The sequence below is a fragment of the Aedes aegypti genome, chromosome 3 (genome assembly GCF_002204515.2).
Source record: "Aedes aegypti strain LVP_AGWG chromosome 3, AaegL5.0 Primary Assembly, whole genome shotgun sequence".
Taxonomy (NCBI): Eukaryota; Metazoa; Arthropoda; class Insecta; order Diptera; family Culicidae; genus Aedes; species Aedes aegypti.
The window spans coordinates 5686738-5751442 of NC_035109.1; the positions used below are offsets into that span (position 1 = coordinate 5686738).

Here is a 64705-nt window from a genome sequence, read left to right on the forward strand (position 1 = left end):
GCTCTCATCGAGAAGCTCGTAAGAGCTCGTTCCTCGACGAGAAACTATAGTGCAAAGTGTGTACGCTGGTCCTAATTTTGCGTTATAGGAGTCCCCAGCCGAAGATTGTGTGAAGGTTCGCTTATACACCTTCTGCCCTACCTGATAAATAGGGGCAGGCTTGCGAAACCGAAGGTTATAGGCTCTACTGCTCTTCTCATGAGCTTTTTTTAAGTTCTTATTTACAATGTCCTGAATTTGTTGATCCACCTTCAATTTTTGTTTGTGCCTCTCCGCTTCCGTGACATCAGTAGTGATCGGATCGTGACGATGCTCACCACCACTGATCACAATTTCGTGGCCAAATAAGATCATATATGGCGTAAGGCCCGTGGAGGAGTGAGTTGTATTGTTCAGAGTGTGTTCAACTTCTGAAATTCGTGTATCCCATAAACGTTGATTGGATCTAACATACGTTCGGATACATGCGTTTATGCTGCGGTTTAGGCGCTCAACAGGGTTCGCCTGGCTGTGATGCCTTGAGTTCGCCCAGTGTTTGACCTGATAATAACTTAAAAAATTCTGGAAGGACTTGCTGAGAAAACTCGTCGCATTATCACTTATTAGGACCTCAGGCACCGAAAAACGTCGAAACCATTGCTCTTCGAGAATTTTGATAATCAGATCCGTAGCTATTTTTTTTACCGGCACCAGCATAGTCCATTTAGAATAGACATCCAGGATCACTAATAGGTGTGCATGACCGGATTTCGACCGAGGCAGAGATTGGATGAAATCAATTGCCAAAATCTGAAAGGGTTTGGTAGCTAAACGTGCATTTCCCATAATCGGATGTTGTGAAGTAGTGGTAGGTTTGCATTCTTTGCAAATTCGACACCGTTCGACATATTTTCGAACGGAGGTAGCCATTTTAGGCCAAAAGTACCTCGTTCGGAGTTTATCGAGAAGTTTCTCATATCCAATATGGAACGATTCATCGTGCTCTTTTCGGAGAATCTTCTCGCGGGATTTTTCCGGAACACAAAGTTTCCATTCGAACCGAAAATCTAAAACGTCGGTTTTGCTGGGAACGAATTTAAAAAGCTTTTCCTCTTCTACTTTATAGTCGAGGCACTCATCAGGTTCAGAGAGCACTTTATGATACAAAGTTGAGTACCATGCGTCTCCCTCATCGAGAGAGGCCGTCTCCATTGAACGGGAGAGAGCATCCGGGATCACATTATCCCTCCCCTTTCTGTGTCGAATCTCAAAGTCATATCCTTGCAGCTCAATGCTCCATCTGCTAAGCCTCGATGATGTCCGCCACTTCCCATTCATAATATGGGTAAGGGACGATGCATCAGTTATTACCACAAACCTTGTCCCTTCGATATACGGCCTAAATTTGTCAATGGCGGTCAGCACGGCTAAGCCTTCTTTTTCAGAAGCCGCATAAGCTTGTTGTGCCGGCGAAAGCTTTTGCGAGAAATATGCCACAACTTTCTCTCCGCTCTCATGCTGCTGCGTTAATATTGCGGCGATGGCACTGTCGCTCGCATCCGTTTGGATTTGAAATTGCAGTAGAAAATTTGGATTCGCAAGAACCGGAGCTGCGATCAACTTTTCCTTAAGTTGGAAAAAAGCCTTCTCTGCAGATGGGTTCCAAACAATAGTTTTTGGTTTCTTTTTCAAAAGATTTGTTAAAGGTACAGAGATCTCACTAAAGCGAGGAATAAACCGTCGATAATAATTCGACATTCCTAAAAAACGGCGCAGAGCTCGTAGTGATGTCGGGCGCTCATAATTTATGATAGCCTCGACACGGTCTGGGTTCGGTCGTAGGCCTTCAGCCGAAATAATATACCCGAGGTAAGGTAACTCTTTCAGGCAGAACTTCGATTTATCGAGATTTATTGATAAGTTGGCCAATCGCAAGCGACGGGCAACTTCCTTTAACGACTCGAGGTGGGCTTCGAATGTGCTGCTTACTACAACGATGTCGTCGAGGTAGACAAACACACTCGGTTCCAGTTCACCGTACCCTAAGACCTCGTCCATTAACCGAGCTAGTGTAGCAGGACTATTGACTAAGCCAAAAGGTAGTCGGGTGAACTGGAACAATCCTCTACCCAACACCGAGAACGCCGTATACTTTCGTGAGCTAGGGTCAAGGGGTATCTGTAGGAATGCTTTTGTTAAATCAATCGTGGTTAAGAATCTACTCGACCCTAGCCGACTTAGTATACGATCTTGGTGTGGGAGAGGATAAGCATCCCTCCTTGTCCGATCGTTCAACCTTCTTGCGTCTAAACAAAGACGAACTTCCCCAGTGGGCTTGAGGACAGGAACGGTACTCAGGGCCCACTCGCTCTTACTCGGTTCAATGACCTGCTGACTGAGCATTTTATCTAGTTCAATGTTAACTTTGCGCTGTATTTCGGGAGAAGTTGGATAGGGGTTTATTCTCACCGGTGGAGAGTGTTTAAACTCTTCCTTAAGCTCAATTTTATGAGAAATAAGAGAAGTTACCCCGAGAACTTCTCCCTCAATCGCTGTTTTGAAGAGCTTTTTGACCTCTTCCAATTGAAGTTTTTGCTCAGATGTGAGAATCTCTATATCACCTTCTGGCTCTTCGCCTCCAATCTCATCCCCTCCAACTTCATCGTTTTCCAACTCCTCTACGATATTACTTTGGTCGCTACGTATAGTGGGTTCAAGGCCAAATGATTTCCAAAAATCTCCATACCCTAAAATCAACCTTCGTTTGAGATTTGGGGCAATCAAAGCGGGAATTATTTTATTCTCATTATTGAAGGTCACAGGGAGGTGGACGTATCCTTCAACTTTCACCGGTGAACCTGAAGCGGTTTTAAGTGACACGTCCGTGGGAAAAACTTTCAATTTTAAATCTTTTACCAGCTTTCTACAACCAACTCCGAGAACTGTCCTGTGAGCCCCACTATCGAGTAGTCCACATATCTCTCTCCCCAGAACCCATATTTTTGCGAATGGTCGGTTATCTCCGGCGATTCGTACAAAAAGCTCATCGATTTCCATATCTGAGAAATAATCTTCTTTCGAAATTGGCTCAAACCCGTTAGTTAATAAGTCGGTGTAAACTTGCTCGATTGTGGAAGGATTTGTAGGCAACATGTCAGCTTGCCTCCTCAAGCTGAGCTCTGCTCGTTTTTTTGGCAGAGCGGACATTCAGGGGTAATAACGTCTAAAAAGCCGCATAATCTACAAAACTTTTTTCGCTTTTCCGAGCAGTCACCATAATGATGCCCATGTTTCCTGCAGTTATAGCAAGTGCCTATCGGTGGGCGAACATACCGATCCGATAACGCTTTCAAGGTACCCTTGGATGACCCCTCAACAGGATCCACACTGCTCTGCCCTTTCATTCCCTCATTTGGTTCGTCTCGCTGTTTATTTTTCTCACTCTCCAGATTTTTCTTGGGTTTGTTCTGAGAGAAAGCTCGCGAATTGTTTCCATTTCCTGAATTTAATTTTGATTTCGAACTGTTCGTAGTCGATATCTCGTTCACCTGATGAACTTTAAGGCGGGTTTCGTTAGACTTTTGAAACATGTTCCAATTATTTTCGTCGATTATACGGCCATATTTTTTTAGCCTTGATATAGACTTAATGCCCGACCCTGTTAGTGCGTTTTTGTAATCGTATCGCATGTTTCGCCAAACAATTTCAAATTTCCGTTGATCTGAAATTGGTTTGGTCATTGATTGGAAAAGCTTTTGCATATCGTGTAGATAGTCAACGAACTTTTCTCCACGAGACTGTCGCCGGTTGGTAGCCTGAATTTCAATCTGAAAATCTAGATCTGGCGGTAAAAATTCGCGTTTAAGTTCCCTTTTTAACGCTGACCAGTTACGGAAGTCACGATTCTCAAAGCCTTCCATAAACCAGTCCTTGGCTCGTCCACTGAATAAGTGGATCGCACCACGAAAAAGCTCTCTATCGGAAATGTCTTCTGATTTACAGCGCATTTTCACTTCCTTGAGGAATTCAGCCAACCGACGCCCCTGGTCCTTCCCGTCATATTTTAATTTCCATTCTGAAATAGGAATTCTCCTAAAGCTTCTCCTAGTTTTCCTCTCCTTCCTATGTTTTCTCTTTCTATACTTTTTATCATCGCTCGATATCGAGGAACTTTCAGAACTCGAATCGCTGAACGTTTCTGAACTACTAGAACTCGTCGTGCTACTAGTGGACGTGGAAATCGTTGAAAAGCTCACCTTTCGGTGGCGCTTTTTGCTTCGGTTTGCCTTAGACAAACTTCGTGTTTTCCCTTTTTTATCCTCTCTCTTTCTTTCTTTTGCTCGTTTTTCCTGTCCCAATCTAGCTCTCGAAGACTCTTCCCTAGAACTCTCAGAAGTGCTTTCCTCCGACGTTAGTCGTTTACTAACACGTTTTGATGAGTGTTCTTCATTTTCAGATTTTTCTGAATCCTCTTCTCCTGTAGAATCAACCAACTCTTTACCTACCCCTAATTTGCTTTTTAATTTACTTTCCAACCCTTCTGTAGAGCTTCCCTGACTGTTTTTCACGCGTTCGTTCAGATTGATCAATAATTTCTCTAATCGCTTTTTCCGTTCAATGTTTTCTTCCGCCTCCTTCATCCTTTGTTCTTCCATAGCCAACTCCCTTTCTTTCATTAGTCTTTGTTGTTCCGTAGTTTGCTGAACAAAAGCTTTCAAGTGATGGATAATATCTTTAACGTTTTCTTGCTTTCCATCTTCGTAACTCGTGAGTACCTTAAGAATCTCTTCAGATCTTCCCATCGAAGCTTCTAACTCTTGTTTCTTGGAACTCAAGGTCTTCTTTTTCACTCCCCCACTTACCTCATCTAATGCGATCGCCTCTTCTAACTCTTTGCCTGAAACTGTGTCATTGAGGATCTCAATCTCACTCCTTACTTCTTCCAAAACTTGGCTTATTTCTGTTTCTAACGACGGAACTTCTTTTGTCTCCTCAACCTGTCCCATTTCTGGAAAATGTTTTCGAAACATTTTTCCTGCTTGCCTTCCCAGTTCAGCAATATCATCCAAATACTCGTTTGATTCGGGGGATTTGAAAAGCATAAAGATTCGCACACGATAATGAACAAGTCGAGTACAGAGTTTTTCTCTCTGACGAGCATCGGCTTTCGGATTGTCAAGTAATCCACCGATAACAAGCAGCTTTGACCGTATTATCTCTAACTCTTCAATCACCGATCTCCAGCAAGGAGCTGTAACAAACCTGTTTGTATCCCTTTCTTTTCTCATTTGATCCTTTAGCTTTCTCCGTTTAATACTTTCATGTTCATCTAAGCCATACAGAATATTTCTCGTGAGTAGCTCATGTTCTACCTCATCAATTGACAGATGAGACACGTCTAACTTCTTGTATAGTGATTGCAGATCCATAGCTTCCTCGAAAATCAGAAAAAAATAAACTAATTGAGCTATCCAAAGCAAATTGAAAATCCTATATGTATAGAATCCGACCAGTAACTCTTGCCGAAAATTGTAAAAAAAAAATTGAAAATCCTAGTTTTATAGAATCCGACAGGTAATTCTTGTCGAAAATTATTGAGAAAAAAAAATTGAAAATCCTAGTTTTATACGCCGAACCGATTAATGATTCCTGACAAAAATATTCACTATAAATTTGATAATCCTAGTTGTATATCGAGATCCGAATGGTGAACCTCCGCGAATCACTCTTCGAGATTCAAAACAGAATTATGTTTCGAACAATTAGTCGAATCAAGACCCAATAAACCGTATTTTTTTAATTCCACGCAGAAACACTACCGCTATTTGGAAAAAGCACACCAAACTGCTAACTTTCGTAAGTGTTCGCGCACTAGTAGAATGATTTAATGAATTTTTGAACTAATCCCCAACTATTTTCCGCAATGTCTCCGTTTCAACACTCAATCCTTTTGTTTGCCGTACCCTATGCACACTCTTAGATAACTAATGAATTGAAGAACTCTTGAAAGCCTTTGTTTAAGCTGGGCGCCAATTGTTACTGGCGGGTCAGAAGGACCCGTTTGTATCTCTGTATGCCGGCAAGCTAGGGCCTGTGTCTTTTCTCTCAGAGTCGGCGTACTTGGCTATTCAGGAGTTCTTTCCTTCTTAAATAATCTGAATGAAGTGGAAATTATCATTTAACCTTTTATTTCCTAACTTACATGCATGTGTGTCTGTATAGTGTGTCGTTGGGCCGGCCTTTTGGTGATGATGCGCTGCTCTCGATGGGGTCTGCCACATGAGGGGGATTACGTGTTGCTGGGAATGGAGACTAGGTGTATTCCACTCAAATCGGCAGGAAAGTCCTGCTGGGGTGGTTTTCCGCGACGCTTTGGATGGTTGGTCCCAATAACATGCAGAGAGGGATTTAACGTGCCTGGTAGACGCAGAAGACGTCGTGAACTTGCTTCTGAGGATGGCCTGATCGTCACACAATGGCTTGGGGGTTATCTGCCACAACTGCCTGGTATATCCTTACAATCCGGCGATCTGTGTCTATGGGCGTTCTCCAAAGGATCAAGGATTAATCCGACCTCTAAAACCCACAGATTTCGCGAGCTGGAGTCTCCGGCGAGATTCGGCCCGTAGATAACCAATTCGCTCTGGTACTTCACGTGGTCGTGGGTGAGAACTTGCACCCTTGGGTCCTGATAGGAACAATAATTCCACAATACGGCTTCATTAGAGGGTACCTGGGCTATTTTAGTTTGTATGTTCATACCTGAATCGCTTTCAGTAGACTCTAAGTCAAAATTCCACTATATCACGGCTTTGATTTTATCGTAACGAAATAGATTCCGACTCGCTCAAGAGGTAAAGTGGAAAGAATCTTTGGCTTATCAAGCAATAGCCAGGTACCTCTCATTTACCCCAATTCAGCATGTTTTTCTCTTTCTCTCTCCTTGGTCCCTTTAATTGTATGTGGCAGCCCGTTTTGCTGTTTAGCAGTGAGTACGAGGGGTATAGTGTTATGTATGAGTGTTTTAACAAATTTTGTTCCCTAGATTCGTCTTTTTAAACTTTTGAGTGTGCATGCTTTTAAGTTATTTATTTATTACTACTTTTCAATGTATTTTGAATTAATTTTAAACATTTATTTTACTATTACTATACTATTAAGTATTAAATTATAAGATAAACACCTATTTACACAGCAAACATGGGATTTAAGGTCTTGACGGTAACAGCACAATCCTCTGGTATCGCCTGTCATCAGCGTGTACCTCGACTTGGCGGTACATTTTCGGTATATCGGCTGTTATCCCATACTTGTAGGCTCTGAAGTTCGATACGATGCTAATCAAATCATTTTGAACGGTTGGTCCAATCATTTGCGTATTGTTGATCGACACGCCAGTAGTAGACTCAGCCGACCTGTCGAATACTACTCGGAGTTTTGTTGTTCTGCTGCTAGGTTTCAACACGTAGTGATGAGGAAGATAATATGCCGACTGTGGAGCCTTATCGGCCGCATTATTGCTCAACTCCATATGCCCAAGTAGTTCGTATTCGCGAAGAAACGACATGTACTGATCTTTCAATACAGGGGCTTTGTCCAATCTCCTCTCCAAGGCAAGGAAGCGTTTCTCAGCCATCGTGCGTGATTCGCCCAGTTGTTGTTTCAGGTCGTTGAACGGGAGACGGACAATGTACCGTCCATCCGCAGTACGCTCATGAGTCTGTCGAAAATGATCCAAGCATTCCTCTTCAGCTGTTTGAGTTTGCGCAATAGGGTCGCAGTAGGCTTCGATTTCCCAAAACCGCTTTACGAGATGTCCAATGTCTTCTTCCGCTCGCGCGCAGAGTGAATGGAGTACTGAAGGCTCCTTTTCGGGGACAGAACCACTCAAGACCCAACCGAACTGCGTTTCCTGGAGTATCGCTGAACAATTCGGTAGTCGAACACGTCCGGACTTCAGCATCTCAAAGAATATTTCGGCGCCCAAAAGCATATCAACCTTAGGGTATTGTAGCGATCCGCGAGATTCGCCTTTTTGAAAACGTCGCATTTCCATAATTCGTGGTTGCTAGAGCACTGTGGACACTTGTCAGATGTGGTTACCAAGCTGCTGCCCTTGGATCTCGTTTCAACCATCTGCTTTCCTGGTTTCACGACACGTTTGTCCGGAGGGCGAATTTTCTCCAGCACTCGGCATCGTTCTCTCAAGAAGTCCATCGTAGTTTCATAATCTGGTATTTCGTTGGCAGCCTGATCCAACTCCCACGCCTTATGGGTCTCGCCATCTAGCTTCTTCGTGATCCGATTTATCAGCATACTTTCACCTAGTCCATCAACAGGAAGTTCTAGGTTCTTGAGCGCGTCAACATTCCTCGTACAAACATCTATCAGCTTACGCAGGTCCGCAGCGTTTTCACCACACATCTTGGGAAGATCGAAGAGAGCATCGATATGCTTGTCGATAATAAGCCGCTTATCCTCAAACCTTTCGGTCAACGTCGCCCACGTTGCAGCATAATCGTTGTTGTTAATTATCTCTTGATCGATGATGCCGGCTGCTTTACCCACCAACGAGTTGCGGAGATGATACAACTTTATCGCCGGTGACCGATTGGTAGCGGTCCATGATGGTTTCGAACATTGATTTGAAAGCATACCAATTCTCATAAGTACCGTCAAACGTAGGCAGCGGCACGTTCAGTGGAGGCAGGTGCATCGCCATAGCTGGGACCGCCGACGTGGCCGTTGTCGATGCCGAGGGCGCCACTGTCGGCCTCTCTCGTTGAGCAATATCATCAAGCAGTTTAGTAATAATAACGTACAACTCACCGTATCGTTGCTCGAAATCAATGTACCTCTCCTCCGCTTCGTTGTGGGTATCTTCGTCGACGTCGAGACCATAGATGCGCTTCTGGTTCGTATTGTATTCAGCAAACGCATCTTCTATGGTCTTCAGCTGCAGCTGCAGGTAGTGTTTGTTTGCCAAATTGTTATTTGGCACCTCAGCATCCACTACAAGTGCAGCATGCACCCGCTGCAATTTTCGCTCCAGTGCATTCGACTGGATTTTAATCACTTTTAGTTATTCATTCATTCTTCGCAATTGAAATTTCTTCTTCTGTTTTTTCTTTTGTTCACTGATCGGTTCGATCGTTTGGTTCTCACCGTCTCGGTTTGATTGTGCTTCTGTTTGCGCACCACCTCTCGATGTCAACGGAGTTTCGAACATTTTGCTTCACTTCACACTCGAATCGGAACCGGTTGGGAAACACTGATAGGCCATCTTAGCTTAGAACGCATTCGCGCACACACACTGCTCCACACTATGGCCTTGAAACGATTTCCGCTCAAAAACACAATCGATTCGTTTCTCAAATGCTTTTTATTTTTCGTTATTGCAAGCACAAGCACAATCAATCTTGTTTTCAGTAAACACGACTCGTCAAAATGACGTCACAATTTTTCTGGGTCGACAAAAGCCGACGCTGCGCCGTATGCACACACACATGGATCGCCGTGACGGCGTCTGAAGTCGGTGGTAGCTGAGTACCGGAAGAGCACACACGCACGATTCGCCAAGATGGCGTCGCGAAATTTCTTCGGAGCGAAAGCACAAGCTTCTATTCTGCCGCTACGGGCGATTTTCCACACTACGATTCGCCAACTGGCGTCACAACTTGGCGGCAAGCATGTCGACGAAACTTCCCCAATATGCGGTACCAGCAAAATATTGCTGCGTTAACTTTTTCACGAAATCAAACCGAATCACAAATGGCGTCGCTGATTGCCGACGACATTCGGCTGATTCAACACAAAGCCCAAAGAAATCTTCCGGAAAAATCACTTTCACTTCGCGAATTCCGACTTTTTGCGCACAAAAGTCGGTCACATCATTCCGAAAACTAGTTAAATCCGGGTTGTAAGGACCAGAATGAACAAGCTCGGGAATAAGTGGACTGTAAACGAGAAAATTTTCTTCCAAACGACCGTGAAGAAAACGCGTCTGGTCTTGTGAACGATACAAAAAAATTCTGGCTTTATTTCCTGTTGTATTACAAAGGGTGTGTTAAGGCCCAAACGCAATGATAGCGGAACGGCAACGGAATGCGGAACCGGTTCGCCAGCATGAACTACAACATGCTTGTCGACTTGGTGTTAATTCACTTTCATTCGTTGATGGGTCAGTCGAGATAGTGTGGTTCATGCTGGCGAACCGGTTCCGCATTCCGTTGCTGTTCCGCTATCATTGCGTTTGAGCCTTTAGTGTGGTACTAGATTTTTCTCCAGGGTTGTCAGCAAAGTTTCAATTTTAATTGATAGCAAGGCAAGGTGTGTCGCTACAATAAACAATTTCATTACTAATTTGCATAAGTCAACCAATGAAAATCTGTAACCAATTCAATGAAAATTGCATAATTTAATTTATTAAATATCAATAATGTATGCCTTTCATTTTAGGCGTGCCCAAAAATGGACATGTTTTTTTTATAACATGTGACCTACTTTCGATTAACTTGTACCCAAGATCGATAGCGGGGCAGTTCCTCTAGCGATTGCTAGAAAACATATTTCGAGTGATGGCTTTTAAATAATTCAAAGCTCTCACTTATGAAACTTATGATCCCATATTCGAAATGGTTAAGCGTTCAATGAAACCATAATTTGGCTGGTTCATAAGTAATGATTTATGGAAAACCTAAGTATTTTTGCCTCAGTGTGCTACGCATAGTAAGGAACATAGTTAAAAAATGGTTCCTTACTATGCGCACTTCAGAAGAATAAGAAAATGAAGAGAAGTTGCACTTCACCAGTGATGATTGCTCGATAAATAAACTAGTGACTACGTACTAAAAATCTGAAATATATTCTCTTTAATTTGCTTAAAATGACTTAAGGGGTCATGCACAAATTACGTCACGCTCCAAGGGGGGGAGGGGGTCAAGCCAAGCGTGACAATCCTTACAAAATTTTCAAAGGACTCATACAAAAAACGTGACATAGGGAGGAGGGGGGAGGGGGTCAAAAAAGTTGAAATTAAGCGCGACATAATTTGTTTACCATCCCCAAGTGATGAGGTACTCCCTTAGCATTTTTGCTAACGGGCAGTCAATTTGGACGTTTTTCAATATTTTTAAAGCTATTTTATTTTTTATTAAAGTAATTAACGTAAATTTGTCAAGAAAATTCTTCGCGTACTTTTTTATTACTATTGTAGCAATATATGAAAAATAAATTTTGAACAAAAATGTAAGTATTTTACCAGATTTTGGTGGATTTTGGTGAATGTGCGCAGAATTAGGAGCTGCGCAGAGTTAGGGGCCTTCACGGTACACGTGTTCCAGTAGCTGCGCTAGTGCTCCAATAGTAGCCATTCAAAAATGATGCAATGAATTTCAAACAAAATACAGTCAACTCTCCCTAACTCGATATTGAAGGGACGAACCCAATCTGGCATTCGTCGGAAAGGGCATCCTCAAGAATATTAGTTAGTTCACTTCAACAAAAGTGATTCAAATAATATTGAAGGTCTCGAAATAGAAAGTTCGATGTCCGTGTGACATGGGAACGTTTCCATAAAATTGGAGGAAGATTCCAGAACCAACTCAGTGTCGTCGGTGCCAAAAGTGGGGTCATGGTACTAATCATTGCCGCATGGATGTTAAACGCATGATTTGCGGAGGTTCTTCTCATGCTAAGGACATCTGTCTTGTGAGGGAAGATACCAAAAAGTTAGGTAAAAGGAGGTAACATAAATCTAACTTTAGGAATTGCCCTTCCTGCAAACGAACCGTTGAGACCCGTACCAAGCAGATAAATGGCAACGTTTTTGTAGCCGAAATTCCCCAGGCAGAATTTCCAACCATTCTCATGTTTCAATTAACGATCGCTTACTTAACAATTATACCCATCAGGTAAATTTAATTCATGCTCATTCACAAGCTGTGTGAACGTTGTTGTTGATCGACTTGTGCTTTATCCGCTTACCATTTCATTTCATTTATTTAGTTAACATCTAAACAGATAACACTGAATCTACAATATCACGCCACAATACTCGGTTCGTGGCCTCATCTCTCCATCCTCTGTTCTGCCCCACGCTCGCCAAATCGATACGCAGCTCGCTGCGCTCCACGCCTTCTTGTACCAACCGAATCGAAAGCGAACACCATCTTTGCAGGATTTCTGTCCGGCTTTCTTGCAACATGCCCTGCCCATCGTATCCTTCCACCTTCTGGATACTGGGTTCGCCGTTGAGTTGGGCGAGCTCGTGGTTCATCCTTCGCCGTCACCCACCGTTTTCCTGGACCCTATCGTAACACTGCTACCTAGGCGAGCCCTGTCGCGCTCGGCCCCACCAGCTAGCATGTCTTGGTCGCATTGACCACCAGTTTAACTTTTGCTGCCTCGCATTTCAGGTGGGTGTACAAGTCTGCCACCTTTTCAAATGTTCGGCCGACAATGTCCATATCATCCGCAAAGCAAACAAATTGACTGGATCTCGTAAAAATCATACCCCAGCTGTTAAGCCCGGCTCTTTGCATAACACCTTCTAGCGCAATATTGAACGGCACGAGTTTTATCGTAATCTCCGACGGGATCCAAACGAACTCGAGTGTCGCTTTGATCAGTCTCGTGAGCTTCCCGGGAAAGCTATTCTCGTCCATGATTTTCCATAGCTCTACGCGGTCGATACAATCGTATGCCGCCTTGAAATAGATGAAAAGGTGATGCATTGGGACCTGGTATTCACGATATTTTTGGAGGATGTGTTTTACAGTAAAGAACTGGTCCGTTGTCGATCGACTGGCAACGAAGCCGGCTTGATAACTTCCCACGAGCTCGTTTACTATAGGTGACAGACGACGGAAGATGATCTGGGATATTCGCCGCATTTAGAATGGTGATCGGTCGGAAGTTCTCATAATCTAACTTGTCGCCTTTCTTGTAGATGTGGCAAATTACCCCTTCCTTCCACTCCTCCAGTAGCTGTTCTGTTTCAAAGATTGTGTCTATCAGCCGATGCAGACAAATTGCCAGCCTTTCCGGGCCCATCTTTATAAATTCAGCTCCGATACCATCATTACCACCAGCTTTATTGTTCTTGAGCTGGTGAATGGCATCCTTAACCTCCCTCGAAGTGGGGGCTGGTTGGTTTCGTTTTGGTACTGACGAAGGCATTTCCTCCGTTGTACCGTCCTTCATTGCCTGTGCTCTCAGCACCATTCAGGTGCTCGTCGAAGTGCTGCTTCCACCTTTCGATCACCTCACGCTCGTCCGTCAGAATTCTCCCATCCTTATCCCTGCACATCTCGGCTCGCGGCACGAAGCCGTTGCGGGATACGTTGAGCTTCTGATAGAACCTACGCGTTTCCTGAGACCGGCACAGCTGTTCCATCTCCTCGCACTCCGTCTCCTCCAGGCGGCGTTTTTTCTCCCGAAAGAGGCGGGTCTGCTGTTGCAGTTTCCGTCTATAACGATCCACGATCTGTCGAGTCCCTTGCTGCAGCATGTCCGCCCGCGCTGCATTCTTCTCCTCCAGAATCTGCCTACATTCCTTTTTTTTTAATATCTTTATTAGTATCATTCCAAACATTACATTCATTTCTTATATCTAGGTGTTCTGTGTTATTAGACAACACTATCATCCTAATTTGGTAAAACAAATTTAAGATGTTATTAACATTTTGTTAACAACATATTACATTTCATTTGCCGTAGCAGTTCAGATTTTTTACAGGTGAGTTGATTTCACCTGCTTATAAGAGAAAAAAAAACGTTTTTAATATACTTAACCTAACTTAACCTAAACATATAACGCATTAATCGTGGCAATAGAAGATTGTAACGATTTTTGCCTGAAATTATTAATGATTGTATTTGACATTTGTTCCAATGTTTCAACATTGGATATTCTATGTAACTCAATGGTACTATACCAGGGAGGAAGCCTCAGAATCATTTTCAAAATTTTATTTTCAATTCTCTGCAGAGCTTTCTTCCTGGTATTACAACAGCTAGTCCATATTGGTACAGCATACAACATGGCTGGCCTGAAAATTTGTTTGAATATCAAAAGCTTGTTCTTAAGACAAAGTTTTGATTTTCTATTAATAAGGGGATAGAGACATTTTACATATTTATTACATTTGGCTTGAATGCCCTCAATGTGATTTTTGAAAGTTAAATTCTTATCTAGCATGAGCCCTAGATACTTAACTTCATCTGACCAATTTATTGGAACCCCTCTCATCGTGACAACATGTCTACTTGAAGGTTTCAAATAAAGAGCTTTTGGTTTATGTGGGAATATTATTAGTTGAGTTTTGGAAGCATTAGGAGAAATCTTCCATTTTTGCAAGTATGAAGAAAAAATATCCAAACTTTTTTGCAATCGACTACAGATGACACGCAGGCTTCGTCCTTTGGCGGAGAGGCCTGTGTCATCCGCAAACAAAGATTTTTGACATCCCTGAGGTAAGCCTACATTCCTTGTCGAACCAATCGTTCCGTCGACTCCGGTCCACGTACCCGACGTTGCTCTCAGCTGCATTGTGGATTGCTGCTGTTACTGTTCTCCAGCAGTCCTCAAGAGGAGCTCCATCCAGCTCACCCTCTTCAGATAGTGCAACCTCGAGGTGCTGCTCGTACGCAGTTGCGACATCCGTATACCGAAATTGTTGAATTTATGTTTCAAATCGCTTCGAAAAATCTATCAAATTATCGTGAAACACTGACAGCTGTTATTGTAAGTTCAGTCAATCATTAGAAAATGCATGAATCCATGCAAGATACCCTACTTGAAAGGCAGGGCGTAGGAGGAGAGTTATCATAAAACTGTCAAGCTGAAAAGACATGAAAACTCCACAGACCGCAATGACCTCTACTGTATGGCCTAAAATTATTAAATTTCGAGAATTCACGAAAAAGCTATGTACGTGGAAAACTGATGATATGAAATTGTTCTTTGCCAAAATAATTTCAGTTGGAGTATTTTTTTAGATGTTTAACTGTTGTTTTACGGTTTGGTCAATATTGTTTTGTAGTAAGATATTTATTAATGAAAATATGTGTTTTTACGTTGTTCAGTTCCAATCGAAAGTAGATTCTCTGTAACCCTAGAATATGGAGAGATCCCCCCGTACCGGACAGCACCCAATACCGGACACCGTCGAAAAATTGAGAATTCATGACCTAATCAAGATGGTATATTAGAAGAAAAAGTAGCTATTATAGAGAGGAAGGGTTACGTAGAATAGCACATCCTTGAAATATGCACGCTTTTGACGTTAAGGTGAAGATAAATCGAAGCCAAACTTCGATTTTTCAAGAGCACGGATCTGGAGAACCAAACTTCCGTTTAAGCCGAAAAATTAATCGATTGATCACTAGCTGGTGGTAACCAATCGATTAGGTTTTCAGCTCAAACTGATGTTTGGTTCTCCAGATCCGTGCTCTTGAAAATTTGAACTTTGGCTTCGATTCATCTTCACCTTAACTACGTCTTACGGCAATATACTGGTGTCAGTTGAAAATCTAAAATGTTGCGACCGTCACGAAATTATGTAAGATTTTAAATACTAATAACTCAGCCATTTATCGGTAGATTATCAATATTTTCCCACCAATCGGTGGGAAATTTATACAACATTTTACTCAAATGGAGAAAACTTTTGATTTTTGACGATAGACTGTCGAAAATTGGGAAAATGTCGACCCTTTTCTTACGCAACCAAACTCGTTCATATTGTCTTCCACGATTCCTTTGGGTTGGCAAGCGCACTATAAAAGCAGACCATTTTCAGCTTCTTCGCTAATTCTTCTTTTGATGTTAACTACATCTTACGGTAATATACTGGGTGTCAATTCAAAATCTAAAATGTTGGGACCGTCATGATATGATGTTAGATTTCGAACTAAAGGAAGGCTGCAACTATGAAAATCGACTAAAATTCAAATGCAAAAAATCACTTGGCGTAGTTAACGTCATGTGGTCGTGTCTTGTACACAACCCCCTCTGATTTTTTCTCGGAAAAACAGAGATGTTTGAAAACCAATGAAAAGTTGACGTATAGACTGGAACGCGCAAAAATTGGTCGACAAAAAATCGTATCTCTCAGTCAAAGTTCATAATACAAAAACCTTTTTTTTTTTCTTTTGATAGCTCAATTCATATATTTGAAGGAAAAAATATTCGTGTATTTTTTTGGTTTGCAAATTCCGAGCTGTTCAGCCTTCCGATTAACTCCTTCCATATAGTTTTGCACAGTCTTATCGAACTTATTCGCCACCGAAGTTTGATTCAAACTGCTGCTCGTTTTCCATTGATTTATCAGTTTTTCTGAAAACCCATCTGACCATAGTCCAATACAGTTCGAAAGGGTGGAGTTCTAGGCTGGGAGGGATATGGTCTTTGGTTATCAAAATCACGTTTTTCGCATCATACTTCTTGATTGCCTTTGCCGCATAGTGGCAGCTCGCTAAGCCGGGACAGACCATCAGAGGTCTATTATGTTGCTTCAGGAATGGTAGCAGCCGCTTTTCTAGGCACTTTAAGATCTCTTGATTGATAGGGGCCTTCCTTAGTCAAGTGGTTAGAGTCCGCGGCTACAAAGCAAAGCCATGCTGAAGGTGTCTGGGTTCAATTCCCGGTCGGTCCAGGATCTTTTCGTAATGGAAATTTTCTTGACTTCCCTGGGAATAGAGTATCATCGTTCCTGCCACACGATATACGAATGCAAAAATGGCAACTTTGGCAAAGAAAGCTCTCAGTTAATAACTGTGAAAGTGCTAATAAGAACACTAATCTGTGAAGCAGGCTTTGTCGCAGTGATGACGTTAATGCCAAGAAGAATAGAAATCTTTTGATTGATGGGACCCGTAGTGATGAAACTGTTGCTTTTTAGACCACACGTGAATATGGCATGCCAAACGAGGTATTGTTTTGGGAATTTTGATAGTTTTGAAAATTTCAGGCATCTTCCTCTGTCCTGATGTGGACTCCTGTCCAGGAAGCAGCTTGAAATCCACCTTTACATAAGTTTCGTGTGAGAACTTCGGTTGCGCGAGCAAAATTTTGCCACGTTGCTCCTCTAACTTGGACGTCACACGGTGTGTTTCGTAGAGCAATTTTAAAACAAAAAAAATCGGCATGTCTGAAATTTTGACACAAGAAAGCCATGATTTTCCCCTTTCATTTGCAACCAAAACAAAAAAAATCGGTCGGCGGGTCTAGAACATTTTTTTTTTTTCAATTTTTTTTACGGAGTTTGGGATATAACTTTACTTTAGTAAGAACCTTGGGTCGTTCTCGACCCATTTCAAAATTCAAATCATTGTAACTTTTAATTAAAATAACCTACCAATTTGACGTTTTCTGGCAATTAGGTATTTTTTGTGGGAACATTTATTTTTGCGGAAACAAATGTTTTGAATGGCCTCTTAGGGAGCTTCCATAAAATAAAAGTTACAAATTGTGACTTAGGGTCGTTTTCGACCCGAAAATTCAAACAGCTCGAAAAAATCAGTGTGTTGATCGAATTTAGTTCTGTTGGGCTGAAATGGATGACATGTCGATTTTCAGAAATCCATCCGGAGATCCGCAATTGCGTCACTGTGGCCACCGGGAACCAGCTACATCTGAAAAAAAAAAGTCATTTTAGAGACCCTTACTTTGACAACCTGTAGTTTCGTAACTAAACAAGTAATCTGAAGCATCCTTATATTGTTGAATAGGTATTAACATGGACTGTAAATAGAGATTTTCAAATCATTTAGTTATTTATACTCGGTTCCGGAAATCCGGAACATCCGAAAAGTAAGTTTCCATCGCAGTTTTGTGTACACGGGAAAAAATTATGTTGTAAAAATGACTATTCTAGCTGACTACGCCCATTCTTGAAACTACCATGCAATTTCAGACCAATTTACTATGTTTACGGTACATCCCACCACATTACTGGTACATTTGACAGCAATAATTTACAACAATCTGATTTCGACTACAGACGTGGTAAAATCAAGCGCCTTTCTGGTCTGCTGAAAATTGCCGGTGCGAGCGCTTAAGTTAACCCCCTAATATGGTAGTTTTTACCGCACATCAGTACTATTCGGTCGATGGATATTTTGAAATAAAATTTCTCTGTAAAAAGAACCAATGACCGGTTTAAAAACTCGGTCCAGTATGGTCCATGCGGAACCGGTTCCTGGAGACTCGGAAGGTAGCCAATCTGGACAATTGGATAAAATTACTCGGAATGATGCCCAAAAACCAAATGAATTGTGTCCAACTCATAAAGATTGATGATGTTTGATTGTATTTTGCCAAAAGAATGAATTGATGGTTATGCTGGTCCTTTTGGAGCACCGAAATGACCACCGGAAAACCCATAATATGGGACCCCTAAGATTTAGCACCAAAACTAGGTATGCGACGGCTCAAACTTCATGATTTTGAATCCCTGTGACTCTTTTTATTCAATTATAGCGCCAACTCGAACGTCTCTTGATGGAAGATTAGCAACAAAAGTCGTTCGAGCTAGCACTTTAACCCGTATAGGCCTGAGTGAAAGCAAAAATACTGAAACCCTCGCTGCTCAGCGAATTCTTAACGGATTCAAATAATTTTTCGTCAGTTCACTGGCCCACATATCTAGTTTCTAGAAGTGGCCAGAGGAACTCGGAAATATTCTTGTGGCCGGAGTTATTCCGGTGGGTCACTGGGTCAAGTCGGGTAAAAAAAGGCTTTTTTTTGGGACATGCCAAGTTACCTTTATTTATTTGCAATGATAATCATTTTAATTTGCATAAATCATTAAGATTCGATATTCAACGTTTTAAATGAAGAGTTTTGCATCATTTAAAATTTACCGGATGTGGCCATTCGGACGTAATGCCCGGAAGAACCGGCTGTAGATTTGTTGGATACTAATCCGTTTCAATACTTGAAAAGTAGAAATGAAATATAATTGTGCACTAAAATGCGTTCCCATAAGCTTGGCACAGTTGTTCAGATACAAATTGGCCACTTTATCGTAAGTTCGAGGCGTCCAGGGACCCAAAAATAGTCATTTGTAGGATTAATTAGATGCAAAACTCATAGTTATCCAATTCAATCGTTTCTCAAAAAGTTTGCACTGATGCAATTTCCTTAAAATTCCGCCATATAGTGGCCACATTATAGCCGATTCCGTAAATAATATGTGACTTGAAATTTGCCTACCTTCAGGGGCACAAACGCACAGTACCCTTCTCACCCGACCTGACCCAGTGATTCACCGGAATAACTCCGGCCACAGGAATATTTCCGCGTTCCTCTCTCCACTTCTAGAAACTAGAAATGTGTGCCAGTATACTGACAAAAAATCATTTGAATCAATCAAGAATTCGCTGAGTGGTAAGGGTTTTAGATTTTTTGCTTTCACTCAGGCCTATACGGGTTAAAAAGTTTTGAACACAACAAAGCTGTACAAAACATAGTACTTGAGATCTGCTGGATATAAATAGCAAACAAGTCTGTATGCACCAAAGTTCACCATTTTGGCTCCTTTTTTGGTGTAATCGGAGATTTTTATGATTCACCAACATTTTCAAAGCTTATTGAATTTATTTGTTTTATTAATTAGTATAGAATTCCGTATAACTCGAATAAAACTATGCTAAAACTGAACATTACAGTACTTATTAAGATCTCTAAGCAAAATATTTCGATCACACGATTAATCTTTCACAGGTAGATTTGTTGTGAATGAAACCTTTCGATGTTTGTATGAATTCATTTGCACTTTTTCTACCATTGATTTAAAAGGAAGTGTATATTCGTCTGCATTATTATTAATATTATTATCTTTATTTACGATATTTTCAGCCCTAGACTGGCTGCTAATCTGAGAATATTTGTCAGCAATTCTGTTTGTTTTACCATCGCAAACAAAAGCAATGTTCTGTCAAGTCTCACAACAAACACATGGACAATAGTGTCAACATTGCATTGCTATTGCAATTGGGTTGGAATATTGGATTTATGAAATGTTATATTGCATCTGTCATTAGCACAAATGTGAACTTGTCAATTTTCTAGAATCTTTGACATAAGGTCGAAAGGGCAAAAGATCGAATAGGATTAAAGAGGGGATAAAAGGTCAAAAATCTTATTTCAAAAATGATTTAATTTCCCATAATGCAAATCACTTTCAACCTTTGGTCCTTTTGACCTTTTGCATTTTTGACCATTTGCCTTGTCTTCCTTTTGTTTTCGACTTATTGTCCTTTCGACCTTTTGTCTTTCGATCGGTTGTTCCTAAACCAAGTCAGAAAGATGAATATCGCTCTTGAGTAACAAATAAAAATTGAAAATAGGTTGTTTGACATACTTAGTTCTAAAGCGGAGATGAACCAGCCAAGGGCTGAAAATCTCCCTAATAAAGATAAATAATAATAATACTTAGATTTAAAAGCAATGCAAATTTCAACAAAAGATGAAAGCAAAAGAGAGGCAACTCTAAAATTTAAATGCCGACCTCGGCCCGTAAATTTTTAGGCTGTCTAGAATATAATCTACATGATACTGACACTAGATTTTTGCAACATTTTCATCTTAATCCGTTCAAACTGTTTACCCAACCAAAATTTATTAATTTACGGTGGATTTAAAATGATATTACAAACAACAAAATTTCAAAAAAAATTGCACTAGACCCCCCGATGGATTATTTTTATTTTAGCAGCAAATGAAAGAGGAAGGTCTTGTCTTTCATTGGTCCAAATTTGAGACATGCCGATTTTTTTGTTATAAAGTTACATGGAAAAGACACCGTGCGTCGTTTTGAAAACTGGAGAGCAAAAGGTGAAAACTCATCATAGCAACCATTGTATATACACTGAACTTTCAAATGCAGTATTTCAGGTTTTTTTACACGCATTTTTAATAGAAATACATCAATTTGAAGTTGATCATTTTTTGCACGTTCCAATCTTTATCGCCTTAAATTTGAACTTATTTGATAATGATTTTGAATATGCCAAAATAATGTATATAAATAATAATTATGGTCAAACTACATTTTTGGTCTAGCACCTCCAGTCCCTCAGTTTCGGACAGCTTCATTTGTTACATGATATCTTTGTAATTTTTGCACTAATGGTCTTCAAATATATTCATTTTTAATGGATTTTATTGATCATGGTATCAAAGAAGCAACAAAAAATAAGAAGAATTAAATGAATGAGAAGAATGAACAACACGTAAAATGTGTTATTTTTATCATATATGAAAGAGGTTTTTTGATGATCCACTTGTACACTAAGTAAAACCCAAATTATCCATATGAATGTTGCAAATTCATTGAATTGGCAGTAAAATACGAATCTTAGAGTAAAAACACTCAAAGATGTATAAATTTACAAAATTCGAGGCATTTCCAGATCGTGTCCGGTATTGGGTGCCACCTTTTAATATTGGTCAATTTGACACTGAAATACATCGGCAAAATGCAATGCCAAATTTCATATTTATGTTGTCAAATTTATTTTCGTACGCTACAAAAATGTTAATATTTATCCTAAATAGGCACCAAGACCGTTATTTTAATAAATAGTTTTTGAATCACGAATTTAGCGACTTAGGTGCCCGGTACTGGAGGATCTCCTCCTAAATGAATTCAATTAGATTTAATACACAGACAAATTTAATAAGTATGTTGAATTAATTAAACAAAAATAAATCCGTTCGAATGGGAACTTTCTTCCTATGGTAACCGTTCTATTTTTTATCAAATCAAATGGAAACACTCCTTCTAATGCCGCCGCAGGTAACTTCTATTCTGCATCTTTATCAATGGAAAACCGCAACACAAAATCATCAGAAAATCATTCAGCAGCTACTAGTAACATTTTGATTTTGGTTTTTTAACTGAACAATTAAATCAAAAGATTGATGCAATATTTGGACATTGTGTGTAAAACTCACTAACATTTTTTTATTGGATTACGATTCTCAAATGGATCTGAATATTGTTTAAATATTTTGAATTGGAATGCTCGTTATTTGAATGGTAAAAAGGACGAGCTGTTTAATTTTCTAAAAGCTAATAACATACGTATAGCAGTTATTACTGAAACCTGGATCCAAACTTAAAAGAAATCCAAACTGTTTGTTTAATCGTAAAGACCGACTGGATGGAGCATGTGGGGGAGTTCTTCTTCTTCTTCTTCTTGGCATTAACGTCCCCACTGGGAGAGAGCCGGCTACTCAATGTAGTGTTTCTAAGAGCTCTTCCACAGTTATTAACTGAGAACTTTCTTTGCCAAATTTGCCATTTTCACATTCGTATATCGTGTATGTGGGGGAGTTGCAATTATCATTAATAGGCGAAAAAAACATAAACTTTTTTCGTCATTTGAAACTAAAGTTTCTGAAACTTTGGGTGTTTCTGTTGCAACCCAGCTTGATACATAAACTTCTTTACTAATTGAACTTTAACAGTTCACTTCAATTTTGCAGGAGAAAAATTAAAATAAAAACATACTCTAATAATCTATTTATAAATTCAAAAAAGTATAGAACATTTTTTTTGTGATTGGTGGCTTTAATGCAAAAAATAGCTCATGAAATAATTTGCAAAGCAATTCCAGTGCAGCAAATTTGTATTTGATGGATGCTCTTCAGGATATTTTTCAATTTAATACCCTGCTGGCCCTGCTTGTTTTCCTCTTCTAGAAACCCTTCTACGATTGATTTGATTTTAACCGACTATAGTCAGCTTTTTAGCCAACTGGTTACTCACACTGATTTTGATTCTGATCATGCCCCTGTTACATTTCAAATATCACGTGAAGCGATTCTCCATCCTATCATCTCCATATTCAATTGTTTGCGAGGCGACTGGAATACATATGAAACATATATCGATAGTAATCTTGATGTTAACATTTCTTTGCAAACCAAACTTGATATTGACAGAAACTTTAACTAATTCCTTTGTTGAAGCAAGGAGCACTGCAATTCCAAAATCTGAAGTAAAATTCAAATCCGACATTATACACAATGATCAATAAACTCTTGAATCGTGTTTAAAACGTGAGGATAATTTCAACGCACTCGCGATCCTGCTAGGAAAATGAAAACTTTCAAACCTTTAATTTCATTTATATAATTAATCAAATGTTGAATATTGTCAAACAAAACTCTGAACAAGAGGTTGATGAAGTTTTTTATTCAATAATAACAGAATATTTAAAAAAAAAATCAAGCAAGGTGATCAAATTGCCTCCAGTTCACAGTTCCGAGGACAATTTATCATTTTATGTTTATTAGCATAGTTCGCATCGTATCAACAAAACATATGCTTGATCGACAAAAAAATAACAAAGGCAATCTCAAAACTCGGTGCCCAAACCGCTCCATGTCGATGTATGGTGGAGAGCTTATCGAAATGCATGCCGAAACTCCACTTAATGAATGGCCAGTATGCCGTATCCACATGTGGGACGAACTCATACCATCACGTGTGGGCTCACACCACGAGTGTCACCGTCATTCGCACGTAGTCTTAGTACTGCTAAGGCCAGAGACACGAACTATACGCTTAGTAGATCGCGCTTTCGCACTGGAATCATCAGGTTTAATTCCAGAGTTATAAAACATCCACCTTACGCCAAGCTGGTAGGTTTGATCTTTATATTCGCCTGGTTGAACAATTGTGTGAACAAGGGGAATAGTTGTTATACTAGTTGCTGTGACACTCACTCCAGTCGGTGGTTTGTTAATTACAGGAATAGTGCTAGTAGAAACCTTGATTGCCGCGTCATGACTCATGCAAAACATTTCGATCTTCTTTGATAGGCTTCCGTTCGCGGCCCGCGATCACAAACCGGTTTTGCCCCCGTCAAGTGTGAGAAATTCGGGCTATAATGAGCACCGTAAACAACGTTCAGCTTTTGTGCATCGCTGATCCACAGGTAAGAATGATAACAGCAAATCTAGACGGAGGGTGTACCTTCATTGAGAACGCCGAAAGTAATAGGAAAATCAACCGAAATTGAAGTAGACACGCCCCATCTCAGAACGAATCGTTTCGCCTCTGATGATGTTTTACAATAGTGTCATATCATCGTTTTCCCATCTTTTCAGCGTGCACTGGCGGCCAGTCTGGTCGAGGGAAACATAAAACACTTTCAGTACGCTTTGAGCTGTGGCGCCGATCCGAATGTGCGGGACGAACGCACGGGTTTTACGGTATTCGAACTAGCTTGCCAGAGAAGCGGTAGCGCCGAGTTTATTCAGGAATGCCTCGACAACGGCGCGGATGAGCAAGCGGTAGGTAGCTTTTGCACATTATTACATGCTATCAATGAGGGAAAACGATGAGTATTACTGCCGTTCTACGCATAATTGTCCCATGGTTCAAAACATGCAATCGAGAAAAAAGAGTTTGATGATGTGAGCTTTGTGATGACAGATTTGGTGACAAATTTAAATATATTCTTCGTAATAATATAAGGAAAAAAGTGTTAATTAGAATCAATAGTTGGTTTTATCAGTAAAATGAAAGTTTTGCAACAAAAATCCAAGGAGTACGATGGAAACTTTTAGTCAAACAACAAATTTCATATGGATCTACCAATATCACATAAATCTCCCACATGGATCTATAATCTAATCATATAGATATCTATATTCGTTCTTCACACCGCGTGCTACTAACTGATGTCGCTATCAGCCAGCTCTTCTAATCAAGACTTAGTCTGCATTAGCGCAGTGGTTCTCAACCATTTTGAAGCTGCGACCCCCTTTGAAGTTCTTCAGACATCACGCGGACCCCATACAATGATGTTCTTGAAATTGAAGTATTTGGAGAGTCTCATAGTGATTCAACAGATATGTTTGCTAGTTGCACCCTAAACTTACGTCAATAATCCATCACACATAATGCAATAACTCTTTGTAGTCTATAGGTATACTGAGAAGCTAGCCAGAACTTCACTATGCATCTTTCCAAGATAAGAAACTTGAAAAGCGGATCTTGTCAAAATCCAACAAAAATTCTTGCAGGTTAGATAATTGGGAAAATCCATCATCAACCTGTCAAACTCACGGTTCCTCGAGAACCATCAAACAACATTTTCACAAAATTTGAACAATTTCCACAGAATCTGATTAGTTTCTGCCGAGAAATTTTATAAAGACAAGTTAGATATTCATCAACTGCTTGGAGTTTTGAAAGAAACTTTCTTTGAGCAGCCACTAACAAAAAACTGAAAAAAAACACTGTGAAAGGTATCAGTTGAAGCTTGCATACAAACTTCTGCTGATAGGTTCGAAATGGTGGTAACAGCCATAATTGTTAATTTCTTCAATCCGATAGTTTGTCAAGGAACTTTGAAGTTTGAAGGAGATTTCACAGAAAGCAGTGAAAATCGTCCAAGGATAAAGCTAAAACACGCCGGAAATTTTCTATGAATGTCTACAGAAACGATGTTGGTTTTATTTTCAAATTCGTGCTGAAAGATATTTAAGCAAAGCTGGTAAGGTAAGCTTACTTAACTAAGGCTGAATATCTCTCAATGACAAAATAACAGTTCGATTATCATATCAGTAACAGAGCAACGAAAAAAAATGAATAATGTCGTTTTCGATTATTCCTGACGGTGCACCGTGCGAGTGTAACAGTTGACACTGGAAAATAGAACGGTTTCGGTGCAATATTTTGACAGCGTATAATGGTGTTAGTGAAGGCGTCAACCAAAACAATATGCCATTTTACAAACAGATAGAACAGCTGTTTCTGTTATTCTTGATGTGCTGTAGGGATTCGGAAACATTAGATTCATTTGTGTTTTGGATAGTTTGTTAATGCTGTTTACAGCACTGGCTCGGAACATAACTATGCCGAAAACGAAAATAAATGTTTGGTATATGAAAACAAATTTATTTTTTCTGGGAATAATTGATATATGTTTCGTAATTCAATAAAATATATTCAAAATTCTGAATTTTCAAATTTCAATCCTTTAAGGACTTGTTTGACTTCAACGATCCTCTCTCTGGTTAATAACTTCGCCAAAACTCATACATCAGCAATGTTTCTAGCTCACTCTGCAAAAGGTGAATCAGTTTTTTTTTGTAGTAAGTAATGCGAAGAGAGCAACAGAAATCAATCATTGCATTAGAACATCAATGAAAAATTATTATCAATTGCTCGTCAATCGACTAGTTTTGAAAAATATAGAACCAGAGATTTTGTAATCCGTGTTTAAAATATGGAAACATACAGCTCCAGCCGATGCTGATTCTATTTCGTTGGCTCCCGTGAGCGAATTTCGGAAAACTTGACTAAAATAAAATGTTTTTAATGTAGTGCTGTTATACTTGTAACCCAAACATTTGAAAGAAGAATTTCATTTTCTGACATAAGCTGTAAAAGTTCCTACTGATAAAACATACCCATACATAATAATACCCCTTATTATTCTTGTGTAATCTGTATTTATTTATATTAAAAATATTCAATTCTGAAATAAATCAATTTTTATCCGCTCAGCCGAAAATGATCGCAAAATGAAGAATCTTGCTCGTTCGTTACCGAAAACAAGAAATCTACCAAAACAAGAGCGCCACTGACAGCTAAGAACCATATATGTATTGGTAAAAAGAGTGCATTACCTGCTACACCCATTTCGATCAGGGTGTAGGATTTTCTGCATCGGTGGCGATCGATTGTAAAAACGGTGTGCTACCTGCGGAATAAAAGAACGGTTTTGGTGCAACTTTTGCTACACCGGTGGGAAAACGGTGCAGGCAGTGCAAATAAAGAAAATCGACATAAGTATCGTCAAACGAGGTATCTTGCAACAGGGGTGAAACTTGCAACACTTCGACATGTAACCGAACTGACGTTTGTTTTAGCATTGAGTCAAATCATCATAATTAATTCCGCCGTTTATTGACCTTAGATATACAACAGAAGATTTTGGCAAGGGTTTGGGTATTGTTGATTTTTCGGTTGGTTGGCTTAAGATGAAAATCATATTACACATTCGATTGTATAAAATTAATGCTGAAAAACGTTCCTCGTACCACACAAACGGTAGAAATATGTCATTCGAGGCATTTGCTATCAGTTACAGTACTTAGTAGTGTACAAATTGACAATCTAAAAGTTTTGATAGTTTGATGCTTAAACACTAAAAAAATTCAAAAACGATTTTGACTACCCTAGTGGGGTAACTTGCAACAGCAATTTTGATTTCAATTGATTGATAATGCTTGTCGCTTGTCTTCGAAAACACATGCATAGGCAAAAGTAAACATATAGTCTGTTCAGTAACATTCAAATTTTTGCATCTCTATCAATTCAATACATTTTTTGTACTAAATCTTAGAAAATTCACAAGAATCACATTATTATTAGATTAAGTTTTATTTTCTTCATGAAAATTATGACAAATTTTGAAAATCTGTGTACGAATTAACTTGCAGATCTACCATTGGGAACTTTCTACATGAAATATGATGAAAACACCAACACCGACCATTTGAAGACATATATTTCAATATGTAATACGTCGCGCTAATTTAAATATGTATAAAAAAATAAGTTATGTGAAGTAAAACCTAAAATACCATTGTATTTGTTGAAAAGTTGCATTAAAACGGCTCAATGGCTTTCCAATAACTGTCAAGACTTATGATATGCTAGAATTTCCTCGTAAGGACACCCTATGCAATGCCAATGGAGCTTACAATTATATTGGGTTTATACCAAGGTTTATACTTATTATTCAATCAGTAATTATTAGTTTTTTAAGAGTAGAGTAGCCTGTTTCTGATTATTGTCATGCTTTTACTGCAGAAAATTGTTATCATGGTACACGATATACGATATATTTTTAATAGTTTAGAACTGTGTGTTGCATGTAACCCCACATCAGGGGTAGCATTAAAAATGCATATTATTCGTCTCTCCTGATCCCAGAAAACAAAATATTGGTAAAATGAAATCCGCGTGGTATTATTTACATGACGATTAGGATACCAGATGGTTTTTGTCTCACCTGAATCTTTAAATTTTGAATCCATATAGCTTTGAAGTTGAAAATTGTTGCAAGTTACCCCGTTTGACGGTGAATCTTATTTTGGAACTACAGTCGACTCTCCACATCTCGATGTTCTACATCTCGATATCTCTCCCTATGTCGATGATTTTTTCGGTCCCTTCATTCTGCATACATTTTCACTCTCCATGCCTCGATATCCTCCTTATCTCGATATCTCCATATCTCGATGTGATTTTCGTTCCATATTTTCTCTCCGTATGTCGATATGCTCATTATCAAAGGTTACTAGACTAGATTTTAGAGATTCAAAACAATTTGAGAAGACGAAATTTCATCTGTTTGTTTTTGATTTTCTTGGCAACAGAGTGATTTTCAATCTAGTATTCGTTAAAAATTTGTTCTATGTCTCGATCTCTCCGTATCTGACTGAAATCTGAGTTACGATCTTTTTCGCTCATAGCACTACCTTTGCAGTTCTACCCTCAGGTGCCTCCACTACAGGGTGTGGGATACCTGTGTGCAACACTCCTCCTCATCACACAACCTTGGAGCCGCACAATTGCCATCTAGTGCCTTCTGTCCTCTGAACTGCTTCTGGCTGCCGAACCCCTCCAAGCCTTGAGCTCCTCCTGGTCAGCCACACCATACACCTCGTGGTCAACTGTACCTTGTACCAAGCTACCGAGTTCCTTCCAACAAAGCTGAGTTCGTCCTTAGATCAATCAGCAACCGCATCTCGTCAGCCTCAACCATTGCATCTTGGCCTTCGACTCCTCGTCGAAGCTGCCTTCTGTCCAGACGCTACCTCATCGTCTAGGCTCTATCGCCTCAGAGAGATTCTGCCTTTTCATCCAGGTTCTGCTTCCTCGTGGTCCCTCAGTGAAATTACCTCTATCCAGCTTTTTACGCTAAATTGCTATAATATTTGAACCACCCCTATTTGACATTTAGTGCAAACACTATAATTTTTTTTATAGCTTAATCGAAATAAGCTTTGAGGAGATAGAAATTTCTAATGTTGACAATGTAATGCCAGAGTTTAACGGGTTTACCACTCTTGGTATCTGAAAATCCAAACTAGAATAGGTATTTGATTTTCTTATTTTTCTAATGTGCTTTACTATCTATTTTAGGTTTATATTTAGCAGTGATAAGTGCCTTATCGATGATGATTCATGATACAATTATTGGCTACGAAATAATTGGTTTTGCATAAAGACGTCATTCGGCTTTGCGATTTAATAAGAAGGTCATTTGACCTAGAATAAGTCTGTCAAACATTTTCGAGTCGTGGGCGAATGTTCAGAAGAATATTGTCGAGTGGTCACAAATGTTACTGCATTAGCAATTCTCGCGAAACATTACTAAAAGACCTATGTGTCGGATTCACTTATTAACAACGCACTTCTTTAAACTTTTACAAAGACCTTTATTTGCGACTATCCGTTCACGCTACCGGCCGATCCTCAACTGCCTTTTCTCTCTCCTCTACACAACGTCCTGTGTTGCCAGACTTACCTATTTTATAACCCAGTATTACAAAGGGCCTAGTTAGTCCCGACATCCCCCCTTTTCTTTAAAGTCTTACACTGCATCCGTTTCGTATTCATTAAGATAAGCTGGAATACGATGAAGCCTTTTCGGTCGTGTGGTGTTGGATTCACCAGCAACGTTGTCGTCAATTATGGATTTATTCTCGTTCATTCCCGTTGACGTTGGTTCTTCCGTTTGTTTACGTTCATCCGATTTGTCACTTGTCAGCCGTCTGAGATGAGCCACATTTCGATGCACTTCCCGACCCGAGTTGATTGACCGCAATGAGGCATCTGAACCTTCCAATCTAATGACTTCATACTCCTCCGGTGCAAATGTGCTCGACAGCTTATTCTCCTTCACCATTCGCTTGCACACTACTACATCGCCCTCCTTTAGGTCAGAATGCTTTGCTTGCCGGCGTTCATTCGAGTATTCCGCATCCTTCAATTTCCGCTCCCAATCTCTATCACGTATTGCTTCTTGATCCATTCGTAATGATACATCTCCGAAAGCAGGAAGTTTGTCACGTAATATGCGTCCAAACATTAAAGTTGATGGAGCCACTCCAGTTGATGCATGGGGGGTTGAATTGTACATCAATAGGAATGATCTTAGATCCCACATCCAATCATCACTTCCTGTCTCTTGACTTATTTTAAGGTGCTTCAAAATTGTTTTGTTTGCCCGCTCTACTTCTCCGTTGGCCTGTGGCCAATACGGTGTCGTCCTCAGCAATGTGATCCCATATTCTTCACAGTATGTTTTAAATTCCTCGCTAATGAACTGTGGTCCATTGTCTGATCTAATAGACTCGGGAACACCGAATCTACTGAAGGTTTCATGCAGTGCCTCGATTGTACGCCTTGCGGTAATCGTTCTCATAACAACTGCTTCCGTAAAACGACTAAAATAGTCAACTATTACAAACAGCGAGTGACCTGAGGGCAGTGGACCCATAAAATCTACTGCGATATCTTTCCAGGGCTTTTCCGGCATTCTGGTGCGTTTCAATGGTTCTGGAGCTCCTAGACAGGAAACTATAGTACACTCTTTACACCGTTTAACAAACGACTCCACCTGTTTGTCCATTTGTGGCCACCATACCTTCTGGCGAAGCCGCCGTTTCATAGCTGCCATTCCTGGGTGAGCTTCATGGGCCAAAGTAACTATTCGTTCTTGTAGCTGTGTAGGGATGACTAGGCGATTACCTCTCAAGAGTACGCCATCAACCGAGCATAATTCATCAACATACGGTTTGAATTCTTTGGGCATATTCTCTCGGATTCCCTCCTGTAATGCTTCAATGGCTTTTTGAATACTTGCATCATTTTTAGAATCTTCAATGACCTTCTCAAACGTTACTGCCATTGGTATTGATTCTGCAACGATATTCCGTATATATCCTTCAGTCGGTTCATCAAACGTCTCGTTTACTGGCAAACTTAATCTCGATAGTGCATCTGCTATGTTTTCAGACCCTGGGACGTGTTCTACCTTGAATGTATATCCCTGAAGCCTTAGAACCCAGCGCTCAATGCGGGCACAGGGCCTCGATCTAGGGTTAAAAAGAAACTTTAGAGCTTTGCAGTCAGTTACTAAAGTGAACCGGATGCCTAGAAGGTACAACCGGAACTTTTCGATTCCCCAGACTAACGACAAAGCTTCTCGCTCTGTTTGAAAATATTTCCTCTCCAACTCCGTTAAGGCCTTACTCGCGTATGCAATCACCCGACATCTTCCTTTACAGTCTACTTGCATAAGCACGGCTCCTAGTCCGGTAGGACTGGCATCGGTCATTAATTTGGTTTGATCTTTTGGGTTGAAAAACCCGAGATGATGAATTTGAGAGATTTCATCTTTAATCCGTTGAAATGCAGAATTGTGCTTCAATGTCCATTCAAATTGATCTTTCGAACGCAGCAGTTGTCTCAGAGGATCTGTCAATGACGCCAGGTTTGGGACAAATCTTCCCACGTAGCAAACCAAACCCAGGAAACTTCTTAATTCTGATAAATTGTGAGGCTCTCGGAAACTCTGTATGGCTAGAATTCTACTTTCCGTTGGTTTTACACCTTCAACGGATAGCTGATGACCCAGAAATTCTAAAGTGTCAGTGTTATACACGCACTTTTTCTCGTTAAGCAGAATCTCGTACTCAGCAAACCTTTCGAGAACCGCTGCCAGTCTACGGTCATGTTCATCAACTGTAGTTCCGTAAACGACTGCATCATCCAAATATACAATGACTCCATCCAACCCCGCAACAACTGACTCCATTACCTTTTGGAATAGCTCGGGTGCACAACTTACTCCAAACATGAGTCGTTTGTATCTAAATTATAAAAGTTAGGAAAAACGTATTTGAAAATAAAACTTGTTTTTACAGTATTTATTTTTTCCTGAAATCAATTACTAATAACAAGAAAACCCCGTTTTATTAAAAACTTCTCTCTACCTGAATAGACCCTGTTTGGTTATGAATGTGGTAATTGGCCGCGAGCGTTCCGAAATTTCGACCTGATGATAGGCATCTTTAATATCGATTTTCGAAAATCGCACGGCTCCGCAAACCGATCCAAGCAACTCGTCAACTAGAGGCAAAGGATGCGATTCGCGCAACACTGCTTGGTTGGCTCTGCGCATGTCGATGCACAAACGAACTTCACCTGAATCTTTCATAACTGGAACCACTGGTGATACCCATGGAGATGGCCCTGAAACTGGTTCGATGATGTCCAGATCCAATAGAGTTTTCAGTTTTGCTTCTATTTTTGCTTCCCACGCGATTGGTGGCCTCCTGTAGGCTTGTTGAACTGGTTGAACATCAGGGTCAATCGGTATTTCGACGACAACTCCACGAATTTTCGGAAACGGTTTGTTTTTGTTTGTGTCAACTGCATTTATGTCAAATCCGACTTTTAGAACGTTTAGTTCTTTTGCTGTTCGGTCGCCAAGTAAACAGCGCTGACCATCCTCGACCACATAGAACTTTGCAACGGTCTTGTTCTCTCCGGCCTCGATTTGTGCATTGAATGTTCCAGCAATCTGCATTGGCTGCTTACTGGCATATCCAACAAGCGATCGGTCTGCCTGTGTTGTCATTTCCATTGCATCCACCTTAGCTTCCTTCAATTCCTTCCATACCTTCTTGGTGATGATGTTCGCATCCGATCCTGAATCGATGGTCATAGGTATTTGAATTCCTCCAACTTTAAACGTAAACACGTTGCCTCCCATCGCATAGAATACGTAATCCTTCGATTGCTCCTTCTCGATCTCTTCAGCTACCGCACGGATTCGCTTTGCCTTAGGATACGATACAGGATGGTTCATTTTACGTTTTACTCCACCGGAACTATAACAACGTTTAGCCCAATGCCCAACTTTCCCACAAGCAGCACAATTAGTATGCTTGGCTGGACATTCGCTACTTCCGTGAATATGTCCTCGACGACCACAACCGTAGCAACTGAAACGGTTGGTTTGATTATATTTAGGCTGATAGCGAGGTTGAAAACCGAACTGACGCTTCATTGGTTGTTGGTCATTTCGGAACGGTCGATTTGATACTGCATACACTTCCGGTTCGTGGCGTGTAATGGGACGGCCAAGTTTCTTGGATTGCTGGTGTGACTCTGCCAAGCTTGTTCCCAACGTTAGCACTTCATCCAGAGTACGGTCTTTCTGTAACAACTTCGTCCGTAGCTCCTCCGAAGCACATCCTTGAGCAATACGATCCGCAATGAGTTCATCCACCACACTAGGATCATAACTGCACCTTGCAATCTGCTTACGCATACGCATTACAAAATCCGTGAACCTTTCGCCGGGTTGTTGTACAATCTGATGAAACAGATGCCTTTCGTATGTCTTACGACGAAAAGGCTCGAAATATTGATCAAGACATTTGATCGCGACATCATAGTATGGTGGATCGATTGTTACGTGTGGAACCTGATTGATTCCAGGAAGATGGCGAAGTAACTCCTGTAAACCAGGACCTCCAAGGTATGCCAGTTGCGCTCGCTTGTCCGATTGTTTGTCTATGCCATGTGCCAAAAAGAATGACTCCAAATCTAGTTTCCATGTCTCCCATTCGGTTGGTAAACGACTGGTTTCAATGGAAACATCAAAAGGCTTGATTCTGCTTTGCAAAGCCATCCTGTGAACATTTTTTTTTATATTTAGACTCAAATTTTAACCAAAGGAAAACCCTTTTATGCTGTTGACGTGCGTCTCCCAATATCGAAATAATGTGATTAAAGCACCGTTACTTGGTATGTTTAATTTCACCCTTTTTGTATATTAAATGAGAAAATCTGCAATGGCATAAGGATGTTTTTTTTTCCTACAATTATAAATAAGTAGCAATAAAACCTTCCACATTACGAAATGTTTAATAATCCATGTTCAACTGGAACTAAATATTTATACAATTACAAAATAGAATATTCGACTTACCCTAGTTGAGCGTGCAACGATTGTTCATATTCTGTGCTGAATTACCAGTATTTTTTTTAACGGTGATTCATTCCGACATCAGTTAAGTAACACTTACCAATTCATTTATTCAAAATGTTATCATGTCAACATATCACCAGTTTACGCAACAGTCTTCAAATTGGTACATAACCATTACGTAATCATTTGTTCGGCACACAGCTATCATTATTTCTTTCTTTTGGTACAAAACCATAATACAACGACACCAGCGGTACATAACCATCTCTTTCTTAATCAACTCATTCAATGGTACAAAACCAAATCACCACTACAATAATTATTATTTTCTATCTTCAGCACAAAACCGTTTTCACCCAATTGATGTAGCATTCAATGCAGATACACAGCCACAATCATGTAGTAATCTCTGTATTTTTCAACATTTTTTTTCCCACAACTTCATTCCTTGGACATACCATGAATACCTTGTCACTTTTGTTTTTGTTTTCAGTCGCCTTCTCTACATTTTTTTTTTAAATTTTGAACACACTTTTTTCCATGGTACAAAACCACCACCACTCTCTATCATTTTCATAAATATTGTGTATCTTTGTCACATTTGTTTTTTTTTTCAGCTGCTCTCTCTTATTTTTTTTTTTTCTACTGGAGCATATCCTTTCCATGGTACAAAACCACCACCGCTCTCTTTCATTTTCGTAAACACTTTGTATCTTCAGGTCAACGAAGGAAAACATCACAAATTCCCCATTTTTTTCTTATAAGAACACATCTCTTTTCACAGTACAATAAGGTATATTGCTCTCTCTTTCTTACGTGTTTCGTACTAGCACTGATAATGTATACAAATTTCTGGTACCACAACCTGGAACACCAAACACATGCATATTTTTTTCATACTCATTCTCCATTCCTTTCTGCCATGCGATTTTTTCTCATTTAACAAACACACTGGGAAAGCACATCACAGCATTCCCCTTCATTTTATTCGTTTCTCTTTTTATCTCACTTACGCTCACAGCTTAGGCACAACAGGCCCAATTCGTTGTCGCTCATCCAACCGTTCTTCACCGCAAATCAAAATGGCGTTCACTCGCGTCTACTGACACAGATTTTTTTCCCAAAAAGACGTCTTGGGTCGATTCACAAAAAAATAATCTCGGGAATCCCGATTTAGTTGAAATTTGCACTTTTTAAAAATCACGTTTTATCCCGTCGTCGCCAAATATGTCGGATTCACTTATTAACAACGCACTTCTTTAAACTTTTACAAAGACCTTTATTTGCGACTATCCGTTCACGCTACCGGCCGATCCTCAACTGCCTTTTCTCTCTCCTCTACACAACGTCCTGTGTTGCCAGACTTACCTATTTTATAACCCAGTATTACAAAGGGCCTAGTTAGTCCCGACACTATGTACAAATGAGAGGCTCTCATTGTTTACTTTCTCTTTGATTAATAACTGAGTCACATTAACCCTTTCTGTTGCGTTTTTTGTATGAAACGCTAGTCATGGAAACTGTCTTTCGATCTGTAGCGAAAAACTTTCCAAAAGCTTTAGTATTGCACTGTTATAATCGAAAGAGAGCGAGAGAGGAGAGAATCTCTCATTTGTACATAGGTCCTTTAGTAATGTTTCGCGAGAATTCTCCTAATTCAAACTGTTTCGTTTTACGCCTAATCTAGCGTTATGTGAGAGTCCCGCCAAGGATTCGGGTAAAGTTATGTCCTGATCGAGATTTGCGGATTATACTTCTCAAGACTTAATGGAAATTTTGCAATGACCCTCTGTGAATACCTCTCAGGGTTGCGCTAGGTTCATGTTCAAGGTTCTAAAGAAATCGATATTTGTCAAACGTCTAAAATACCGGCTTTCAGATTAAATTTTATCATCAGCATCGTTCTTAGATTCATATTACGAGGATTACCAAGGATGAGCCAAATATTCGTTACATTTAGCGGTCCTAAGAAGGGTGATTAAGGTACCAAAAATGAAATAAAACAAAAACTACACCTTTAAATATAGCAATTATATGAAAATCGAAATAGGAAAAAAATCATAACAGTGAAGTGAAAATCTTCGACACAACAAACGCATTTCACTGCCTACTAAGACCTAACTATAAAATCTGGGAACAAGGAATGTCAAACCCAAATCCCCCCCGGGTTTTTTATAGCCGGCGTAAAAAGCTGGATATGTACACCAGAGCATTCATGGGCCCATAACCTGTTGAAAAAACGACAATAACTATTTTCCATGCCTAAACAATTCTACCCAGCCATCTCCACTACAGTGTGTACCTGCGATCCGACAACAATACTCTAGATTGTCATTATTGTAGAAGTGTCCGAACGTAAGACAGTTTGTATTCTACATGTAATGTAAAACCAACGTAAAAAAGTAAGAGGTTGTTTCCGAGATACAACCGCCAAGTTGACGTTGGATAACGTTAGCTTCTTATATTTCCAAGCTTGAGACCTTATGAAAGATTTCTACTGATAAAAATCCAATCAATTTTCATACTATTTATTGCATGTCAATTCTGACCTACTATGGTGTGTTAATATTTGGTTGGTTCAGTTACCACTTCAATACCGATAGAATCGGTCGATGAAAGAAGTAACATGAGCGGTAACCCTTGCTCCCTAAACAAATATTCCGGTTGAACGTTAGGTCCACGCATGATCCACTAAGATTGGTTGCTTTAGTGGGTTCCGGATCCTAACTGGCCTAACTGATCGGTTTGTTTCATGATACCAACCTGTGCGCGATCCACACCAAGCGTGTCAGCATCATGCCGAAGGACATCCAGTTGACTCGTCGTATCCGTGGAGAACGCGCTTAAATTGAATTGCAGCACAATAGGGCGATATTCAAAACTGAAAAGGCAATAGATGACTCTTTTTCAGTGGTAGTAAAAACGAAATCCTGTAGCAAAGAAAGCACAATGAAAGATGAACTAAACACAAAAAGTTATGTATTCATATTACGCTTGATTTCTAATCACTACTTTTTCGATCCAGTTTCCTAATTGCAAGTAATTTACGTTTTTCATTATTTCCCATACGTTTTGACAGTTCACCGACTACCATTCTTCCATGCGCTTGTGTTTGAAATTTGAGAAATTTGAGAATCCAGCGTAGCGCGATCAGTGAAAGGAATACACACATCAGTGTCGCCGCTAGCGGCCAGCACAGATAAACTGAATGTTCGAAGGGTTGTTGTCTATACTTTTTGCCACTGGCGCCAACTGTTAGCGATTAAGATCAAAATAAACAGTCGTTACCCTATTGCGAACCATGTTTACTTATGGCGACTTAAAGAGAAAACACAAATTCAATCTCTAATGATACACTTTTCACTTGCCCCACCTGATAAGAAAATTGACGGTGTTTAAATTTAGTTATTTTTAGGTCTACGTCGAATTAATTCTAAAACTTTTTTTATTGCAGTTTGAAACTGTCACAGAGGACAACTAAGAAGTGGTACAGGATATTGTTTTCCGCAACTTTTTTCCACTGAAAATATTAAAATAAGATTGTACGCTGCCAACTTGTTACGGAGTAACAGTTGACAGGTTAACAATTTTTCACTCTATTATGCAATAATGGCTGAAAAATCTCAGAAATATCTTACCTATCGTAATGTTCTCAATGGCCTCAAAGGTTTACGCATGAGTTCAAAACGTTATTTCACATATTCAGTGAAATATATCAATTGTTTTCACTTACCCCATTTACCAACTTGCCCCGCGGTACCTTACGTCAAAACCTTATAAAAGCAAGATAAATGTGCTTTTCTATGAAAAATAAGACATGCCTCGATATTTACGAATTTTTCAATACTTTAGTCGTGAAAATCAATAGTTTTCATTGTTGGAGTAGCTTCGTAGAAAGATTTCCAATCGATTGGTGCAAGAATCTTGAAAATCTATGCAGGCGTTAGTAAGTTATTAACAGTCAAAATCTAACCACTTTTCGTGACGCGAGCGATTTTTCGTTTTTCTAAATTGTACCCCAGTATGTTGCTGTAAGACGTTATCCAACGTCAAAAAACATTATTTCCTGATTTGAATTTTGTTCGAGATAAGCACATTGAAATATGAAAAATGTGAAACAAGAACATGACTGCAATAAATGACATGGGACAGTTATGCGAATAACGGCAGTAACAATGATCTCACTCTTACCACTGTGCACTTATGGTAGCAAAAACCTCCATTGAAGTCGTAAACAATCGCGACAATGACTTACGACTATTTAGATTAGGAATTGGTTTAAAAATAGAACTCGATATTCTTTTCATTGCAGCAACATGAGAGTGGCCAGTATCCCATCCACTTTGCCGTATCATCACTAGATCCGAACAACGTTCGAGCCCTGTTGAAACATTCCGCCAAAACTGTCGATGTGCTTTATCAAAATCGAACGGCTCTGCATCTGATCTTCGAGGTGATCGACAAAAGCAATTGGAGCGACGCCTTCGAGTGTGTTAAAGTTCTGCTGAAGAACGGCGCAGACATCAATATTCCCAATGGGGATAACCGCACACCCCTAGGTGTGTTTGTAAAGAACTGTAAAACGTGGAAAGCCAATTCAGAGTACTGGCGGAAAGACATACTTGAGTACTGCCTGAATCAGACCAACGTGGACGTCGACACCTTCAGGAAGGGGGAGTTGAGGAAGAAGATCGGGGACTTCTTCCCGGGCACCAAGATACCATCCTACGTCATGGAGACGAATTTGAACGTGCTAATATCTCTGCTGAAGTCGCACAAGGACGCAAAGTTCGACATCGCGTATAGACAGTACAAGGAAAAGACTCAACAGGACTCATCCGCATGGAAGAAAGATAAAACACAACTGGTGCAAGCTGCCGTCCATGCTGGGTCCCTAGCGTCGGTAAAGAAATTGTGTGAAGACGATTACGCTTTCGACGCCGATTCGGGACTTGCAGATCTCCTAGCCAGATGTTGTAGTTACGGAAACCACGATATTCTAGAGTATTTGCTGAGCCTAGTTGGACACACGGAGAAGGATCTCAAACAGATCAACGCACATCCGCTGCTGTCGCTGGTCATCAAAGAGATTAACACCCTCAAAAATAAGGACAAATGTCCGTTTTTCAAATGCCTCAAATGTTTACTAGCCGATGGGCGCATCGAAATCGACAAAACAGACGACAAAGACTTCAGCGCGCTCCACTATGCCGTAAAGTATAAGGTAGATGATGCAGTAGATTTGCTGCTGAAAAGTTCCGCCTACATTGGCAAGCAGAACATGTTCAAGGAGCTGCCCATTTGTGAAATGAGTCCGGAAATGCTGGAAAGCTACCTTGACTCGTGCCTCACAGCCAACGACAAGCGACCGGGAGACGATGATTATGAAATCAATGTCGATTACTCCTGTTTGGTTCCACCGGAATACAAATCTAATTACACCGGTGATAGAACAGTGGCGGTCAGCAATTTTGCCGACGAAATGCTGCCGATTGTGTACATGTCCAAATCGTCAGATCTGAAACATCTATTGAAGCATCCAGTGATTTCCAGTTTTGTGTTGATAAAGTGGTTAAGACTTAGCTTATACTTTTACATTAACTTCGTAATATGCACATGCTTCTTCCTGTGTTTCACGTGGTACGTGGTGGGATGTTACGGACAGGATAACGTCGATCAGTTCCTGAAAGAATCTCTGAGAATGCTGTCGTTGTTGGGTGCGACATATATGGCGCTGAGAGAACTCGGTCAGATGATGCTACACGCAAAGATGTATTTCAAGTCGTTGGAAAACTGGATGGAGCTGGTATTGATCGTGGCATCATTCACGGTTCTCGTCAAGGAATTCCAACACGAGATCCGGCAAGTCATTTCAGCAGTGGTAATTCTGCTGTCAGCCTTCGAATTTACCCTGCTGGTTGGATCGCTTCCAGTGCTCTCTATATCCACGCACATGGTGATGCTCAAAACGGTGTCGAAAAATTTCCTCAAGAGTTTGATACTGTACTCCATTGTTCTGGTTTCCTTCGCATTTTGCTTCTACACATTGTTCAACGTGGGAAGCGCGAAAAGTAATGCAGCTGGGGCAGACGGCGATGCCGATGGAAATGAAGACAAGTTCAACAAATTCGCCGATATCAGAACGTCACTGCTCAAAACGGTTGTAATGTTAACAGGTAAGAAACTGCAATTTGCTTTACATGGGAACACCACTACACGACTACACGAGATGTGTATGGAAAATTAGGGACATTTAAAAGCTTGTTTGTGCGATTATACACAGTGAGAAAAAAAACGAATTCTAAATCACAACTTTTAGAAGCCGCCATTGGCGTAGCTAGGAATTTTTTCTGGAGGGGGCCTTAGGGGGGCCTAGAAAATTTCACAGTTTTATAGATTGTTTAGTTTCATAGTTTTGTAGTAGTGACCCTCAGCCCTGTTTTTTCAACCATTTTAATTCCTGATGGTGGATAGTTTTCGTAATAGTTTTGTTTGATGTTCTTTATAACGTTGAGAGTAGAGCAATTTCCCGAAGAAAAATTTTGCTTTTCCGATTTAAGAGATACAGACATCACGTGCGGCCCGCACTTTGGTGAGCACGGATTTATAGCATCCATAGCAAAAGTTTTAACAGATTTGTATTGAATTTAATTATTTGTTTTTCTGTCTCATAGTTCTAACAAAAAATCACAAAGAATTTCCTTTGTTATTCTTCTATGAAATTTTTGGTATTCATCGATGTGTTTTGAGAAGGTTCCTCTGAAAATTCCTACGGCCTTTTCTTCAGGAATTATTTTCGTACTTTTCAGTGCTTTCTCCAAGAACTCGTTTACCAGTTTTCACTGATTTTGTCCAAGGATTTCCACGGAAAATCGTTCATCAAAAAATATCTTGAAGAATTCCGCCAGATAATGCATTACCAACTATTTTAATTATTTATCCTGGAAAGTCTCTATGTACTTATTACATAAATATCAATAATTAATTTAAAGTATCCTCCAGTTGCTCATTAATGATTTGATTATGATTTTTAGGAATTATTGAGGATTTCTCCAAAAAACAGCACAACAAGCTCTAGGAGTTTCAACAAAAATGTCTTTAAGATCACCAAGCAAGAATTAATTCCACGGAAAGTTCACAAACAGTTTTTTCAACTTTGCTTTTGAAGTTCGTCCTAAAGATCCTCTACAAGATTGTTGGAAAAAATCTTAGCAAAAATTATCCAAACTTCCTGCAAAAAACCTAAATGACTTATCCGGGCGTCATCGTAATATCTCACAAGAAATTAAAAATAATTCAATTGTAAAAATGCAAATTATGATTTCTCATAGAAACTCTCCGCAAATATATTTGTATTTTTTTCACAAAATATCATGTTTTAGATTCTTTCAAAATAAAGGAGTAACATCTCGTATTCCTTGAAAACGCTTTCAAAAATATTTTTTATTTGTTTAAAAATACTTAACTCAGAAATGTTTAAAGAAATCATCCTTAAAAGTTCCTAACGCTCAACCGTTATTTAAAAAACTCTTCCGCGAAATTACTCAAAGATTCCTCGAGCGATTTGTTCAGGGATTTCTTAGAGAATTATACTATCGTTTCCCTAAGATTCTACCAAAAAATTAGGTAGAGTATCATCTAAGTATTCTCCAGAGATATTTTTTTTTTTTCGTTAAACCGCACTCACGATTCTTTTGGGACTTGTTTAAATATTGTTTTCACCAGATTAACTAAGATTTTGCAATTCATTCTTGAACTTCTCAAAAAATTTCTCCATAAGTTCCAAGAAATATTGTTTTAGGTTCTAAAAATAACTTCATTTTTTTACGAATGGTAATCTCATGATTCTTCCATAAACAAATATTAAAATTTATCCACTCTCCATTTCAAGTTCAAAAACTACTCGAGAAATATTTCAATATTGTTAGTAATTGATTTACAAATTCCTATATCAATCGCTGCATATCAGATTTCTAGAGAAACACATGAAACGTGTTGCAAGAAGTCTGTTGGGTTTTTTTTGTGTAATCGCAGCTTATATAGTTCGGAAAAAATACTTAGTTCCTGTCTTAATATTCAAGAATTAAACCATAGAATTTCTGGAACTTGTTCACAATGTACCTTACAGAAAAGCTTAAGTGGTATTTGTAGGATATAATACAAACATTCTTGTTCTTTTTCTTCGTCTTTTATTAATATAAAATAATTGGTGTTAAAACCGATACATTGTTTACTGAAAATATTTGTAATTAAAATCTTAGATAATATATTGTATGAACCTCGAAGTTTCATGATACTATGATGAACTATGATGAAGATCCCATTTTTCCTACCTTTATAAATTCCCAACAAACTTTGTGAAAAGTCTAATTTCGATTATTTTGTAGTACTGTAGTACTTTTTGGAGCATGGAAAGTGTTCCATCCGAAGGAAGGTGAAACAACAAAATGTTGAAGTCGGTAGAACAATAAATGGGAATTGGTACAAAGAAAAACAATGTATAATCTTTTCTTTATATGTAAATTACAGGATAATTAAAACCTCTCTAATAAATTTCCAAATACCGTAAACGGTGTATCTTTGATAATGCGGTTAACATTGATTGTGAAGGACTCACAATATACTAAATGAAATAATATAATTTATGTTAATCAGTAAAACCCATTATCAAAGTTACCGCAAAACCGAAAATAAACTTTCAATTATATGAAAAATTATTGATCGATTCAACATGAATCGTCATGCAATCTTTTAACAGCTGATAACTGAAATACCAGAACTTTTTTGCAAAATATTTGATAAATATATTTCAAAACTAATGCATAAATATTCAGATTTTCTTTAAAAAAAAACTATTAAAGTTATCCCGTTTCACGGTAAAACAAATTTCTCAAAAAGTTCCATCAGAATTTTCTTTAGAAATTATCCTTGAAATATATCCTACTTTGACTTCTGGTTTTCTAGGATTCTGCCAGAAAGCCTCTAAATTTCCGCCCTCGTATCGCACAAAATTCAAACCAAGAATATGGATTCTGCCAATAATTGATAAAATTGTTTCTAAGAAGTATATTAAGGAAGACCAGTTCATTTGTTTATGAATATCTTAATAAATCTTTTCCTACTTCCCAGTTATTTTGCTACATATTTTTCTACAGATTACTTTACCCTATGCCAATTTTGAAAGCAAAAGTTTTCCTGGAGGTTTTCAACAAATTTCTTCTGATTTTTAAACAATCCGGGGGTTTGAAGCAAAGTTCCTTGAAAAAGAAACAATGTAGGGTTTTTTTTACGCAATTTGTGATGTATTTTAGAAATATTTCTTAAGGACTCAAGAACTTCGTGGAAAAAATGTAATATTTTTTCTTTGGAAAAACTATTTAAAGAAATGGCTAATAGAAATTTCAGCGAAATATCTTAGTATTAGATTTGACAGAATCAATGATTTATGGAGGAATGGCGAGGAAAAACTGAACTTTTAAAAGATTAAGTAACATTTTTTAGGTAAATCCGGGAACATTGTCCGGAACCAAATAAAAAGTAGACATAGAAGGAATGGATGTCCTCCAGGAGGAATTCGCTTTGAAAGTATGAACAAGTCCCACAATTTTATTTGACTAATTTCCAAGAGATTTGTAAAAGTTTTGAAGCCAACCTTTAATGTTCCTTGAGGAGTTTGATTATACTAAAACTCTATAAAGTATATCGAAAAGTTGTTTTTGAAAAATGTTGCCACAAATCTGTGAAAAAATGAATCAAAATCAAAGAGAGAATTTATTGCTGGAATTAACACTCTAATTGATTTTGTTACGTTGTTTCACACCAGTTTTATGTTCTATCATTCATCTGAAGACAACTAGGTCATGCCGAAATAACTTAAAATTTGAGCCTTATTTTTCCACAAAAATTCCTGCTATGGAATTAGGATATTGACGCTGTTTCGTACCACGGTATTTATTGCAGCGAAGATGTCGAAAAATTGCGTATATCGCCTACTACACCAAGAAGCTAGTCTCAACAGTAACCAATCGATCAACAGCCGGATGATTAAGCTTTTGGTCGTGTTCCACCGAAGTCAGCACCACCACGCTGATGCTGTAACGTAAAATAAAATGAAGGGATTTTTGTCAAAAACAAGAGTCATGGACATTGTTTCAGAAAGTTTTGCTTCATGGTAAATTGTTTGTTGTTTTAATATTTATTATCATCAAAAATTCTGGGGGGGGCCTGGATGATTCTGGAGGGGGCCAGGCCCCCCTGGCCCCCCCTGTTCTTACGCCAATGGAAGCCGCTGGTTTTCAATATTATGTTGTAGCTTTTGCTTCTTTATGGTTTTACTTCCTGACTGAGACAGAGTCTGCTTCCCGGCTTATTGTTCTTATGAACACTCAATTCATCTCTCAATTCATAAGCGAGAGCTATCTTTGATTATTTTTAAATGTGTATATCTCGTGTTTGGCAGATACTAAGGTACTCTATGCCTTGGGAAGTCGAAAAAATCCTCCTTACGAAAAATAAATCATAGACCTGTGGGACTCGAACTCACGACCCTTAGATAGATTTCAGCTACGGCTATCTAAGCCCCTCATGTACAATATTATACAAAAGATTTGCAACTTTTTCGTTTTTCCATACAAAATGACCAATTTTGGTAAGCTAGATCTCAATTGGGTCCTAAAGCCCTGTCCCAATTTTAGTGCCAAATGCTTAAGTTTAGGCCATAAACACTTGTTTACTCAATTTTTTAATGTTTTCCGTTTGTTTAAGTCCACAAAACATTTTTTATGTTTTTTATTAGATTTTGTCACACCCCTTGGCTTAAACTCAAATTTTGGGTGTATTTTGTTTTCCGTGTCCCTTTCGAAATGTCAGATAGGAACAACCCCAGTGAAAAAACTATAACCCCTGTGGTGTTTTTGTCGACTGAGCGAACGTCAAGTGTCAAGGTTCATTTATGGACCTAATTTTTAAATTAAAGTTTAAACATGATATAGCCGTTATTTGAGCGGGAAAAATTGCTAAAGTAGTTAAAGTAACATGCTCTTTCGCGTTATTAAATAAAAACAAGATTTCATTCAACATTTTAGGACCCTATTGTTTATGGACCGATTCGGATAAAATTTTCACAGAACATCAGACATAACTTGAATTTTAACATAGCTCGTCGAGGTTCTACCTTCCGAGGATCACGAAGCTCCTCCTCAACTCGAGCCCTGTACAAGTGGTCCGACTCCGATGCTTGTACATGCTCCGACCAATCAGCAGCTCCTCCTACGGATCCCGTGCGGCGTTACACGGCTTATGCGGCCGATCCTCCTGTAGGGCACACTCGCAGATGAACCGTTCCTGGGCCCATAACCTATTGGAAGTACACCAAGACAATTCCAATTCCAGGATAGCTTGTTGAGCACAAAGAAAACAGACTAGTCTATTCCTCTGCAGACAGCTACTGACTGATAAGTCAACTAGCAACTGCTGTTCCTTTTATTTCATCCAGGTATCTACAATTCATTTCCACTAAGCACAGCATAACATACCTCTAAATACTACCACCGACGATTCCCGTATATTCTACCTACGGGTGCGACACTACAATCTCAACAAGCATGGCACTATGCAATACTGCATTCGAGTCCAATGATTCAGCGTAGTTCAGCACGAAGCTTCCTTTAATAGTGGTAAGCTCCATCGAAGTTAATACCCCAATCGCGTATTATCCTCGATTTTAGCATAGTAAAATCGAGGATAATACGCGATTGGCGTATTAACTTCGATGGAGCTTACCACCATAAGAATCACAAACTGTATAATGTTTTCCGTGTATCCTTCCACGGTCTTCCCTCGAGGTTTTAAGCCCGTTGTTCATTTTTCACGCACAATCGACAAGCTTTACATGGTACGATAAATGGCGCTTCTTGGCGTTGTATCTTGCTTTCAATTCTTTTTATGTTCTCTTGCGTTTTTTGGTGAATTCATCATCGGCCGTATAACTTTTATTTGAGTCCAATGGATCATTGAAGGTAGTTTTTGCAAGTGCTCACCGCTTCAAAACAAAGGCGCCACTGTATATGTGGTTTAACATTGTGACAGCATTGCTGTTCTGTCAAACACACAAGGCTACGGTGGCGCTATCTATGATTTACATAGCGGCCGTTTTGGTTATTTTAATGATCCATTCAACAGTCCCCGTCGCATATTCAGTGTCATCCAACGATTTCAAATACCTTGCCCAATGCTCACGGTACGTCTTCGATGGAACCTGAAAGCTGCCGTCACCGCTAACATTGCCGTCACTGCCGTCCTTATCTTCGAAGCCAGCAAAGTTGTTTTCAGTGCCCGCGTCATTGTCCAACGGGTCGCCATCGGCCAAATTCCTGCACTCATCCTTGGAACTATCAGAAGTACCATAGCTTGTGAAATAATCGAGAGCAGATATTTTCGCGACTTTTAATGCGGACACTAAACTGTCAAAACAACAATAATTCACATGTGACCGATGCATCATAGTAAGCACTAATACTGTTATGCGTTTATTCTCGTAGGGTAAAAGCACCGCTTTTGGCCATCCTTAGAGAAAAAGTCAATAAAAATTAAATGGAAAGCTGTATCTATATTACAAATATGTCAAAATCAAGCTTTCAATCCATATTATGTATGTAAAATATCAAAACTAAGCTATAACCATCATTGGCGTAGCTAGGATTTTTTTCTGGAGGGGGCCTAGGGGGGCCTAGCAAATACTTGTTTTACAGAAGTAATGTCGGTCGCAATAATCACGATTTTCACAAATTTGGTAGTTTTTACAGATTTGTATCGATTTCATTCATATATAATTTTGTCTCATTTCGTGGCATATCAGTGATATTTGTAAATTTCAATCATCGCTACGAAACAGATTCATTTATGTTGTAACCAGTCAAAAATCTTCAAAGAATTCTAGCAAAAAGCTCACAAGGATTGTCTTTTGTGTTTCTCCTTTGATTATTTCAGGAATTAAATCATGTGCTTGGAAGAGTTTCCTCTGAGAATCCCTACGGGAATTTATTCATGAATTATGTTCGCACTTTTCAGTGCTTTTTTCAAGAACTCCTTTACTAGTTTTCATTGAGTTCATCCTGGGATTCCCCAAGAGAATCATTCTCAGACTTTTGATCTCATCAGAAAATTTCTCGAACAATCTCTATCGAACTGCTTAAAAAATCGTTTGAAGAATTCCGCATTACAAATTCTTTTAATACTTTCTCCTCGAAAGTCCTCTAGGTACACATTACATATAAATTCCAATTGTGAGTTTAAAGTATCATAAATAATTTGTTTAGGATTTCTAAGGATTTCTCCAAAATATAGAACAAAAATATATAGGATTCTCACCAAAAACGACTTCACAATCAACAAGCAAGGATTCATTCCACGAATTCTTCAGAGAGTTCACCAACAGTTTTTTCAACTTTGCTTTTGAATTTCTTTCTAAGGTTTCTCTATAGAATTGTTTGAAGAAATCGTAGCAAAATTATCCAGACATCCTGCTAAAATATCAATTGGCTCTTCCACTTCCAGGTGTTACTTTAAGGACTCCTAGCAATATTCCACAAAAATTTCCTGAGCAATTTAAAAGAATTCAATTGGGAAATTTTATTCCTCATTGCTCAGAGAAGCTCTCCGCAAGAAATTTGTATTTTTTCACAGATAATATTTTTTTTTGATTTATCTAAAATCAAGGTGCAACATCTTTTCCGTGAAAATAATCAAAGATTCCCGAGTAATTTGAACAGAGATTTATTAGAGAATTATATTATTGTTTCTTGTAGATTCTTCTGAAAAATTACCAAAGATTCATCTTAGCATTTTCCAGAGCTTTTTTCATGAAACCGCACTAACGATTCTTTTGGGATTTTAATTGAACATTTTTTTCACCAGATTCACTAAACACTTGCAATTCATTCTTAATCTTAAAAAAATCTCCAGAAGTTCCATCAAGTATTCTTTCAGGTTCTAGAAATAACTTATTTTTTTGCGAATATAAATCTCAGGAATCTTCCTTAAAAAAAGACATATAAAAATTTAAACACTCTCCATTTTTTGGGTCTAAAACTACTCCTGGAAAAACTTAATATTTTTTAGGAATTGCTTTATAACTTCCTCTATGAATCACTCCATATCAGATTTCTAAAGTAACGAAAGGTTTGAAATAACCTTGTTGATAAGTTATTGAATATATGCAGCTTAAACATACTTCGGAAAATATCACTGAATTCCTGTCGTAAAATTTAAGAATTTCTGAAACATGTTAACAATGTACCTCACAAAAAAGCTTAATTGGTTCTTGTAGGATTTACTACAGAAAATCGTATTCTTTTTCGACGTCTTCTATAATAGAAAATGATCCATGTTAAAACGTATGAAATTTTTACTGAAAGTATTTGTAACTAAAGTCTTTTATAATATTTAGTATGAACTCTGAAGATTCATGATACTATGGTGAACATATTGATGTAGAACCCATTTTTTCTACCTCTAGAAATTCCAAACAAACTTTTTTGAAGGTTTTATGATCGACTATTTTGTAGTACTGTAGAAGTTTAACGTGAAAATGTAAGATTCTAATTGAACCCTTTCTTTCCCACAGCTTTGTTTGACAATTTAACTATCAAAATGGCGTTTCAAAAAACAAAAAGGTTTTACAAATAAGCTATATTATTCAAAATCACAATATTTTTTTATTGTTTTTCAATAGTTAGTTGATTGTTTTCCAATAGTTTGACCCTAAGGTCACTTATTTCGATGTTTGATAAGACAAATGAGCGAATAAATTTATTCCAATCATCAATTCGGTTTAGCTATCGTTCGTTGAAAATCGGTGGCACCTGTGCTACCATGGGAAAGAGAGGGTTAAATCTTAGTGAAAACTTCTGCATTACTTTGAAATTTTGATAAGGAATTCCTGATGGAATTCCTGATGGAATTAGAAACCATACGCAAAAGAATTCTGTAATTTTTCAAAGCGGTTTGCGAAGGAAGAAGAAACATTAAAATATTGAACAATAGGTGTGCAATGGTACAATGAATTTATAATATCTTCTGAATTTATAATATCTTCTCTACAGGTAAATTACAGGATAGTAAATATGGATAATGGATATGTCAGAAAAATTGTGCTTACCGCATACAACATGAAGCTAGTTCTAACAGTAACCAATCGATCGACAGCCGGACGGATAAGCTTTCGGTTGTCGCGTGATTCACCAAAGTCAGAACTATAACGCTGATGCTGTATAAGACAAGCGAGGTTTTCTCGCTATAGTGTTCTACAACATAAAATAACGGAGATACTGGAGAAATTACCTAGTCATGTACCTAGATTGATTTAGAAGATTTTTCTGCAAGTTAAATTGTTTGTTTGTTTTTTAATTTTTAATTTTATTATCATCAAAAATTCTGGGGGGGCCTGAATGGTTCTGGAGGGGGCCAGGCCCCCTGCCCCCCCCCTGTTCCTACGCCAATGATAACCATTCTTTCGCTTTGAATATCCCGTTGGTCAATATAGGCCAACGGAACCAGTTTCGGCCAGAGATTTAACTTCGGTTCCCAAACTGGCCAATCGCATTTATTTTTCATGACCAATTTTTACGAGTAAATGAATGGTAGATCTATCATGTGAATGTTATCTACTGAACACAAAAGGTTTCATGCTGAAAAAGAGAATAAAGAAGTAATTATTTTCATGAAAAGTTTAATTTACCTAGTAAGAAATACATACGTTTTTGTCTAGTTGCAAAGTTTCAATGCTTTTTCTTCAACATTACTCGGTTGTTGTACACCTATACTTCCGTCAATATTTTTTGGTAATTAAATTTTTACATGATCTTCTACAGTACCTTTGATCATTTCTTTAGAATAGTTTTGATTAGTTTTTAAATGTTTGAAGCAAATTGCTTTGATATAATGACTTAATTTTTTACCATACATCCATTCACAAGTAATATAGAGAATTTGAAAATTATTTGCAAACCTGTAATTAGTCAAGCTAAGTTTTGATTTTCGTCGAGTTACTTCATCAGAATAAGGAAGTCATACATGAAATGTGATTTGTTATAACTAATATATTATCTTGGAAAATCACATTATCTTTATTTGTACTGTTCAATTTGTACTTTTATTTCAACCAAAATACTAGTCTTATTGAAAATTTGAGAAATCCCAGGATCCCGGGATCCCGGGATTTCCCGGGATAACCTTAAATTTTTGTCCCGAATCCCGACGAGCAGAATGGCCGGGAAATGGACACTCTAGCTGTAACCTTCGCTTCAAATCAGGTATAAAATATGAAGTGATACAAGATTCTTCGGTACTCAACGCATATTTACCTTGAAATCGATCTTAAACAGGGTTTGAGGTTCAGCAGCTCCTGAAGTTCTTTTGAAATCTAGCGGGCACCATCTTAGCATTCGAGCTCAACACTGAATGAACGTGCAATTTGCAGATGCCAAAATGAATTTAGGTGCATACGTGATTTTCACGTAAGTGCGATAGGTAACACCAGTAACAATCATCGAGTCTGCATTTGGGTTTTATGCATGGTTTAGTAATAATTACCTTAGTCAGGCGAAGTGGAGATAAAATGAACTTGGAATGATGTACGTGATTTTTCACGTAGCAATGACGTTTGGATTATTTTCAGTGTAGGATTGCGAATAAAATTGCGGGATAACGTTGGATATTGAGCATATGTCATCATTCTACCCATGGACGCAGTCAGGATGTTCATCAGGGGGGTTAGCAAGCGACCTAAGAAGCTCATTCACAAATTGAACGCAAAACTCTACACCCTTTTTGCATAAAATGTTAAACTTTGAAGGATATCCACCCTCCCTTTTTCACAGTGAGCAAAGACGAATCCGAAACGCATATTGGTTCCATTTGTTGGCTGAGTAATGGATCCATCAAACTCTTTGGAAAAAGCCTGAAAGTGCGATTGGTAGAGTTCTCCATTGACCGGCAATATCAGCCTAGCTATTTTCTGAAATTGGATAAAAGGATTTCAAACAGTTCCTCCAATAATTAGCTAGATTCCCTCAACATTTCTTCCAGGAATAACTCTCAAACTTTTCCATGCATATCGTGAGCATTCCTCCAGTCTCTAATGAATCCGACAGATAATATGTGGATTTTTCTCCAGGATTTGTTTTCAGTTTCACCTCCAAATAATTTGCAATCTTCAATGATATCTCCACAATATATTCTTAAAATAAATACTCAGTGCATGAGTTTCATACCAACATTTGTTGCACAGATTCCTCCGTAAACTTCTCCAAAGATTTATATTTTTCTAAGAAATCAACAAGTGATACATTCAATTTCTCAACAAATGCCTCGAAATATTTCCAACTGAATTTCTCAAGAAATTTATCTAAATTTCAGGAATAACTTTGAGATTTTTTCAAGAAATTCTCTTAAATTTCATCTATTTTTTTCTAAAATATCGTCAAGATATTTCTTTAGACAATAATCCTGGTAATTTAGAGGACTGAGCCATAAATTTTCCATGAATTCCAGCAAGGATTTTATCAAAAGTGCTTTCATAAAAATGCTTCTAGTATTCCCTGTAGAACTTCTTCTTTGAATCTACTTAATTACAATTCCAAAGAATTCCTCCAGAATTTCTTCCAGATATTTCTACACATACTTTCCCGAGAAATCTTCAAAACTTCGTCAAGGTGTTTCTCAAGAAATTCCTTCTAGAAATTCGCCAGAAATTTTTTTAGGGACTTCGTCGAGGATTTGTCTAATATTTCTTGCAGAATCATGGAGGCATTTCCTTTTAATTATACGGAGGGTTTTTTGATGTTCTTAGAAGTATTTTTATATGAATGATTGTTAATCCTTAATAAGGTATTATAATGTACTGTTTGAATATTTGGACGAATCCTGAGAAAAATCGTTGAGATTTATTCCCGGACAAATCAGTGCGATACGTTTTATACGTTACTTCTGTAGGAAATTAAATTACATTACTTATTTTATATCAAAATGAAATCAAATTATTACTAAATTATTATTAAATTCCGAATAAATTTCAGATAAAAAAAATGAGAAATTTCTGTATGCTCTCGTAGGTATCCCTAAATATTTCATTCAGGATTTTTAGAGATAATGATGCCAGGAAAATGAATTTTGGAGACATCCTTGAAGAAGTTTATGAATCACAAGAGGGGTTTTTCATGGAGTCCAGAGAACAATTCTCTTGGAGAGAGAAAAAAATCACTCTCTTTACTTTAATTTCAGAAAGATATTGAAATCATTCTCATTTTTTACTGAATACCCGTTAGCATTTGTGAGGCTTAAGAAACTCTTTAGGAATTTAAAACCAATAATAGACTTACCTTGAATATTTTGATAATATATCTAGAACTGCTTGAAAATTTTAAGATATCAATTGTAAAAAGATTAAATATGATGTTCACACCTCTGCTTTTTACAATAATCATTCATATTATCCAGGCCATTTATCACATTTCTACTAATAAAAAAATATGTAATTCACAGGAGAATTCGAAGCTGCCAACATACAATTTGACGCCAACAGTACGAGCTATCTCATTTTCGTCCTGTTCATATTCTTCGTGGCCATCGTGATCTTCAATCTGATGAACGGTCTGGCTGTTAGCGACACTGCGGTATACTTAACATCAATTATCATGTCGACTAGTTATGTAAACCAAAACCTTCTTTCGTTCTAGGCAATCAAAGCTGAGGCGGAACTGATTGGACTGTCGCAAAAAGTTGAAGTCATTTCCAAGTATGAGAACGCCTTGAAAATGACCGGAATCAACGGTTTTCTGTAAGTAACCGACATACACCGACAAGCGTCTTGTCTCTAATCACCCCCTTCCCATTTCTAGCACCCAATCCATATTCAAGCTGTTTCCGTCGACATTCCTGCAGCTGTTCCCGGAGTACCTACCGATGCACTACGTCATAGTGACGCCCAACCAGTCGAATAGCATTTTCATACCGCGACCGTTCCACAACGGTGACGCGACATCCCGAATCGACGTCGAAAGTCACATCGAGCTGCTCCCTCTGAACAAACATCCGGAGGAGAAGATCCGCCTGACGATCGGATGCTGCGTGCTGCCCTCGTTTTCCCGGATGGATGGGAAAATCATGAAGTACGCCAAGGAGATTTTGCATTCGCGCAACAGGAAGAGCCAGACGGTGGATAGGATACAACCCTTGGAGGCGCGATTGAGCAAGATTGAACGGGACCTCGAGCGGATTCTACAATATCTGAGCCACTCTCAAACTGTGAACTAAGCTGTGTTTTGACGTGCTTTGTAGAATTAAGAAAATAGTTTATTTATCTGTTGACAAGATTTCATGATTTAATCGCGCATTTTAAAACAGTTCCAGTAATACATTTATTTAATTGATATTGTCTGATTTGAATAATGGAATTTGTTACGATTTTAATAAACATGTCATTTACACAATAAAATTCTTTTACATTCATTCCAAACGCAATTACAAAAGCTTTGAAACAATTCGACGAGGATGTCGGTTCAATTCACTCATGCGATTTGCTGATTCATGATTGCAAACCGCAAATTGCTTGTTTCCAATCGATTCCACAACGATGACTCGTCGTAGGGAAGTCCCTAAAGAACAGTCACCTATTTTAGTTGAAATGGATTTCTCTTCGATCCCCTGTGAGTATTTCGAACCCTGTGATCAGAATCCTCTTTTGAAGAGACTCAAGTGTTAATGGATTTGTCACACTAATGTGCACTTTTTGGCATCAACACTGTCATTCATCTTTCGTCGAAATGTTTACCATCAAATCATTTTTCTCTTATAAGCAGGTGAAATCAACTCACCTGTAAAAATTCCTAACTGCTACGGCAAATGAAGTGTAATATGTTGCTAACAAAATGTCAATAAAAGTTTAATCTTGTTATACCAAATTAGGATGATAGTGTTGTCTAACACCTAGAAATAAGAAATGAATGTAATGTTTGGATTATTTATTTTATTTACTTGGTGTTACATCAATTAGTTTGATAAAACCTCGTTAACGATGTTACGCCAATTTACTCGGTCCATGGCTGTGTCCCTCCAACTTCGATTTTGGCCCACGCTCGCCAGATCTTGTTGTACCTGATCAAGCCAACTCGCTCGCTGTGCTCCCCGCCTTCTTGTGCCAACCGGATTCGACACGAACACCGTCTTTGCAGGGTTATTGTAGCCTTGCAACATGCCCGGCCCAGCGCACCTTTCCAGCTTTCGCTTCTTTCTGGATACTGGATTCACCGTAGAGCTTAGCGAGCTCGTGGTTCATTCTCCATCGCCATAATCTGCCAAAGATTGTCCTTAGCACCCTTCGTTCGAACACTCCAAGTGCTTGCAGGTCCTCTCCCAGCATGGTCCATGCTTCATGTTCATAGAGGATCACCGGTCTTATTAGCGTTTTGTACATGGTACATTTGGTGCGGGGGTGAATCTTTCTCGACCGCAGCTTCTTCTGGAGCCCATAGTAGGCGCGACTTCCACTGATGATGCGTCTCCGCATTTCACTACTAACGTTGTCATCAGCCGTTAACAAGGATCCGAGGTAGACGAACTCATCAACCACCTCAAAAGTATCCCCGTCTATCGTAACACTGCTTCCTAGGCGGACTCTGTCGCGCTCGGTTCCGCCTATCAGCATGTACTTTGTTTTTGACGCACTCACCAACAAGCTGGCTTTTGTCGCTTTACGTTTCAGGCAGGTGTACAGGTCTGCCACCGTTCCAAATGTTGTGCCGACAATATCCATATCATCCGCGAAGCAAACAAATTGGCTGGATCTTGTGAAAATCGTACCTCGGTTATTGAACCCAGCTCTCCGCATGACACCTTCTAGCGCGATGTTAAACAGCAGGCACGAAGGTCCATCACCCTGCCGAAGTCTCCGGCGAGATTCGAACGAACTGGAATGTTCGCCCTTCACGCTATTCTTTACACCGTCCATCGTTGCCCTTATTAGTCTTGTGAGCTTCCCGGGAAAGCTGTACTCGTCCATGATTTTCCATAGCTCTTTGCGGTCGATGCTATCATGAGCCGCTTAAAAATCGATGAACATGGTGATGCGTTGGCACTTGGTATACACGGCATTTCTGGAGGATTTGCCGTACAGTGAAGATTTAGTCCGTCATCGAGCGGTCGATGATGAAACCAGCTTGATAACTTCCCACAAACACATTTGCTATTGGTGATAGACGATGGAAGATAATCTGGGATAGCACTTTGTAGGCGGCATTTAGGATAGTGATCGCACAATAGTTTTCACATTCCAGTTAGCCGCCCTTCTTGTAGATGGGGCATATGACCCATTGCTTCCACTCCTCCGGCAGCTGTTCCGTTTCCCAGATTCTGACAATCAGCCGGTGCAGACAGGCGCCCAACCTCTCCGGGCCCATTTTGATGAGTTCAGTCAGCTCCAATACCATCCTTACCAGCTGCCTTGTTGTTCATGAGCTGGTTGATCCTTAACTTCCCTCAATGTAGGAACAGGTTGGTTTCCTTCATCCGCCGTGCTGACGTAGTCACTTCCTCGGCTGTCGTGACCCTCTGCGCCTGTGTTCTCCGTGCCATTCAGGTGTTCATCGTAGTGCTGCTTCCACTTCTCAATCACCTCACGTCCGTCCGTCAAGATGCTTCCATTCTTATCCCTACACATTTCGGCTCGCGGCACGAAGCCTTTTCGGGATGCGTTAAGCTTCTCGTAGAACTTGTGAACAGTGCAGTTGTTCCATTTCTTCACTTACCGCTTCTTCTAGGCGGCGCTTTTTGTCCCGAAATAGGCGGGTTTGCAGCTTTCGTTTCCTTTTATATCGCTCCACGTTTTGTTGCGTTCCTTGCTGCAGCATTGCAGCTCGCGCTGCATCCTTCTCCTCCAAAACCCTCCTGCATTCTTCGTCGATCCAATTGTTATATGTCCTCCTTTCCACGTACCCAACGATGCTCTCGGCTACGTTGTTGATGGCTGCTTTTATGGTGCTCAAGCAGTTCTCATTCGGGGCTTCGTCAAGCTCGCCCTCTTCTGGCAACGCTACCTGCTGCGCGTATGCGTCGACGTTCGGTTGGCCAGTCGCGCTAGGTCATGCCGAGGCGGGCGTCGATACCGTACATTGTTGATGACGCATAGTTTTGGGCGCAGTTTCACCATCACCAGATAGTGATCAAAGTCAATGTTAGCGCCACAATAGGTTCTGACATCGGTTATATCGGAGAAGTGCCGTCCATCGATCGAAACGTGGTCAATTTGTTATTCCGTCTGCTGTGGTGATCTCCAGGTGTATCGATACGGGAGGCTGTGCTGAAAGTAGGTGCTGCGAATGGCCCTGTTCTTGGAGGCGGCAAAATCTATCAGTCGTAGACCGTTCTCGTTCGTCAGCCGGTGGGCGCTGAACTTTCCAATCGTCGGTCTGAACTCCTCGTCCTGGCCAACCTGAGCGTTTAAATCTCCTATGATGATCTTGACGTCGTGGCTTGGGCAGCGGTCGTAATCGCGATGGAGCTGCATAACCTAATAAAGAGTTTAAAAAAAAACATCTAAGCATCAGTAGCCGCTTATGTCTCTATTAGCGCTCACTAGTGTAAAAACGAATTTTTCACACTGATATCGTCTAGCTACCTCAACAACAAATGATGTCATCTGACGTTATTTTCATTGGTTAAAATAATTCTCACAATTGGATCAGTAGGAATTTTTGTGTGTTCCATGAGCGGCTGTGCAATAAAATTAACATGATTTAACAAAATATCGATTTTAGTATACACCTTTCGTTATTGTTGTTGTAGAAATGGTTTGACCATAAAAAGTACCAGAGTGAGTAGCAATATTCGAAACATTGCATTTTTAGGTATGTTTGCCAAGAAATTGGTTTACCGTGAGCGGAAATACGAAAACATTGATGTTTATAAAAGTTATTCTAATTAATTTCATTTTGCCGACAATTACCTATGCTTATTGGAGCTACATTGTGACATCAAAATAGAGTTGATCGATTCAATAAATTTTTATTAAGGTACCCCGGGGCAAGTGGGACATAAAAAAAACGGTAGTTCAAACAGATTGTTCAATATAATTTAAATATGTCATTTTTTTTTGCAAATCCAACAACATGGTCACATTTTGGCAACATATTTGCTGGTGTGTGCATGAATTTGATCGAATAATTTTGAAATTGTGAAAACCTGAGAAGAAATGTGGACAATGAGCCATTAGACGCAGTTACCTCGCTAAACAGGGCAAGTGGGACACATCCAGTTTCATGCGTCAAACCACATCAGTAAGTCAACCATTGCAATAATAGGGTTGATAAAGCATAGATTTTCAAGTTTGAGTACATATTTGATGCATATAAGGGATCAACAATAATTTTTTATGCGATTATTTGAAAGTACAGAAAAATTGCAATCGAAAAGTACTTAAGTAAATTTTTTCTAGGTTGCATCAATTTCGAGATATACTCATATTTATATAAAATTTTCAAATAAAAAAAGTAAAATAGGCCCTTTTCAAACATGTTTCTCCATTCCATTGAGTGAATCGTAGCTGAATTGTTTATTGTTTGATCAAAACCTATATACTAAAGTATTTAAAAAGGATGCACGGTAAAACAAATATAAACGAAATTTTCAAATGAAAATTTGAAGTTCATTGTTCTTAAAACCCGCAAAATTGATGTTATTGATTTTTGGATATGTTTTGCAGCATATTGTTTGTAATTTCTTGCACAATGCCTCAAAACGGAAAATTTTTGGATAAAAAATCAATTATTTAAAAAAATAAAAAAAAACGAATTTATGTGAAACGATATTTTTGGTGCGTTTTTTTTTGAGTACAGAAAAATAACTATATATTTTTAAATATGAAAAATTTCTATCGAAAAATACTTAAGTAAAATTTAGCTGAGATGCATCACTTCCGAGATATGCACGGTAAATCTAAACGTGGCATTAAAAATGTGATTCTATCACAACGGTCCCCAGGGCTAAGCCCGGCTAATGGGTAAAGCCCTCTCATCGCGGCAAGATCGTACAACCAGAAGGAGTTTGTTTTTTTTTTGTTTCTTTTTTTTTGTTTTTTTATATATAAATACTGCAATTTTATTTCTTAATTATATCCACTACTTTCTTGTTATCGTCACAGCTCGAAAATTGTCTAACTTCAATTTGTGTTTCAGAGATAGGGATAAACGAGTGGTATTTCTGAGTGCCTTGAACTGTTTTTGCACTTGAAAATAGTTGGTTAAGTTCTTGTGCAATGATATCATATTCCTCAGTAGTTGAATAACGAAAGAAGATTTGTGTAAGCTGCTCTTCTTTCCGATTTTGAGCCCAATCATATAATTCCTTAGCATTTTTATCGGATGTTCACGTTCTTTGGCAAGATTGGCTCTGGTAGCCATACGTTTTAGTGTCCCTCCTATGGCATCGCATGGCTCTTTTCCATGTGATGTTGCAAAAAAATTCCATTCAACTTCTATATCATATTTGATTTAAAATTGCCAAAGAGTTGAAAAGTTCCTCCTATTTTTATACTGTGATGCAGCTCCGTCAGACATAAAATATACTTGTTGACAGTTAATTTGTGATCCAATCGCAAAAAAATCATCATTTTAGATATGAATAAGTTGACAGATACAGAATCGTGGCGCAAATCTTCTGAAATTACAACAAAACTTAAATGATTGACTTTGCCATCTTGACGATAAAATATTACAAACGGATGCAAAGTAGCTTGCTGAGCATTCCAATGATAGCTTTGAACTTCATCTTGAAGAATAAATGTGTAGTTTTCCGAAAAATCACAAATTACCACAAATTCACCTTCTATCAAATTGTTTTTTGTGTTATTTAGAAATGTAGCTTGCTCTGTTTTGATGAAATTATGAGGTATTAGTTTCTCCAATTTACGAGTAAAATATGATACAAATTCATCAGGCTGCTTTAAAAAAGTTTCAATATCACACCTGTCGGTTGTGACCCACTGTTCAAATTGTAATTCGTCAATGCCATTCTCTTCGATTTCTGATAACCAGCTTCGTTCAAAGGTAGTAGAATCTAGAAAAGTTTTACTTAAGTACTCTTCCAATGCATTTTCTATTCTATCAAATACACACATAAAAAAATATTGTTTTCCTTTATTTCGATTTTTTTCAAAATTTGTAATATTTTATAAAATTATAACTTTTTTGTCCATTATTCTTCCATTATAAAACATTGTGCAATTAATCACATAAGTTGTCCCCTAAAACATGTCCAAAAATAATAAAAATCACAGATGCATTTTCATAGAAAATCGATTTTAATTTTTTTTTATTAAAAAAATCTGTCATTATTTTTTACCGTGCATATTTTTTTTCCAAATAGTCCTAAACAATACCTACAACAACCGCAAAATTTATCCAAAAATTAATAACATCAATGTTGCGATTTTTAAGAACTATTAGCTTCAAATTTTCATTTGAAAATATCGTTTATATTTTTTACCGTGCACTCTTTAATCAATACTTAAGCATAAATGTTTTGATCAAACGATAAACGATTAAGCTACGATTCGCTCAATCAAAATAATTTTTTTTCTGGAATGGAGAAACACGAAATATGCTTGAAAAGAGCCTATTTTTCTTTTTTATTTGAAAATTTTATATAAATATGAGTATATCTCGAAATTGATGCAACCTAGAAAAAAATTACTTAAGTACTTTTCGATTGAAATTTTTCTGTACTTTCAAATAATCACATAAAAAAATATTGCTTTCCTCTATTTCGATTTTTTTTTCAAAATCTGTAATTTTAAAAAAAAATCATAACTTTTTTGTCCATAATTCTTCCATTTTGAAACATTGTGCAATAAATCACATAAGTTGTCCCCTAAAACATATCCAAAAATAAAAAAAAAATCAAAACTGCGATTCTGGAGAAAATCGATTTTAAAATTTTGTTTTTGAAATTAAAAATAATCTGTAACTTTTTTTTACCGTGCATATTTTTCTCCATATAGTCCTAAGCAATACCTACAACTTTGTAGAAGATCTCAAATCGATCGGATAAACCGTTTTCAAGTTACAGTTTTTTAAAGATTTGCCATGCATTTTCCGATACGCCCTTCTCAAAAATAAGGCGAGGTTCAAAATGGCGGTCTGAAAGTGCATAATGGCATTTTTGGTCATAAAGAATCTGTATGCAAATTTTCAGACGATTCAAAAAATACAAAAATAATCGGGTTTGCGAAACGGCGTGGAACCGCTCTTGTTATAACTGTTATGCAAGGCGGAAAACCATTTAATGGGATGGAACTGTTTTCCGCAACTACTGAATTTGGTAGAAATATCAAATAAAGTTCAATAAAAATAGTATAGTAATCGTTCTCATGATGTATTTTAAATTTTAGCTCTGCCTTTGTTCAATTTTTAACTCATATTTCAAAAATAAAAATAGAAAAAAATATTTAGAAAAATTAGTCATTTTTTCTCCCAATTCAACAATTACCGTAAAATGGGGGGAAGTTGATCACTTTTGAGCGATTCTGCTCTGTAACTCCTAGTAGGATGCGTGTATTATCATCCAAATATTTTTAAAACCTGTACTGGTTGGATGTTTATCGAGTTATACAAACGAAATTTTGACGAAATGTTCTCGTAATAACAAAACAATATTTGGAAATCAAAAATTGGGGTGAAGTTGATCAGTTATTGTGATAGGTTTCCTAAAGTAAAGAAATATGCTATTCACTAAATTTGGGGTCACTGAATATGAATCAAGTCTCAAAAATCTTACAACTTGTTGATTTATCGATCAGTTTTAGATTTGAATGTTAAGATTTACAGAATACACCACATTAAACGCCTAAAGGTATGCAATTTTCTTTGGAATTAGCGACTCGCTCACAAAATATACATTTTTTTTCTCGTAAAATGACTTTTTATCCACAATGCAAATTCAAAACTGGATTCACAGAACATATCTGGAATGTATGAAACAGTTTATTTAATCGGTGTCTTCATATAGCCTTGGCAATAATCGATTGTTTGAAGAAGAACCCTTCAACAGTTCATCAAACATTTCCCTAAAAATCTCTTTTTCCGTGGTATAATTATCTTGAATGTCAAATCAAATTTAGGAATATCAAGAGATGCTGTCAGGTTAGGCGACATCACAGAAATTGTGCTAATTGAAATCAAATTATAGCTCTATTGACAGTTTATACATGTGGGTATGTGAATGATCAACTCCTCCCCAATGATCAACTACACCCCGAAGTACGGTACGTAATATAAGATAATTATTTTGTAATCAAAATCATTCGTTTGAATATTTTAGAGCTACTCTTTAGGAAAATGTTTGAAACGTGTAGGAAAAGTTTTGATTCTGGTGCTTGTTTCGATAGGTCCCACTTACCCCAGGTATAAAGAAATTTTAGGGTAAGTTAGACTATAGAAATTTTCATACGAAATGAAAACAAAATACCTGTTTAACGTAAGCAGCTTGTAACAATACTTAAAGTTGTAGCTTACCGATGGTAATTCGATTTATAGCACAATTTTTTTTGCGAGCCAGTGCAGAACCTGTAACGTGTCAAAATTTATCATGCAAGTTGAAAATGGTGCTGAGCTGACAATTGTTACATGGAGCACATGGTATTAAAAATAACAATATTTTTTGTACTAAATACTTTCATTATCATTGTATCTTCAACTTTCTAGAAGAATACCCCCTTAAAAAACTTTTCCTAAACGAGCTATGACGGAATGTCCCACTTACCCCGGATTCTCACTTGCCCCGGGGTACCTTATAAACATTTGAATAGATATAGGGTTACCATCTGACCTTATTTAGTAGGACAGTTATTTTTCATATTTCAAGGTTTGTCCCGCTTTTTGCTGCTTGACGAACAATGTGAGATGTCAGAGATATTTCGAATTAGAAAAAGCTTTTCTTGTACCAAAAAACAGCAAGAATTTTCAAATGGCATCTTAAAAAATCCTTGTTGGGTTTTGTGGTTCAGAAACTGACTTCAGCTGCATAGAAAGTTTGGAATGCGTTTCATACTGTATCAACACCTTCAGGTTCAGTCGATGTTTGACGATTTAATGTTAAAAATAGAATCCTTTGGGTTCGTATTTTCACAGAATTCTATCGCCATCAGAATGAAAGAGATCTTCGAAACTGAAATAATAAGTTTCAGCATAGATGGGAGCAATCATAGGAGCATAAAACTGTTCCCTATCTTTCTACAAAATTTCGAAATATCGCGATGAGGCATACTCTGTCATAATTTGAACTCAATGAAATATCAAACGGAAAAGCTTGTACGATTGCTGCCATGGTTGAAGATGTTCTCAAAAGGCACAATATGTCATTTCATCTTTGCCAGATCTCTCTCAAAAATTTTTAATTGATTTTTTAGAGGTCTCTTCATGAGTTTCTAGCGAGATTTTTGACGATTTATCACGAAAATCTCAATGAATCGGAAGTATCTTTGTGAAACTACTTAAAAAATCTTGGCCGATTGTTTGTGAAACCATGATTTAAAGGTTACAAGCGGCATTTCCTGAAATGTTCTTTTATAAATCTCCGAAAAGACTTTAAGCGGATCCCGAATATTTTTTTTTTTTTTTGATTCTAATATAAATATACTTTTTTGACTGTTTTTTGAAGTTCTTTGTAATTTCCTAGCCAGATCTTCATGATACACTGATCAGATTTTTATTGTAACCATCGGTAAATTATTGGCGAGATTGTTGCAGCATTTCCTGGACTGAATGTTTTGAGACCCTCGATCCATTCTTAAAAGATTCTTATTGTTAAATTCCTGAAGAGATACTTGATATATTTTTGAGCGACAATTCTGTGGATTTTAGCAGATTTCAAATAATAATCTTTAGAAAATACTTGTTAGATACGTAGCAAAAAGTCAAAACACCCTAGGATCTTCTGAACACCTGAGCCCTTCCTTAGCCGTGTAGTTACAGTCCGCGGTTACAAAGCGAAGCCATGCTGAAGGTGTCCGGGTTCGATTCCCGGTTGGTCCAGGATCTTTTCGTAAAGTATATTTTCTTGACTTCCCTAGACATATAGTATAACAGTACCAGTCACAGGATATACGAATGTGAAAATGGCAACTTTGGTACAGAAAGCTTTCAGTTAATAACTGTGGAAGTGCCCTTGAGAACACTTAGCTGAGAAGCAGGCTCTGTCTAGTGAGGTCGTTAATGTCAAGAAGAGGAAAGTCTTCTGAAAAGTAATAAATTATTTTCTTGGCAAAAGGCTAGTAGTATTTAAGAAGAGGAACATGGTCCAAATCGAACCTAGTAACAGTTTTTTGACCATATATTTTCAGCATGATGAACGGCATGAAAAGTTTTATGTTTGAGTGAACGCATGAGCAAAATTCTCCAGAAGGTCCGAATTGGACCAACCCTGTTTCAATTTGGATCCCCCATGTTCTAATTCGGACCACCCTAAGTTTTATAGTTTATGCTATGTTGATTATAAAATATAACTCCGATTGTTAGGTATTAAAGCTTATTGTTCTGTAAACTCAAGCATTGAAAATAAATTCAACAAACGTGGTAATTGAAAATTCAATTTAACTCAATTTAAGGAGAAGATGAATCGAAACCAAACCTCAAATGTTCAAGAGCATGATTCTGCAGAACCAAACATCCGTTTAAGCTGAAAACTCAATCGATTGGTCACTAGCTGGTGGTGACTAATCGATTAAGTTTCCAGATCAAACGAGTCTTCAGTTCTCTAGATTTGTGCTCTTAAAAATTCGAGGTATGGCTTCGATTCATCTTCACCTTAAGTAAAATGTAAATTTCTTAAATAAAAAAACGCCCGCAAAATCTAAAACTGGTTCAAAATTAAGTATAATATACACTACCTAACTCGATTTCAAACGGAGATATCGAGATGAAGAACACATTTTTGAGCTTTTTGTTATTTTATTTTGACTGTACTGGTCACAGCACTCGTAAACGTTTCCTTTTGGTAACGTATTGTTAAACTATCTTGGGAAGCTGTATCCAAAATAGGCTGAAGAGTAACTGGTTTATTGATTCTTTTACTTTTTGGTGGTTCATCGTATTTCTTAAATTTTTTCGAAAGCTTTTTCTTAACCGTACCAGAAACATATACATCATCGATCAATATAACTTCTGTGATTTTCTTCCAAGCCAAAAAGACTTTCACGGGGTGGAATAGACTGAGTGCTCGTTGATAAGCAAGAGGTCTCTTTTGGACCATATCAACCAACACACATTTTGTGATTTTTAAACTAGTTGAGCACAAACAGTGCATAGACATATCAAAACCATATGATCAGATGAAAGTTTAGGCTTGGAGGATTCGATTATAAAATAACACAGAAACATTGGAGGTTTATTGTCGCTTACAGAAGCTTGGAAATAATGCTAACCGTCAGCACACAAGAGCTCTTCAAAAGAACAAACTAATTTAAAAATCAGACGGATAAACTAAAAGGCGTCAAATTTATTGTGTTGGATCCAAGCTAGACGGTGGATAGAAATTCGGTACACACGATTTTTACAGTTGCGCCTGTACTGAGAAATGCTTGATGGTCCGAATTAGAACAGGGTCCGAATTAGACCAGGTTCCTCTACTTATG

The 64705-nt window shown here is 38.4% G+C and overlaps 1 protein-coding gene across 1 annotated transcript; it reads left to right on the forward strand.

Annotated features, from left to right (window-relative positions):
* The first annotated feature begins 23488 nt into the window (after positions 1–23488).
* LOC5568431 (transient receptor potential cation channel protein painless) lies at positions 23489–53458 on the forward strand. The gene is made up of 7 exons (XM_001652211.2): positions 23489–23638; positions 23819–23934; positions 24107–24292; positions 38342–40205; positions 52570–52700; positions 52764–52864; positions 52926–53458. The coding sequence occupies exons 2-7, from the start codon at positions 23887–23889 to the stop codon at positions 53338–53340; spliced, it is 2745 nt and encodes a 914-aa protein (XP_001652261.2). The 5' UTR covers positions 23489–23638; positions 23819–23886; the 3' UTR covers positions 53341–53458.
* The last annotated feature ends 11247 nt before the right edge of the window (positions 53459–64705 follow it).

Bases quoted from the DNA above. Each gene is read 5' to 3' on its own strand.
- LOC5568431 (XM_001652211.2), top strand. From the start codon at position 23,887: ATGAGCACCGTAAACAACGTTCAGCTTTTGTGCATCGCTGATCCACAG. The intron at 23,935-24,106 runs GTAAGAATGATA...CCATCTTTTCAG, and splicing joins TGTGCATCGCTGATCCACAG to CGTGCACTGGCGGCCAGTCT. The intron at 52,865-52,925 runs GTAAGTAACCGA...TCCCATTTCTAG, and splicing joins ACCGGAATCAACGGTTTTCT to CACCCAATCCATATTCAAGC.